This window comes from Sorex fumeus, unplaced genomic scaffold (assembly GCF_029834395.1).
Source record: "Sorex fumeus unplaced genomic scaffold, SorFum_2.1 ptg000069l, whole genome shotgun sequence".
Classification (NCBI taxonomy): Eukaryota; Metazoa; Chordata; class Mammalia; order Eulipotyphla; family Soricidae; genus Sorex; species Sorex fumeus.
The window spans coordinates 2157311-2225694 of record NW_026606126.1 but is presented as its reverse complement, the minus strand read 5'-3'; positions in this window follow the sequence as shown (position 1 = coordinate 2225694).

The window sequence follows — 68384 nt, the reverse complement described above, 5'->3', positions numbered from 1 at the left end:
GAGGGCCGGGCCGCTCGCCCGGGTCGCCCCGCGCCGGCCAAGCCCTGGCCCCACTCCGAGCCGCTGCCGACCCCGGGGCTTAGATCCTCGAGCCCGCCCCGAGCCCGCCCCGGCCCTGGGCCCCGATCCGGGCCGCTGCTCACCTCGGGGCTTAGCTCCGCGGCACCAGCCGGCGGAGGGCCGGGCCGCGTGCCTGGGCCGCCCCGCACCCTGCCCGGCACTCAGCCCCGCTCAGGGCCGCTGCCGACCCCGGGGCTTAGCTCCGCGGCACCCTTCGGTGGAGTGTCGGACCGCGGACTTGGGACGACCGCGTCCGGCCTGGCCCTTGGCCCCGCTCTGGGCTGCTCCCAACCCCGGGACTTAGCTCCACGGCTCCCGCGGGTCGAGGGCCGGGCCTCGCACCGCGGCCACCCCGAGCCCGCTCCGGCCCTTGGCCTCGCTCCTGGCCGCTGCCGACCCCGGGGCTTAGCTCCACTGCACCCGCCGGCGGAGAGCCGGGCCGCGCGCCCGTGCCACCCCGAGACCATTCCGGTCCTCAGCCCCGTTCCGGGATGCTGCGGACCCCAGGGCTTAACTCCGCGGCACCCCCCGGCTGAGGGCTGGGCCGTGCGCCCTTGTAGCCCCGTGCCCGGCCCGGCCCTCGGCCCCGTTCTGGCCCGCTGCCGACCCCGGGGCTTAGCTCCACGGCATGCGCAGGCAGAGTGCCGGTCTGCGCGCCCAGCCACCCAACGCCCGCCCTGGCCCTCGCCCCGCTCCGGGCCGCTGCAGAACCCGGGGCTTAGGTCCGCGGCACACGCCGGCGGAGAGCTGGGCCACGCGCCCGTGCCACCCTGAGACCGTCCCGGTCCTCAGCCCCGTTCCGGGATGCTGCGGACCCCGGGGCATAACTCCGCGGCACTCCCCGGCTGAGGGCTGGGACGCGCACCCTTGTAGCCCCGCGCCCGGCCCGGCCCTCGGCCCCGTTCTGGGCCGCTGCCGACCCTGGGGCTTAGCTCCACGGCATGCGCAGGCGGAGTGCCAGTCTGCGCGCCCAGCCACCCAACGCCCGCCCCGGCCCTCGCCCCGCTCTGGGCCGCTGCAGAACCCGGGGCTTAGCTCCGCGGAACCCGCCGGCGGAGGTCTGGGCCGCGCGCCCGGGCCGCCCCGCGCCCTGCCCGGCCCTCAGCCCCGCTCCGGGCCGCTGCCGACCCCAGGGATTAGCTTTGCGGCACCCGCCGGCGTAGGGCTGGGCCGCCTGCCCGGGATGCCACACGCCCGGCCTGGCCCTCGGCCCCGCTCCGGGCCGCTGCCGACCCCGGGGCTTAGCTCCGCAGCACCCAAGGGCGGAGGGCCCGGCCGAGCGCCCGGGCCAACCTGTGCCTGGCTCAGCTCTCGGCCCCGCAACGGGCCGCTGCCGACCCCGGGGCTTAGCACCGCGGCACCCGCCGGAGGAGGGCTGGGCCACGCGCCAGGGCTGTCCTGGGCCCGGCACGGCCCTCGGCCGGCCCAGGGCCGCTGCTGACCCCAGGGCTTAACTATGCGCACCCGTGGGCCGAGGGCCGGGCTGCGCGCCCGGGCCGCACCACGCCCGGCCCGGCCCTCCGCCCCGTCCCGGGCCGCTGCCGACCCCGGGGCTTAGCTTCGCGGCACCCGCCGGCGGAGGACCGTGCCACGCGCCCGAGCCGCCCCGCTCCAGTCCCGACCTTCGGCCGCGTTCTGAGCCGCTGCTGACCCCGGGGCTTAGCTCCACGGCACCCGCCGGCGGAGGGAGGGTCCGCGTGCGCAGGCCCGCCACGTCCTTCTCGGCCCTCGGCCCCGCTCCGGGCCGCTGCCGACCCCGGTTCTTAGCTCCGTGGCACCCGCCGTTAGAGGGCCGGGCCGCTCGCCCGGGCCGCCCCGCGCCGGCCAAGCCCTGGCCCCGCTCTGAGCCGCTGCCGACCCAGGGGCCTAGCTCCGCGGCACCCGCGGGCCGAGGGTGGATTCGCGTGCCCGGGCAGTCCAGCGCGCATCCCGACCCTCGACCGCGCTGCAGGCCGCTGCCGACCCCGGTGCTTCGCTCCGCGGCACCTGCCTGCGGAGGGCCGGGCCGCGCGCCGTCTCGGCCTCGGCCCCGCTCTGGACCGCTGCTGACCCCGGGGCTTAGCTCCGCGGCACCTGCAGGCAGAGGGCAGGGCCGCGCGCCCTGGACAGCCCGCGCCCATACCGACACTCGTCCGCGCTCCACACCGCTGCCGACCCCAGGGCTTAGCTCCGCGGCACCCGCGGGCCGAGATATGGGGCCGCAGGCCCGGGCCGTCCGGCGCCTTGCACGGCCTTCGGCCCCGCTCCCGGCTGCTGCCGACCCTGGGGCTTAGCTCCGTGGCAACCGCGGGCGGAGGGCCAGGCCACGCGCCCGGGCCGCACCACGCCCGTCCCTGCCTTCGGCCCCGCTTCAGGCCGCTGCCGATCCCGGGGCTTAGCTCCGCGGCACCCGCCAGCAGAAGGCCTGTCTACGCGCCCGAGCTGCCCAGCACCCGGTCCGGCCCTCGGTCCTGCTCCTGGCAGCTGCCGAACCCGGGCCTTAGTTCCGCAGCACCAGCAGGCCGCGGACCGGGCCGCGCTCCCGGGTCGCCTCGCACCCGGCACGTCCCTCGGCCCCGCTCCGGTCCGCTGCCGATCCCGGGGCTTAGCTCCTCAGCAACCCCCGGCAGAGGTCCGGGCCACGCGCCTGGGCTGCACCGCGCCCGGACCGGCCATCGGCCCCGCTCCGGGCAGCTGCCGACCCCGCGGCTTAACTTCGCGGCACCAACAGGCCGAGGGCCGGGCCGCGTGCCCGGAACTGCCCGCGCCCATACCGACACTCGGGCACGCTCCAGACCGCTGCCGACCCCGGGGCTTAGCTCCGCAGCACCCACAGGCCAAGGGCCAGGCCTCGAGCCGGGGGGGCCCCGCTCCCGTCCTGTCCTTGGCCCCGCTCCAGACCGCTGACCACCCAGGGGCTTAGCTCCACGGCACCCGCGGGTCTAGAGATGGGGCCGCGCGCCCGGGCCGTCCCGCGCCTTGCCCGGCCCTCGGCCCCGCTCCCGGTTGCTGCCAACCCTGGGGCTTAGCTCCGGTGCACCCGCCGGCGGAGGACAGGGCCACGCGTCCTAGTCACCCCACGCCTGGCCCGGCCCTCGACCCTGCTCTGGGCCGCTGCCGACCCCGGGGATTAGCTCCGCAGTACCCGCCGGCCGAGGGACGGGCCGTGCGCCCGGGCCGCGCCACTCCCGGCACGTACCTCGGCCCCGCTCCTGGCCACTGTGATGCTGGGGCTTAGCTCCGCGGCACCACCCAGCAGAGGGCAGGGCTGCGTGCCCGAGCCGGCCCGCTCCTTTCCCGACACTCGGGCGCGTTCCGGGCCGCTGCCGACCCCAGGACTTAGCTCTGCGGCACCTGCCGGTGGAGGGGCGGGCCGCGCGCCCTGGCTGCCCCGCGCCTGGTCCGGCACTCGGCCCAGCTCCGGGCCGCTGCCGACACTGGGGCTTAGCTCCACAACACCCGCCAGAGGAGGGCCTGGCCGCGCGCCCGGGCCCTCCAACGCCCAGTTTTGCCTTCGGCCCCAGTCCGGGCTGCTGCCAACACCGGGGCTTAGCTCCGCGGCACAGGTGGGCGGAGGGCCGGGCTGCGCCGGGGCCGCCCCGCGCCTGGCCCAGCCCAGGCTCCACTCCGGGTCACTGTCAACCCCGGGCCTTCGCTCCGCGGCACCAGCAGGCCGAGGGCGGGGGCGCACGCTTGGGACTCCCCGCGCCCGGCCCGGCCCTCGGTGACGCTCCGGGCCACTGCTGACCCCTGGGCTTAGCTTTGCGGCACCCGGGGGCCGAGGGCCGGGACTTGCGCCCGGGCCGCAACGCGCCCAACCCAACCCTCAGCCCCGTCCCGGGCTGCTGCCGACCCCTGGGATTAGCTCCGCAGCACCCGCCGGCGGAAGGCCTGGCCGCGCGCCCGGGCCGCCGCGCGCCCAGCCTGGCCCTCTGCCCCGCCCCGGGCTGCTGCTGACCCCGGGGCTTAGCTCCGCAGCACCCACGGTCCGAGGGCCGGGCCGCCCGCCCGGGCCGCACAGTGCCCGGCTCGGTCCTCGGCCCCGCTCCGGGCCACTGCTGACCCCTGGGCTTAGCTCCGCGACACCAGCGGGCCGAGGGCGGGGCCACGTGCCTGGGCCTCCCCGCGCCCCACCCGGCCCTCGGCCACGCTCTGGCCCGCTGCCGACCCAGGGACTTTGCCATGCAGCATCCGCCGTCGGATGGCCTGGCCACGAGCCCGGGCTTCCCCGCGCCCGGCCCAGCCCTCGGCCCCGCCCCGGGCCGCTGCTGACCCCGGGGCTTAGCTCAGCGGCACCTGCGGGCCAAGGGCCCGGTCGCGCGCCCGGGTCCCACAGCGCCCGGCCGGGCTCTCAGCCCTACCGGGGGCCACTGCCGACCCCTGGGCTTAGCTCCACGCCACCCTCCAGCGGCGGTCCTGGCCATGCGCCCGGGCCGTCCAGCACCCGGTTCAGCCTTCGGCCCCGCTCCGGGCCGCTGCGGACCGTGGGGCTTAGCTCCACGGCAACTGCCGGCGGAGGTCCAGGCCGTGCGCCCGAGCAGCCCCGCTCCCTTCCTGACCCTCGGCCGCGTTCTGGGCTGCTGTCAACCCCGGGGCTTAGCTCCGCGGCACCCGCAGGCCGAGGGCCTGGCCGCGTGTCCGGGCCGCCCCGTGCCGGTACGGACACTCGGCCGCACTCTAGACCACTGCCGACCCCGGCACTTAGCTCCGCGGCAACCGCTGGCCGAGGGCCGGGCCGCTCGCCGGGGCCACCCCACGCCCGGCCCAGCCCTCGGCCCCAATCCGGGCCGCTGCCGATCCCGGGCCTTAGCCGCGCGGCATCCGCCGGCGGAGGGCCAGACCGCGCACCCGAGCTGCCCCACTCCCTTCCTGACCCTCGGCCACGTTCCGGGCCGCTGCTGACCCTGGGGCATAGCTCTGCGGCACCTGACAGCGGAGGGACAGGCCGCGCGCCCTGGCAGTCCCGCACCCGGCCCGGCCCTCAGCCCCGCTCCGGGCCGCTGCCGACCCCGGTGCTTAGCTCCGCGGCACCCGCGGGCCAAGGGTCGGGCCACGTGCCTGGGCCTCCCCGCGCCCGGCCCGGCCCTCGGCCACGCTCCGGGCCGCTACCGACCCAGGGGTTTTGCCCGCGGCACCCACCGGCGGATGTCCAGGCCGCGCGCCCGGGCCGCCCCGCACCCATCCCGGCCCTCGGCCCCGCCCCGGGCCGCTGCTGACCCTGGGGCTTAGCTCCGCCGCACCCACGTGCCGAGGGCCGGGCTGCGCGCCCGGGCAGCACCGCGCCCGTCCCGGCCTTCGGCCCCACTCGGGCCGCAGCCTAACCCGGGGCTAAGCTCCGCGGCACCAGCGGGCCGAGGGCCGGGCCGCCCCGCACCCGGACCAGCCCTCGGCCCAACTCCGGTGCGCTGCCGACCCCGGTACTTAGCTCCGCGGCACCCGCCGGCGGAGGACCGGGCCGCGCGCCTGGGCTGCCCCGCGACCGTCCCGGCCATCGGCCCCGCTCCGGGCCGATGCCAATGCCGTGGCTTACCTCGTGGCACCTGCCGGCGGAGGACCGGGCCACGTGCCTGGGCTGACCCAATACCGTCGGGACACTAGGCCGTGCTCCAGGCCGCTGGTGACCCCGGCGCTTAGCCCCACGGTACCCGCCGGCGCAGGACCGGGCCGCCTCGGACCTCGGCCCTGCCCCGGGCCGCTTCTGACCCCAGGGATTAGCTCCGCGGCACCCGCGGTCCGAGGGTCGGGACGCACGCCCAAGCCGCGCCGCTCCCCTCCCGAACCTCGGCCGCATTCTGTGCCGCTGCCGACCCTGGGGCTTAGCTCTGCGGCACCTGCCGGTGGAGGGCTGGGCCAGGGGCCCGTGCCGTCTCGCACCCGGCTCGGCCCTTGGCCCTGCTCCGGGCCGCTGCCGACCCCGGGGCTTAGCTCCGTGGCACCAGCGGGCTGAGAGCCGGGCCGCGCGCTTGGGCAGCCCGGCACCCGGCCCGGCCCTCGGCCACGCTCCGGGTCGCTGCTGACCCCGGGGCTTAGCTCCGCGGCCCACAAGGGCGGAGGGCTGGGCCCCGCGCCCGGGACGACCCGCGCCCGGCCCAGCCCTCTGCCCCGCTCCGGGCCGCTGCCGACCCCGGGGCTTAGATCCTCGGCACACACAAGCCGAGGGCCTGGCCGCATGCCTGTGCAGCCCCGCACCCAGCCTGGCCCCCGGCACCACTCTCAGCCGTTGCCGAACCCGAGGCTTAGTTCCTCGGCACACGCGGGTCGAGGGCCGGGCGGCGAGCCGGGGGGCGCCACTCCCGTTCCGGCCATGGCCCAGCTCCAGACCGCTGCCGACCCCGGGTCTTAGCTCTGCGGCACCCTCCGGCAGAGGGCCTGGCTGCTCGCCCGGGCCACCACACGCCCGGCCCAGCCCTCGGTCCCGCTCCGGGCCGCTGCCGACCGCGGTGCTTAACTCCGCGACACCAGCGGGCCAAGGGCTGGGCCGCGCACCTGGGCCTCCCCGTGCCCGGCCCGGCCCTCGGTCACGCTCCGGGCCGCTGCCGACCCAGTGGTTTTTGCCCGCTTCACCCGCCGGCGGATGTCCTGGCCATGCGCCCGGGCCGCCCCGCTCCAGTCCCGACCCTCGGCCCCGCTTCAGGCCGCTGCCGACCACGGGGCTTAGCTCCGCGGCACTCGCCGGCGTAGGGCCGGGCCGTGCGCCCGAGCTGCCCCGCACCTGGCCCGGCCATCGGACCTGCTCCGGGCCGCTGCCGACACTGGGGCTTAGCTCCGCGGCACCCGCCAGCGGAGGGCCTGGCCACACTCCCGGGCCTCCCAGCTCCTGGCCCGGCCCTCGGCCCCGCTCCGGGCCGCTGCCAACCCAGGGGTATAGCTCTGTAGAACACGCGGGACAAGGGCCCGGCCGCGTGCACGGGCCGCCCTGCTCCCGTCCCGAAATTCGGCCGCGCTCCGGGCCGCTACCGACCCCAGGGCTAAGCTCCACGGCACCAACGGGCCGAGGGCAGAGCCGCACGATCAGGCCGCCCCGCGCCCAGACCGGCCCTCGGCCCCGCTCCGGGCCGCTGCCGACCCCAGGACTTAGCTCCACGGCACCTGCCAGCGGAGGACCGGGCGGCGCACCATTGCTGTCCCGCGCCCGGCCCGGCCCTCGGCCCCGCTCCAGGCCGCTGCCGACCCCGGGGCTTAGCTCCGCGGCACACGCGGGCCGAGGGTTGGGCTGCGAGCCGGGGGGACCCCAATCCCGTCCCAGCCATGGTTCCGTTCCAGACCGCCTAATAAACCCGGGGCTTAGCTCCACGGCACCCGCGGGCCGAGAGATGGGGCCGTGCGCCCCGGCCGTCCCGCGCCTTGCCCAGCCCTCGGCCCCGCTTCCGGTTGCTGCTGACCCTGGGGCTTAGCTCCGCGGCACCCGCCAGCGGAGGACCGGGCCACGTGCCCGGGCTACCACGATCCCGTCGGGACGCTCGGCCACGTTCTGAGCCTCTGCGATCCCCAGGGCTTAGCCCTGCGGCACCCGCGGGCCGAGGGTCGGGCCACGCGCCTGGGCCACCCCGCGCCAGCACGGCCCTAGGCCCCGCTCCAGGCCGCTGTCGACCCCAGGGCTTAGCTCCGCGGCACCCGCGGGCCGATTGCCAGGTGGCGAGCCGGGGGGGCCCTACTCCCGTTCCGGCCATGGCCCAGCTCTGGGCCGCTGCCGAACGCGGGACTTAGCTCCGCGGCACCAGCGGAGTGAGGGCCGGGGCGCACGCCTGGGCCACCCTGCACCCTGCCCGGCCCTCGGCCACGCTCCTGGCCACTGCCGACCCCGGGGCTTAGCTCCACTGCACACAATGGTGGAGGGCCGGGCCGCGCGCCCGGGCAGACACGCACCCGGCCCAGCACTCGGCCCCGCTCCGGGCCGCTGCCGACCCCGGGGCTTAGATCCGCAGCATATGCTGGCCGAGGGCCGGGCTGAGCGCCTGTGCCGCCCTGCACCCGCCCGGGCCCGCGGCACCGCTCCAGGCCGTTGCCGAACCCGGGACTTAGCTCCGCGGCACCCATGGGCCGAGGGCCGGGCAACAAGCCGGGGGGGCCCGCTCCTGTTCTGGCCATGGCCCAGTTCCAGGCCGCTGCCCAACCCGGGGCTTAGCTCAGCAGTACCCGCTGAAGGAGGGTCAGTCTGCATGCCAGGGCTGGCCTCGACCGGCCCGGCCTTCGGCCCTGCCCTGGGGCGCTGCCGACTCCGCGGCTTAGCTCCACGGCACCCACGGGCCAAGAGACGGGACCGCACACCCGGGCCACCCCACGCCTTGCCCGGCCCTCGGCCCCGCTCCCGGCCGCTGCTTACCCCGGGGCTTAGCGCCGCGGCACCCGCCGGCGGAGGACCGGGCCGCGCGCCCTAGCGTCCCCGCTCCCATCCCGACCCTTGGACGCAATCTTGGCTGCTGCCGACCCCAGGGCTTAGCTCTGCGGCACCCGCTGGCAGAGGGCCAGGCCACGCGTCCGGGCTGCCCCGCGCCCGGCCAGCCCCCGGCCCCGCTCCGGGCCGCTGCCGACGCCGGGGCATAGCTCTGCGGCACACGCGGGTCGAGGGCCGTGCCGCACCAGGGCCGCCCTGCGCCCGGCCCGGCCCTGGTCCCGCTCCGGGCCACTGCCGACCCCGGGGCTTAGCTCTGTGGCATCCGCTGGCGAAGGCCTGGTCTGCGAGCCCGGGCCGACCGCGCCCTTCACGGTCTTCAGTCCCGCTCCTGGCAGCTTCCTACCCCGGGGATTAGCTCCGCAGCACCCGTGGGCCGAGGGCTGGGCCGCGTGCCAGGGCCGTCCCACGCCCGTCACATCCCCCGGCCCCGCTCCGGGCCACTGCTGACCCCGGGGCTTAGCTCCGCGGCACCCTCCGGCGGAGGGCCGGGCCGTGAGCCCATTCCGCACCGCATCCGTCACTGCCTTCGGCCCCCTTTCGGGCCGCTGCCGACCCCGGGGCTTAGCTCCGCGGCAGCTGCTGTCGGAGGGCCTGTCCACGTGCCGTGGCCGCTCAGCGCACGGCCCGGCCCTTGGTCCAGCTCTGGGCCACTGCCGACCCCGGGGCTTAGCTCCGCGGCACCCGCGGGCCGAGTGTCGGGCTGCGAGCTGGGGGGGCCCCACTCCCGTCCCGGCCATGGCTCCGTTCCAGACCGCTGAATAAACTCGGGGCTTAGCTCCACGGCACCCCGGGCCGAGAGATGGGGCCGTGCGCCCCGGCCGTCCCGCGCCTTGCCCGGCCCTCGGCCCCGCTCCCGGCTGCTGCCGACCCTGGGGCTTAGCTCCGCGGCACCTGTGGCTTAGCTCCGCGGCACCTGCCGGCGGAGGACCGGGCCGCGCACCCGAGCAGCCCCGCTCGCGTCCCGACCCTCGGCCGCTTTCTGGGCCACTGCAGACCCTGGGGCTTAGCTCTGCGGCACTCGCCGGCAGAGGGACGGGCCGCCAGCCCAGGCCACCGTGCGCCCAGCCTGGCCCTCGGTCCCGCTCCTGGACGCTGCCGACCCCGGGGCTTAGCTCCACGGCACCAACAGGCCGAGGGCCGGGCCGCGCGCCTGGGCCTCCCCGCTCACAGCCCGGCGCTCGGCCACGCTCCGAGCCTCTGCTGACCCTGGAGCTTAGCTCCGCGGCACCCGCGGGCCGAGGGCCGGGCCGCACGCCCGGGCTGACCCGCGCCCGGCACGTCCCTCGGCCCCGCTCCGGGCTGCTGCCGACCCCGGGGCTTAACTCCGTGGCAACCGCCATCGGAGGACCGGGATGCGCGCCGGGGCTGCACCGCGATCGGCCCAGCTCTCGGCCCCGCTTCGGGCCGCTGCCTACCCCGGGGCTTAGCTCCACGAAAACCGCCGGGGGAAGGCCTGTCCACACGCCCAGGCTGTCTAGTGCACAACATGGCCTCGGCTCCGCTCCGGGCCGCTGCCAACCCCGGGGCTTAGCTCCGTGGCATCAGCGGGCCACTGGCCGGGCCGTACGCCCGGGCCGCCCAGCGCCCTTCACGTCCCTCGGCCCTGCTCCGGCCCGCTGCCGATCCCGGGGCTTAGCTCCGCGGCAACCCCCGGCGGAGGGACAGTCCACGTGCCCGGGTCATACCATGCCCGGCCCTGCCCTGGGCCCCTCTTCGGGCCGTTGCCGAAGCCAGGGCATAGCTTCACGGCACCAACAGGCCGAGGGCCGGGCCGCGCGCCCGGGCCGCCCCGCGCCCGTACCGACGCTTGGCCACGTTCCGGGCCGCTGCCAACCCCGGGGCTTAGCTCTGCGGCACCCGCCGGCAGAGGCCGGGGCCGCGCGCCCGGTCTGCCCCGCGCCCAGCATGGCCCTCGGCCCCTCTCCGGGCCGCTGCCGAACCCGGGTCTTAGCTAAGCGACACCAGCGGGCCGAGGTTGGGTCCGTGCGCTTGGGCCTCCCCGTGCCCAGCCCGGTCCTCGGCCACGCTCCGGGCCCCTGCTGACCCCGGGCTTAGCTCCGCGGCACCTGCGGGCCGAGGGCCGGGCTGCGCACCCAGGCCTCCCCACGCCCAGCCAACGCTCGGCCCTGCCCCGGGCCGCTGCTGACCCTGGGGCTTAGCTCCGTGGCACCCGCGGGCTCAGGGCCGGATAGCGCCCGGGCCCCACAGCGCCCGGCCAGGCCCTTGGCCCTGCCGCGGGCCGCTTCCGACCCCGAGGCTTAGCTTGGCGGCACCCGCCCGTGGATGGCCTGGCCGCACGCCCGGGACGCCCCATGCCCAGCCGGGCCCTTGGCCCCACCCTGGGCCGCTGCAGACCCCGGGGCTTAGCTCCACGGCACCCGCTGGAAGAGGACCGGTACGCGCACCCGAGCCGCCCCGCTCCCGTCCCGACCATAGGCAGCGTTGTGGGCCACTGCCGACCCCAGGACTTAGCTCTGCGGCAACCGCCGGCGGAGGGGCGGGCAGCGCGCCCGGGCTGCCCCCGCCGGGCCTGGCTCTGGCCCCGCTCCGGGCCACTGCCGACTCCGGGGCTTAGCTCCGCACCACCCGCCAGCGGAGGGCCTGGACACGCGCCCGGGCCTTCCAGCGCCCGGCCAGGCCCTCGGCCCCGCTCCGGGCCGCTGCCGACCCCGGGGCTTAGCTCCGTGGCACCCGCGGGACAAGGGCCCGGCCGCAGGCATGGGCAGCCCCGCTCCCGTCCCAACACTAGGCAACGCGCCCCCGGGCCGTCCCGCGACCGGCACATCCCTCGGCCCCGCTCCGGGCCGCTGCCAACCCCGGGGCTTAGCTCCGCGGCACCCCCCGGCGGAGGGCCTGTCCACGCGCCCGGGCCGCCCAGCGGCCGGCCAGGCCCTCGGTCCCGCTCCGGGCCGCTGCTGATCCCGGGACTTAGCTTCGTGGCACCCACATGCGGAAGCCCGGTCCTCGCGCCCGGGCCGGCCTCACCCGTCAGAGCCCTCAGCCCGGATCGGGCCACAGCCGACCCCGGAGCTTAGCTCCGCGGCACCCCCCGGCAGAGGACCAGGCCGCGTGTGCGGACCGCACCGCGCCCGGCACAGCACTCGGCTCTGCTTCGGGCCACTACCGACCCCAGGGCTTAGCTCCGTGGCACCAGCGGGCCGAGGGCAGGGCCACGCTCCGGGCCGCTGCCGACCCCGGGAGTTAGCTCCGCGGCACACTACGGTGGAGTGCCGGGCCGCGCGCCCGGGCAGACCCGCTCCCGACGCAGCCCTCGGCCCCGATCTGGGCCGCTGCCGACCCCGGGGCTTAGATACGCGGCACACGCCGACCGAGGGCCGTCCCGCGCCCGGCACATCCCTCGGCCCCGCTCCGGGGCGCTGCTGACTCCCTGAGGCTAAGCTCCGCGGCACCCCCCGGCGGAGGCCCGGGCCGCGCGCCCGGGCCGCACCGCGCCCGTCCCTTTCTCTGGCCCCGCTTCGGGCCGCTGCCGATCCCGTGGCTTAGTTCCACGGCACCCGCCGGCGGAGGGCCGGTCCACGCGGCCATGCCGCCCAGCGCCCGGCCCAGCCCTCGGTCCCTCTCCGGGCAGCTGCCGACCCCGGAGCTTAGTTCTGCGGCGCCAGCAGGCCGCGGGCCGTGCTGCGTGCCCGGTCCGCCCCGTGCCCGTACCGACACTCGGCCGCGCTCCAGACTGCAGCCAACCCCGGGGCTTAGCTCCGCGGCAACCGCCGGCGGAGGACCGGGCCACGTGCCCGAGCAACCCTGATCCCGTTGGGACCCTCGGCCACGTTCCGGGCCGCTGCAGACCCCAGGGCTTAGCCCCGCGGCACCCGCGGTTCGAGGGTCGGGCCATGCGCCCGAGCCGCCTCGCTCCCGTCCCGACCCTCGGCCCCGCTTCGGGCCGCTGCCGATCCCGGGGTTTAGCTCCGCGGCACACGAGGACCGAGGGCCGGGCCGCGCCGGGGCCACCCCGCGCCTGGCCCGGCCCTGGCCCCGCTCCGGGCCGCTGCCGACCCCGGGGCTTAGCTCTGCAGAACACAACTGTGGAGGGCCGAGCCGCGCGCCCGGGGCAGACCCGCGCCTGGCCAAGCCCTCGGCCCCACTCCGTGCCACTGCTGACCCCGGGACTTAGCTTCGCGGCACGAACAGGCCAAGGGCCGGGCCGCGCGCCCGAACCGGCCCGCTCCCTTCCCGACCCTCGGCCGCGTTTTGGGCCGCTGCCGACTCCGGGACTTAGCTCTGTGGCACCCACCGGCGGAGGCCCGGGCCGCGCACCGGGTCTGCCCTGAGCCCGGCCCGGCTCTCGGCCCTGCTCCGGGCAGCTGCTGACCCCGGGGCTTAGCTCCGCGGCACGCGCCGGCAGAGGGACGGGCCGCACGCCCGAGCCGCCCCGCGCCCGGACCGGCCCTCGGCCCCGCTCCGGGCCGCTGCCGACCGCGGTACTTAGCTCTGCTGCACCAGCGGGACAGGGGCCACTGCCACGAGCATGGGCCGCCCCGCTCCCGTCCCGACAATCGGCCGCGCTCCGGGCCGCTGCCGACCCCGGGGCTAAGCTCCGTGGCACCAGCGGGCCGAGGGCCGGGCCACGCGCCCTGGCCGCCCCGCGCCCATACCGGCCCTCTTCCCCGCTCCGGGCCGCAGCCGACCCTGGGACTTAGCTCCGCGGCACCCGTGGGCGGAGGACCGCGTCGCGCGCCCGGGCTGCCCCGCGCTCAGCCCGGCCATTGGCCCAGCTCCGGGACGATGCCGACGCTGGGGCTTAGCTCCGCGGCATACGCCGGCGGAGGACCGGACCACGTGCCCGGGCTGCCACGATTCCGTCGGGACCCTAGGCCGCACTCCTGGCCGCTGATGACCCCGAGGCTTAGACCCGCGGTACCGCCGGCAGAGAGCTGGGCCGCGTGCCTGGGCAGCCCCACGTCCGTCCCGACCCTCGGCCCCGCCCCAGGCCCCTGCTGACCCCGGGGCTTAGCTCTGCGGCACCTGCGGTCAGAGGTTCGGGCCGCGTGCCCGAGCCGCCCCGCTCCCGTCCCAACCCTCGGCCGCGTTCTGGGCCGCTGCCGACCCCGGGGCTTAGCTCTGCGGCACCCGCCGGCAAAGGGCTGGGCTGCGCGCCCGGGCTGCCCCACGCCCTGCTCGGCCCTCGGCCCCACTCCCTGCCGCTGCTGACCCCGGGGGTTAGTTCCGCAGCACGCGCGGGCCGAGAGTCGGGCCGCGCGCCTGGGCCGCCCCGCGACCGGCCCGGCTCTCGGCCCCCTCCAGGCCGCTGCCGACCCCGGGGCTTAGCTCCGTGGCACCAGCGGTCCGGGGGCCGGGCCGCGCACCTGGGCCGCCCCGCACCCTGCCCGGCCCTCGGCCACGCTCCGGGCCACTGCCGACCCCGGGGCTTAGCTCAGCGGCACCCGCGGGTGGAGTACTGGGCCACGTGCCTGGGCTGCCCCGATCCTGTCTGGCCCCTTGGCCACATTCTGGGTCGCTGCGGACCACAGGGCTTAGCCCCACGGCACCCACGGTCCGAGGGTCAGTCCGCGCCCCCGAGCCACCCCACTCCCGTCCCGACCCTCGGCCCCGCTTTGGGCCACTGCCGACCCCGTGGCTTAGCTCCACTGCACCCCATGGCGGAGGCCTGGGCCGCGTGCCCGGGCCACCTGCCCCTGGCATGGCCCTCGGCCCCGGTCCGGGCCGCTGCCGAGCCCGGGGCTTAGCTCCGCGGCACCTGCTGGCCGAGGGGCGGGCCGCTCGCCCGGGCCACCCCACGCCCGGCCCAGCCCTCGGCTCCACTCCGAGCCGCAGCCGACCCCGGGGCTTAGCCCCACGGCATCCGCCGGCAGAGGGCCGAGACGCACGCCCAGGCCACCCCGCTCCCTTCCTGACCCTCAGCCATGTTCCGGGACACTGCCGACCCCGGGGTTTAGCTCAGCGGCACCTGACGGCGGAGGGATGGGCCGCGCCCTCCTGTCCCGCGCCCGGCCCGGCCCTCAGCCCCGCTCCGGGCCGATTCCGACATCGGGGCTTAGCTCCGTGGCACCCGCTGGCGTAGGGCTGGGCCGTGCACCCGGTCTGCCCAGCGTCCGGCCTGGCCCTCGGCCCCGCTCCGGGCCGCTGCCGACCCCGGGGCTAAGGTCCGCGGCACCAGCGGGTCGAGGGCCGGGCCGCGCGCCTGGGACGCTCCGCACCCGGACCGGCCCTCGGCCCCGCTCCGGGCCGCTGCCGACCCCGGGACTTAGCTCCGCGGCACCCGCTGGCGGAGGACCGGGCCACGCGCCCTGGCTGCCCCGCGACTGGCCCTGCCATCGGCCCTGCTCCGTCCAATGCCAACCCCGTGGCTTAGGTCCGCAGCACCCACCAGCGGAGGACCGGGACACGTGCCCGGGCTACCCCGATCTCGTTGGAACCTGAGGCCGTGTTCCGGGCCGCTGCCGACCTCGGGGCTTAGCTCCGCGGCAACACCCGGCGGAGGGCCGGGCTGCACGTCCGGGCCGCACCGTGCCCGGCCCGGCCTTCGGGCCCGCTCCAGGCCGTTGCCGACCCCGGGGCTTAGTTTCACGGCACCAACAGGCCGAGTGCCGGGTCGCGCGCCCGGGACAGCCCGCGCCCGTACCAACACTCGGCCAAGCTCCAGACCGCTGCCGACACCGGGGCTTAGCTCCGCGGCACCCGCGGGCTGAGAGATGGGGCTGCGCACCCAGGCTTTCCCGCGCCTTGCCCAGCCCTCGGCCTCGCTCCCGGCTGCTGCCGACCCTGGGGCTTAGCTCCGCAGCACTCGCCGGCGGAGGACCTGGCCGCGCACCCGAGCAGCCCCACTCCTGTCCAGACCCTCGGCCGCGTTCTGGGCCAATGCAGACCCCGGGGCTTAGCTTTGCGGCACCAGCCGGCGGAGGGCCGGGCCACGCGCCCGGTCCAACCCGCGCCCTGCCCAGCCCTCGTCCCCGCTCCGGGCCACTGCCGACCCCGGGGATAAGCTCCGCAGTACCCGCGGGCCGAGGGCGGGGCCGCGTGCCCCGGCCGCCCCGTGCCTGGTCCGGCCATCGGCCCAGCTACGGGCTGCAGCCGACTCCGGGACTTAGATCCGCGGCACCCGCCAGCAGAGGACCGGGCCACGTGCCCGGGCTACCCCGATCCCGTCGGGACCCTCGGCCGCGTTCTGGGCCACTGCAGACCCCAGGGCTTAGCCCCGCGGCACCCGCGGTCCGAGGGTCGCGCCGCACGCCCGAGCCGCCTCGCTCCCGTCCCGACCCTCGGCCCCGCTTCGGGACGCTGCAGACCCCGGGGCTTAGCTCCGCGACACCCCCCTGCGGAGGGCTGGGCCACGAGCCCGGGCCGCCCCACGCCTGGCCCGGCCCTCGGCCCCACTCCGGGCCGCTGCCGACCCCGGGGCTTAGCTCCGCGGCACCCGAGGGCCGGGCCGCTCGCTCGGGCCAACCCACACCCGGCCCAGCCCTTGGCTCCACTCCGAGCTGCAGCCGACCCCAGGGCTTAGTCCTGCGGTATCTGCCGATGGAGGGCCGGGCCGAGCCGCGCGCCCGAGCCGCCCCACTCCCTTCCTGACCCTCGCCCACGTTCCGGGCCGCTGCCGTCCCCGGGGCTTAGGTCTGTGGCACCTGACGGCGGAGTGACGGGCCGCTCACTGGCTGTCCCGAGCCCGGCCTGACCCTCGGCCCCGTTCTCGGCCGCTGCCGACCCCGGGGCTAAGGTCCACGGCACCATCGGGCCGAGGGGCGGGCCGCGCGCCCGGGACGCCCTGCGCCCGGACCGGCCCTCGGCCCCGCTGCGGGCCGCTGCCGACCTCGGGACTTAGCTCCGCAGCACCCGCCGGTGGAGGACCGGGCCACGCGCCCTGGCTGCCCCGGGCCTGGCCTTGCCATCGGCCCTGATCCAGGCCGATGCACCCCCGGGACTTAGGTCCGCAGCACCCGCCAGCGGAGGACCGGGGCACGTGTCCGGGCTGCCCCGATCTCATCGGGACCTGAGGCCGCGTTCCGGGCCGCTGCCGACCCCGGGACTTAGCCCCGCGGTACCGCCGGCAGAGAGCCGTTCGGCGCGCCCGGACAGCCCCGCGTCCGCCTCGGCCCTCGGCCCCGCCCAGGTCCGCTGCCGACCCCGGGGCTAAGCTCCACGGCACCAGCGTGCCGAGGGCCGGGACGCACGCCTGGGCCGTGCCGCACCTGGCCCGGACCTCGGCCACGCTCCGAGCCACTGCCGACCCCGGGGGTTAGCTCCGTGGCACACTACGGCAGAGTGCTGGGCCGCGTTCCAGGGCAGACCCACGCCCGACCCAGCCCTCGGCCCCGCTCCGGGCCTCTGCCGAATCCGGGGCTTAGCTCCACGGCACCCACCGGTGGAGGACCGGGACGTGCACCCGAGCAGCCCCCCTCCCGTCCCGACCATAGGCCGCGTTCTGGGTCGCTGCCTACCCCGGGGGCTTAGCTCCGCAGCACCCGCCAGTGGAGGGCCTGGCCACGTGCCCGGGCCTCCCAGTGCCCAGCCCGGCCCTCGGCCCAACTCCGGGCCGCTGCCGACCCCGGGGCTAAGCTCCGTGGCACCCGCAGGACAAGGGCCGGGCCGCGCGCCCGGGCCGCCCCGCCCCCGGACTGGCCTTGGCCCAGCTCCGGGCCGCTGCCTACCCCGGGGATAAGCTCTGAGGCACCAGCGGGCCGAGGGCCTGGCCGCGTGCCGGGGCCGTCCCACCCACGGAACGGCCCTCGGTCCTGCTCCAGGCCGCTGCATACCCCAGAACTTAGCTCCACGGCACCCGCCGGCGGAGGACTGGGCCGCACGCCCAGGCTGCCCCGCACCCAGCCCGGCCATCGGCCCCGCTCCGGGCCGCTCCGGGCGGTGGGTCGGGTCACGTGCCCGAGCCTTTCCGCTCCCGTTGCGACCATCGGCCGCGTTCTGGACTGCTGTCGACCCCGGGGCTTAGATCCGCGGCACTCACCAGTGGAGGACCGGGAAGTGCACCCGAGCTGCCTCGCTCCCATCCCGACACTCAGCCTCGCTCCGGGCCGCGGCCTATCCCGGGGCTAAGCTCCACGGCACCAGCGGGCTGAGGGCCGGGCCGCGCGCCCGGGCCGCCCCGCCCCCGGACCGTCCCTCTGCCCCGCTCCGGGCCGCTGCATACCCCGGAAGTTAGCTCTGTGGCACCCGCCGGCGGAGGACCGGGCCGCACGCCCAGGCTGCCCCGCGCCCGGCCCAGCCATCGGCCCTGCTCCGGGAAGCTGCCGGCAGAGGGTCGGGTCGCGCGCCCGAGCCGCCCTGCTCCCCTCCCGACACTCGGCCGCCTTCTGGGTCTCTGCCGACCCTGGGGCTTAGCTTCGCGGCACCAACAGGCCAAGGGCTGGGCCGCGCGCCCGGGCCACACCGTGCCCGTACCGACACTCGGCTGTGCTCCAGACCGCTGCCAACCCAGGGGCTTAGCTCCGCGGCACCCACCGGCGAAGGGCCTGGCCGCGCACCCGGGCCGCCCCACACCCAGATGGCCCTTGGCCCTGCCCTGGGCCGCTGCCGACCCCGGGGCTTAGCTCCGCAGCACCCGCGGTCCGAGCGCCGGGCCGCGTGCCCGGGCCGCTCCGCGCCCGTTCCGGCCCTCGGCCCCGCCCCGGGCTGCTGCCGACCCCGGGGCTTAGCTCCATGCCACCTGCCGGCGGAGGACCGGGACGCGCACCTGACCCGCCCCGCTCCCGTCCCGACCATCGGCCGCGCTCCGGGCCGCTGCCGACACTGGGGTTTAGCTCCGCGCCACACGCCAGCAGAGGGCCTGGCTATGCGCCCGGGCCGTCCAGCGCCTGGTGCGGGCTTTGGCCCCGCTTCTGGCCGGTGCCAACACTGGGGCTTAGCTCCGCGGCCCAGGCGGGCCGAGGGCCGAGCCGCACGCTGGGGTCGCCCCGTGCCCGGCCCGGCCCAGGCCCCGCTCAGGTCCACTGCCGACTCCGGGGCTTAGCTCCGCGGCACCCGTCGGCGAGTGCCGGGCCGCGTGCCCGGGCTGGCCACACCCGCCACAGCCCTCGGCCGTGCTCCGGGCCGCTGCTGACCACGGGGCTTAGCTCCGCGGCACCCGCCGGCGGAGGACCGGGCCGTGCACTCGAGCAGCTCCGCTCCCGTTCCGACCCTCTGCCGCGTTCTTGGCCTCTACAAACCCCGGGGCTTAGCTCTGTGGCACCGCCAGCGGAGGGCCGGGCCGCGCGCCCGGGCCACACCGTGCCCGGTCCCGCCCTCGGGCCCGCTCCAGGAAGCTGCCGACCCCGGGGCTTAGCTCCGCGGTGCCCTCCGGCCGAGGGCCAGGCCGCGCGCCCAGGCCACACCGCGCCCGGCACGTCCCTCGGCCCCGCCCAGGGCCACTGCCGACGCCGGGACTTAGCTCCGTAGCACAGGCCGGCGGAGGGCCTGTCCACGCTCCCGGGCTGCCCCGATCCCGACGGGACCCTAGGCCGCGCTCCGAGACGCTGCCGACCCCGGGGCTTAGCCCCACGGTACCCGCCGGCGGACGGCTGGGCCGCGCGCTCGGGCCGCCCCGTGTCTGCCCCGGCACTCGTCCCCGTCCCTGGCCGCTGCTGAACCCGGGGCTTAGCTCCGTGGCACCCGCCGGTGGAGGGCCTGTCCACACGGCTGGGCTACCCAGCGCCCAACCCGGTCCTCGGCCCCGCTCTGGGCCGCTGCCGAGTCCGGGGCTTAGCTCCGCAGCACCAGCGGGCCGCGGGCCGGGCCGCGAGCCCGGGCCGCCCCGCGCCCGTCACATCCCTCGGCCCCGCTCCGGGCCAATGCCGACCCCGGGGCTTAGCTCAGCGGCAACCCCCAGTGGAGGGCCTGTCCGCACACCCGGGCCGAACCACACCAGGCCTGGCCTTCGGCCCCGCTCCGGCCTGCTGCCGACCCTGGGGCATAGCCTAGCGGCACCAACAGGCCGAGGGCCGGGCCGCGCGCCAGGGCCGCCCGGCACCCGTACCGACACTTGGCCCCGCTCCAGACCGCTGCGAACCCCAGGGCTCCGCTCCGCGGAACCCGCCAGCGGAGGGCCGGGCCGCGCGCCCCAGCCGACCCGCTCCCTTCCCGACCCTGCGCCGCGTTCCGGGCCGCTGCCGACACCGGGGCTTAGCTCCGCGGCACCCGCAGGCCGAGGGCCGGGCGGTGCGCTCACACCGCACCGCGCCCGGTCCGGCCCTCGGCCTCACTCCAGGCCGTTGTCGTCCCCGGGCTTAGCTCCGCGGCACCAATATGCCGAGGGCTGGGCCGACCGCCCGGGCCGCCCCGCGCCCGTACCGACACTCGGCCGCGCTCCAGACCGCTGCCAACCCCGGGACTTAGATCCGTGGCACTCGCTGGCCGAGGGCCGGGCCGCTCGCCCAGGCCACCCCATGCATGGCACAGCCCTTGGCCCCACTCCGGGGCGCTGCCGACCCCGGGGCTTAGGCCAGCGGCATCCACCAGCGGAGGACCGGGCCGCGAGCCCGAGCCGCCCCACTCCCCTCCTGACCCTCAGCCGCGTTCCGGGCCGCTGCCGAGCCCAGGGCTTAGCTCCGCAGTACCCGCGGGCCGAGGGCCGGACCGCGTGCCCGGGCCGCCCTGCGCTGGTACGAACACTCGCCCGCGCTCCAGACCGCTGCTGACCCCGGGTCTTAGCTCCGCGGCACCCGCCGGCCGAGGGCCAGGCCGCTCGCCCGGGCCACCTCACGCCCGGCCCAGTCCTCGGCCCCACTCCGGGCCGCTGCCGACCCCGGGACTTAGCCCCGCGGCATCTGCCGGCGGAGGGCCAGTCCACGTGCCCGAGCCGCCCCGCTCCCTTCCTGACTCTCGGCCAGTTTCCGGGCCGCTGCCGACCCCGGGGCTTAGCTCTGTGGCACCTAATCGCGGAAGGAACGGCCGCGCGCCCTGGCTGTCCCGCACCCTGCCCGGCCCTCAGCCCCGCTCCGGGCCGCTTCCGACCCCGAGGCTTAGCTCCGCGGCATCCGCGTGCCAGGGGTCGGGCCGCGCACCCGGGCCACCCCGTGCCCGGCCCTGTTCTTGGTCCCGCTCCGGGCCGCTGCCGATCCTGGTGCTTAGCTCCGTGACACCAGCGGGCCGAGGGCCGGGCTGCGTGCCGGGCAGCACCACGCCCGTCCCGGCCCTCGGCCCCGCCCCGGGCCGCTTCCGTCCCCGGGGCTTAGCTCCGCAGCACCGCCGGCGGAGGGCTGGGCGGCGCGCCCGAGTAGCCCCGCACCCTTTCCGACCCTGGGCCTCGTTCTTGGCCGCTGCCAACCCCGGTGCTTAGCTCCTCGACACCAGCGGGCCGAGGGCCGGGCTGCGCACCCGGGCAACACCACGCCCGGCCCGGCCCGCGACCCCGCTCTAGGCCGCTGCCGACCCGGTGGCTTAGCTCTGCGGTACCCTCCGGCCAAGGGCCGGGCCGCGCGCGCGGGCCGCACCGTGCCCAGCAAGTCCCTCAGCCCCGCTCAGGGCTGCTGCCGATGCCGGGGCTTAGCTCCTTAGGACCCGCCGGCGGAGGGCCTGTCCACGCGCCTGGGCTGCCCCGATCCCGAAGGGACCCTAGGCCACTCTCCGGGCCGCTACCGACCCTGGGGCTCAGCTCCGCGGTACCCGCCGGTGGAGGGCTGGGCCGCGCCCCCGGGCCGCCCCGCGTCCGCCCCGGCCCTCGGCCCCGCCCCGGGCCGCTGCTGACCCCGGGGCTTAGCTCCGCGGCACCCGCCGGCGTAGGGCCTGTCCATGCGCCCGGGCTGCCCAGCACCCAACCCGGCCCTCGGCCCCGCTCTGGGCCGCTATCGAGCCCGGGGCTTAGCTCTGTGGCACCCGCGGGCCAAGCGTCAGGCCGCGCGCCCGGGCCACCCGGTGCCCGGCCCTGTCCTCGGCCCCGCTCCGGGCCGCTGCCGACCCCGGTGCTGAGCTCCACGACACCAGCGGGCCGAGGGCCGGGCTGCGCGCCTGGGCAGCACCTTGCCCGTTCTGGCCCTAGGCCCCACCCCGGGCCGCTTCCGACCCAGGGGTTTAGCTCCGCGGCACCGCCTGCAGAGGGCCTGGCTGCGCGCTCGGGCTGCCCCGCGACAGCCCGGCCCTCAGCCCTGCTCCGGACCACTGCCGACTCCGGGGTTTAGCTCCGCGACACCCACCGGCGGAGAACCGGGACGTGCACCCGAGCCGACCCGCTCCTGTCCCGACCATCGGCCGCGTTCTGGGCCGCTGCCGACCCCGGGGCTTAGCTCTGCGTCTCCCGCCGGCGGAGGGCTGGGACGCGCACCCGGGCTGCCCCGCGCACGGCCCGGCCCTCGGCCCCGCTCTGGGCCGCTGACGACACCGGGGCTTAGCTACGCGGCACCCGCGAGCTGAGGGCCGGAACACGTGCCCAGGCCGCACCACGCCCTGACGACACTCGGCCCCGCTCCGGGCCGCTGACGACCCGGGGCTTAGCTCCGTGGCACCCACCGGCGGAAGGCCTGGTCCTCGCGCCCTGGTTGGCCGCGCCCACCACGGCCCTCAGCCCTGCTCTGGGCCGCTGCCGACCCCGGGGCTTAGCTCCACGGCACAAGCGGGCTGAGGGCCCGTCCACGCGCCCGAGCTGCCCCGATCGATCCCATCCTGACCCTCGGCCCCGCTTTGGGTCGCTGACGACCCCGGGGCTTAGCTCCGCGGCACCAGCAGGCTAAGGGCCCGCCACGCGCCCGAGCTGCCCCGCTCCCATCCCGACCCTCGGCCCCGCTTCGGGCCGCTGCCGACCCCAGGGCTTAGCTCCGCGCACCCCCCGGCAGAGGACTGGGCAGCGTGACCGGGCTGCCCCGCGCCCAGCCCGGCCCTCGGCCCCGCTCCTGGCCGCTGCCCACCCCGTAGCTTAGCTCCGTGGCACCCGCGGGAAAGGGCCGGGCCGCACGCATGGGCCGCCCTGCTCCCGTCACGACACTCGGCCGCGCTCCGGGCCGCTGCCGACACCGGGGCTTAGCTCCGTGGCACCTGCGGGAAAAGGGCCCAGGTGCGCGCATGGGCCGCCCCGCTCCCGTCCCGACACTCGGCCGCGCTCCGGGCCGCTGCCTACCCCGGGGCTATGTTCCGCGGCACCAGCGGGCCGAGGGCTGTGCCGCGCGCCCAGGCCGCACCGCCCCCGGACCAGCCCTCAACCCCGCTTTGGGCCGCTTCATACCCCGGAACTTAGCTCCGCGGCACCCACCGGCGGAGGACCGGACCGCGCGCCCAGGCTGCCGTGCGCCTGGCCCGGCCTTCGGCCCCGCTCCGGGCCGCTAAATGCGGAGGGTCGGGCCGCGCGCCTGAGCCGCCCCGCTCCCCTCCCGACACTCGGCCGCCTTCTGGGCCGCTGCCCAACCCCGGGGCTTAGCTCCGCGGCACCCACCGGCGGAGGACCGGGATGTGCACACGAGCCACCTCGCTCCCGTCCCGACACTCAGCCGCGCTCCGGGCCGCTGCCGACCCCGGGGCTTAGCTCTGCGGCAGCCGCCGTCGGAGGGCCTGTCCACGTGCCCTGGCCACCCAGCACCCGGCCCGGCCCTCGGTCCCCCTCCGGGGAGCTCTCAACCTCGGGGATTAGTTCCGCGGCACCAGCAGGCCACGGGCTGGGCCGCACGCCCGGGACAGCCCGCGCCCGTACCGACACTCGGCCGCGCTCCAGACCGCTTCCGACCCCAGGGCTTAGCTCCGCAGCATCCGCCGGCGATGGCCAGGACCGCGTGCCTGGTCCGGCCGTGACCGGCACGGCCCTCAGTCCCGCTCCGGGCAGCTGCCAAACACGGGGTTTAGCTCCGCGGCACCCGCGGGCCGAGGGCCGGGCCGCGCGCCCGGGCCGTCCCGCGCCCGGCACATCCCTCGGCCCTGTTCCTGGCCGATGCCGATCCCGGGGCTTAGCTCCGCGGCAACCCTGGGCGGAGGGCGGGGCCGCGCGCCCGGACCGCACCACGCCCGTCCCTGCCTTCGGCCCTGCTTCGGGCCGGTGCCGATCCGGGGACATAGCTCCGCGGCACCCGCTGGCGGAGGGCCTGTCCACGCGCCCGGGCCGCTCAGCGCCCGGCCCAGCCTTCGGTCCCGCTCCGGGCAGCTGCCGACCCCGGGGCTTAATTCCGCGGCACCAGCAGGCCGCGGGCCGGGCCGCGCACCCGGGTCGCCCCGCACCAGGCACGTACCTTGGCCCCGCTCCGGGCCGCTGCCGACCCCAGGGCTTAGCTCCGCGGCAACCCCTGGCGGAGGGCCGGGCAGCACGCCCTGGCCGCACCGCACCCGGCCCTGCCCTTGGTCCCGCTCCGGGCCGCTGCCAACCCCGGGGCTTAGCTTCGCGGCACCAACAGGCCGAGGGCCGGGCCGCGCGCCCGGGACAGCCCGCGCCCGTACCGATACTCGGCTGCGCTCCAGACCGCTGCCGACCCCGGGGCTTAGCTCCGCGGCACCAGGGGTCCGAGGGCCAGGCCGCGTGCCTGGGCCGCCCCGCGCCCAGCCCGGCCCTAGGCCATGCTCCGGGTCGCTGCCGACCCCAGGGCTTAGCTCCGCGGCACACAACAGCGGAGGACCGGGCCGCGCGCCCGGGCGGACCCGCGCCCGGCCCAGCCCGCGGCTGCGCACCGGACCGCTGCTGACCCCGGGGCTTAGCTCCGCGGCACCTGCCGGCCGAGGGCCGTGCCGCGCGCCTGTGCTGCACTGCACCCGGCCGGGCCCGCGGCACCTCCCCGGGCGGCTGCCAACTCTGGGGCGTAGCTCCGCTGCACCCACTGGCCAAGGGCCGGGCCGCGAGCTGGGGGGCCCCGCTCCCTTTCTGGCCATGGCCCCGCTCCAGGCCGCTGCTGACCCTGGGGTTTAGCTCCGCGGCACCCGCCAGCGGAGGGCCTGGCCACGTGCCCGGGCCGCCCAACACCCGGCCCGGCCCTCGGCCCCGCCCCAGACCGCTGCTGACCGCGGGGCTTAGCTCCGGGGCACCCGCGGGCCAAGGGCCGGGCCGCGTGCCAAGGCCGCACCGCGCCCTGACGACACTCAGCCCTGCTCCGTGCCGCTGACGACCTGGGGCTTAGCTCCGTGGCACCCACCAGCGGAAGGCGGTCCTTGAACCCTGGCCAGCCGCGCACGTCACGGACCTCAGCCTCGATCCGGGCTGCTGCCGACCCCGGGGCTTAGCTCTGCCGCACCCCCCGGCGGAGGACCGGGCCGCACGCGCGGGCCGCACCACGCCTGGCCCGGCCTTCGGACCCGATTTGGGCCGCTTCCGACCCTGGGGCTTAACTCCGCGGCGCCCGCCGTCGGAGGGCCTTTCCACGCCCCCGGGCTGCCCAGAGCCCAATCCGGCCCTCGGCCCCGGTCCGGGCCGCAGCCGAACCCAAGTCTTAGCTCCGTGGCAAGCGCTGGCTGAGGGCCGGCCGCGCCCGGAACGACCCTCGGTCCCGCTCCAGACCCCTGCCGACCCCCGGAGCTTAGTTCTGCAGCTCCAGCTGGCCGCGGGCCGGGCCGCGCTCCCGGGACGCCCTGGGCCCGTCACGTCCCTCGGCCCCGGTCCGGGCCGCTGCCGACCCTGGGGCTTAGCTCCGCGACAACCCCCGGCGGAGGGCCGGGACAGCGCACTGACACCGGGGCTTAGCTTCGCGGCACCAACAGGCCAGGCCGTACCGCCCCGCGCCAGTACTGACACTCGGCCGCGCCCCATACCGCTGCCGACCCCGGGTCTTAGCTCCCCGGTACCCGCGGGCCGAGGGCCGGGCCAAGCACCCGGGCCGCACCGCGCCCGGCCCGGCCCTCGGCCCCGCTCCGGGCCGCTGACGACCCCGGGGCTTAGCTCCGCGGCACCCGCCGTCGGAAGGCCTGGCCACGTGCTCGGGCTTCCCAGCGCCCGGCCCGTCCCTAGGCCCCGCTCCAGGCTAATCCCAACCCCGGCGCTTACCTCTGCGACACACGCGGTCCGAGGGATGTGCCGCGCGCCGGGGCCGCCCCGTGCCTAGCCCGTCCCTGGCCCCGCTCTGGGCCGCTGCCGACCCTGGGGCTTAGCTCCGCGGCACACGCCAGCGGAGGGCCTGGCCATACGCTCGGGCCGCCCAGCGCCCGGCCCGGCCTTCTGCCTCGCTCCGGGACACTGCATACCCTGGGGCTTAGCTCCGCGGCACTCGCCCGCGGCGGACCGGGACATGCACCCGAGCCGCCCCGCTCCCGTCCCGACCATCGGCCGCATTCTGGGCCGCTGCTGACCTCGGGTCTTAACTCCACTGCACCCGCCAGCGGAGGGCCTCGCCATACACTCGGGCCGCCCAACGACCGGCCTGGCCCTCGGCCCCGCTCTGGGCCGCTGCCGACCCCGGGGCTTAGCTCCGTGGCACACGCCAGCAGAGGGCCTGGCCACGCGCCCGGGCCGCAAGTGCCGGCCCGGCCTTCGGCCTCACTCCGGGCCACTGCCTACCCCGGGGCTTAGGTCCAAGCCGCGCGCCCGGGCAGCCCCACGCCCGGACCAGCCCTTGGCCCCGTTCCTGGCCGCAGCCGACCCCATGACTTAGCTCCGCGGCACCCACCAGCGGAGGACCGGGCCACATGCCCGGGCCACCCAGCTCCCGCCCTGGACCTCGGCCCCGCCCCAGACCACTGCTGACCCCGGGGCTTAGCCCCGCGGCACCCGCGGTCCGAGGGTCGGACCGCGCCCCCGAGCCGCCCTGCTCCCATTCCGACCCTCGGTCCCGCCCCGGGCTGCTGCCGACCCCAGGGTTTAACTAAGCGGCGCCCGCCGGCGGAGGGCCTGGCCGCGCGCCAGGCCCGCGCCGCGACCAACCCGGCCCTCGGCCTCGCCCCGGGCCGCTGCCGACTACGGGGCTTAACTCCACAGCACCCGCGGTCCGAGGGCCGAGCCGCGCGCCCGGGCAATACCACGCCCTGCCCGGCCCTCGTCCCCGCCCCGGGCCGATGCCAACCCCGGGGCTTAGCTCCGCGGCACCCGCCGGCGGAGGACCAGTACATGTAACCGAGCCGCCCCGCTCCCGTCCCGACCATCGGCCGCGTTCTGGGCCGCTGCCGACCCCGGGGCTTAACTCTGCGTCTCCCGCCGGCGGAGGGCTGGGACGCGCACCCGGGCTGCCCCGCGCACGGCCCGGCCCTCGGCTCCGCTCTGGGCCGCTGCCGACACCGGGGCTTAGCTACGCGGCACCCGCGAGCTGAGGGCTGGGACACGTGCCCAGGCCGCACCGTGCCCTAACGACACTCGGCCCCGCTCCGGGCCGCTGACGACCCGGGGCTTAGCTCCGTGGCACCCACCGGCGGAAGGCCGGTCCTCGCGCCCTGGTTGGCCGCGCCCACCACGGCCCTCAGCCCTGCTCTGGGCCGCTGCCGACCCCGGGGCTTAGCTCCACGGCACAAGCGGGCTGAGGGCCCGTCCACGCGCCCGAGCTGCCCCGATCGATCCCATCCTGACCCTCGGCCCCGCTTTGGGTCGCTGACGACCCCGGGGCTTAGCTCCGCGGCACCAGCAGGCTGAGGGCCCGCCACGCGCCCGAGCTGCCCCGCTCCCATCCCGACCCTCGGCCCCGCTTCGGGCCGCTGCCGACCCCAGGGCTTAGCTCCGCGGCACCCCCCGGCAGAGGACTGGGCAGCGTGACCGGGCTGCCCCGCGCCCAGCCCGGCCCTTGGCCCCGCTCCTGGCCGCTGCCCACCCCGTAGCTTAGCTCCGTGGCACCCGCGGGAAAGGGCCGGGCCGCACGCACGGGCCGCCCTGCTCCCGTCACGACACTCGGCCGCGCTCCGGGCCGCTGCTGACCCAAGGGCTTAGCTACGCGGCACCCGCGGTCCGAGGGCCAGGCTGATCGCCCAGGCCACACCATGCCCGGCCCAGCCCTCGGCCACGCTCCGGGCCGCTGCCGACACCGGGGCTTAGCTCCGCGGCAACCGCCATCAGAGGGCCTGGCCACGTGCCCGGGCCGCCCAGCGCCCGGCCCGGCCCTCGGCCTTTCTCCGGGCCGCTGCCAGCCCCGGGGCTTAGCTAGGCGGCACCCGCGGGCCAAGGGCCGGGCCGCGAGCCCGGGCCGCACCACGCCCTGTCTGGCCATCAGCCCCAATCCGGGCCACTGCCGACCCCGGGGCTTAGCTCCGCGGCACACATGGGCCGAGAGCTGTGCCACGTGCCGGGGCGGCCCCGCTCCCTGCCCGACCCTCTGCCCCGCTTCGGGCTGCTGCCAACCCCGGGGCTTAGCTCTGCGGCACCACCCTGGGGAGGGCTGGGCAAGCACCTGGGCCGCCCAACGCCCGGCCCCGCCCTCGGCCCCGCTCTGGGCCGATGCACACCCCGGGTCTTTGCTCCGTGGAACCCACGGGAAAAGGGCTGGGCCACGGCCACGGGCTGCCACGCTCCGGTCCCGACAATCAGCCCCGCTCCGGGCCGCTGCCGAGCCCGGGGCTTAGCTCTGCGGCACCAGGGGGCTGAGGGCCGGGCCACGCATCTGGGCCGCCCCGGGCCAGGCCCGGTCCTCAGCCGCGCTTCGGGCCGCTGCCGACCCCGGGGCATAGCTCCGCGGCACACAACGTGGGAGGGCCGGGCCGCGCGCCCAGGCTGACCCGCAAACGGTCTGGCACTCACCCCGCTCCGGGCCGCTGCCGAGCCCGGGGCTGAGTTCCGCGGCACCCGCGGTCCGAGGGTCGGACCGCACCCCCGAGCCGCCCCGCTCCCGTCCAGACACTCGGCCGCATTCTGGGCCAATGCCGTCCCCGGGGCTTAGCTCCGCAGCACACGCGGGCCGAGGGCCGGGCCACGCGTCTGGGCAGCCACGTGTCCGGGCCAGCCCTTGCCCCGCACCGGCCCACTACCGACCCCGGGGCTTAGCTACGCGGCACCCGCCGGCAGAGGTCCTGTCCACGCGCCCGGGGCTGCCCAGCGCCCAACCCGACCCTCGGACCCGCTCCGGGCCGCTGCCGAACCCTGGCTTAGCTCTGCGGCACACGCGGGTCAAGGGACGGGCCGCGCACTGGGGCCGCCCCGTGCCCGGCCCGGCCCTAGCCACGCTCCGGGCCATTGCCGAACCCGGAGCTGAGATCCGCGCCACCCGCCGGCGGATGAACGGGCCAGGTGCCCGGGCTGCCTGATACCATCGGGACCCTCGGCCGTGCTCCGGGCCGCTGCTGAACCCGGGTTTTAGGTACGCGGCACCCATCGGCGGAGGGCCATGACGCGCCCTGGCCGCTCCGCACATGGTCTGGCACTTGGCCCCACTCCGGGCCACTGCCGACCCCGGGGCTGAGCTCCGCGCCACCCGCCGGCGGAGGGTCGGGCCAGGTGCCCGGGCTGCCCTGATACCGTCGGGACCCTCGGCCGTGCTCAGGGCCGCTGCCGATCCCGGGTTTTAGATCCGCGGCAATCGTCAGCGGAGGGCCATGCCGCGCGCCCTGGCCGCCCCGCACACGGTCTGGCACTTGGCCCCGCTCCGGGCCGCTCCCGACCCCGGGGCTCAGCTCCGTGGCAAACGCCGGCAGAGAACCGGGCCGTGCTCCCGGGCAGCCCCAAGCCCAGCTCCGCAATCGGCCCCCCTCAGGGCCGCTGCCGACCCTGGGGCTTAGCTCCGCAGCTCCCGCCGGCGGAGGACCAGGATGTGCACCCGAGCCGCCCCGCTCCCGTCCCAACCATCATCCGCGTTCCGGGCCGCTGCCGACCCCAGGACTTAGCTCTGTGGCACCCGCCGGCGGAGTGCCGGGCCGCGGGCCCTGGCGGCCCCGCGCCCGGCCCAGCCCTCGGCCCTGCTCTGGGCCGCTGCCGACCCCGGGGCTTAGCTCCGCGGCACACGCGGGTCAAGGGACGGGCCGCGCACTGAGGCCGCCCTGCGCCCGACCCGGCCCTGGCCACTCTCCGGGCCACTGCCGACCCCGGGGCTTAGCTCCGCGCCACCGGCCGGCGGAGGGACGGGCCAGGCGCCTGGGCTGCCCTGATACCGTCGGGACCCTTGGCCGTGCTCCGGGCTGCTGCCGATCCCGGGTTTTAGGTCCGCAGCACCCGTCGGCGGAGGGCCATGCCGCGCGCCCTGGCCGCCCCGCACACGGTCTGGCACTTGGCCCCGCTCCGGGCCGCTCCCGACCCCGGGGCTGAGCTCCGTGGCAAACGCCGGCAGAGGACCGGGCCGTGCGCCTGGGCGACCCCAAGCCCGGCCCGGCCATCGGCCCCCCTCAGGGCCGCTGCCGACCATGGGGCTTAGCTCCGCAGCTCCCGCCGGCGGAGGACCGGGATGCGCACCCGAGCCGCCCCGCTCCTGTCCCAACCATCATCCGCATTCCGGGCCGCTACCGACCCCAGGACTTAGCTCTGCGGCAACCGCCGGCGGAGTGCCGGGCCGTACGCCCTGGCTGCCCCACGCCCGGCCCAGCCCTCAGCCCCGCTCCAGGCCGCTGCTGACCCCGGGGCTTAGGTCCGCGGAACCCGCTGGCGGAGGACTGTGACACGTGCCCGGGTTGCCCCACACACGGTCTGGCACTTGGCCCCGCTCCGGGCTGCTGCCTACCCCGGGACTTAGCTCTGCGGCACCCGCCGGCGGAGGGCCATGCCGCGCGCCCTGGCCGCCCCGCACACGGCCTGGCACTTGGCCCCGCTCCGGGCCTCTCCTGATCCCGGGGCTTAGCTCCCCGGCACACAACGGCGGAGGGCCGGGCCGCGTGCCCGGGCCGACCAGCGCCCGTCCCAGCACTTGGCCGCGCTCCGGGCCGCTGCCGAACCCGGGTCTTAGCTCCGCAGCACCCGCGGGCCGAGGGCCAGGCCACGCGCCCTGACCGCCCTGTGCCCGGCACATCCTTTGGCCCCTCTCCGGGCCGCTGCTGACCCCGGGACTTAGCTCCGCGGCACCCGCCGGCGGAGGACCAAGACGAGCACCCTAGCCACCCCGCTTCCGTCCCGACCATCAGCCGCGTTCTGGGCCACTGCTGTCCCCGGGGCTTAGCTCTGTGGCACCCGCAAGGCGGAGGGCCGAGCCGCGCGCCCGAGATGCCCCACGCCCGGCTGGGCCCTTGGCCCCGCTCCGGGCCGCTGCCGACACCGCGGTTTAGCTCAGTGGCAACCCCTGGCGTAGGGCCGGGCCACGCGCCCAAGCCGAACCACGCCAGGCCCAGCCCCCGGCCCTGCCCTGGGCCGCTGCCGACCCTGGGGCTTAGCTCGGCAGCTCCCACCGGGAGGACCGGGATGCGCACCCGAGCCGCCCCGCTCCAGTCCCAACCATCAGCCACGTTCCGGGCCGCTGCAGACCCCAGGACTTAGCTCTGCGGCACCCGCCGGCGGAGTGCCGGGCCGCGCGCCCTGGCTGCCCCGCACCCGGCCCAGCCCTCGGCCCCGCTCCGGGCCACTGCCGACACCGGGGCTTAGCTCCGCTCCACCCGCCGGCGGAGGGCCGTGCCTGGTGCCCGGGCTGCCCTGATACCGTCGGGACCCTCGGCCGCGCTCCGGGCCGCTGGCTACCCCGGGGCTTAGCTCCGCGGCACCCGTTGGCGGAGGGCCATGCAGCGCGCCCTGGCCGCCCTGCAAATGGTCTAGCACTCACCCCGCTCCGGGCCGCAGCCGACCCCGGGGCTGAGCTCCACGGCACCCGCGGTCCGAGGGTCGGACCGCGCCCCTGAGCCGCGCCGCTCCCGTCCAGACACTCGGCCGCATTCTGGGCCGCTGCCGTCCCCGGGGCTTAGCGCCGCGGCACCCGCCGGCGGAGGGCTGGGCCGCGTGCCCAGGCCGCCCCGCGCCCGGCCCGGCCCTCGGCACCGCTCCAGGCTGCTGCCGACCCCGGGACTTAGCTCGGCGGCACCCGCCGGCGGAGGGCCTGTCTACGCGCCCGGGCCGTTCAGCGCCTGGCCCGAACTTCGGCCCCGCTCCGGGCCGATGCCCACCCCGGGGCTTAGCTCCGCGGCACACGCCAGCGGAAGGCCTGGCCACGCGCCCGGGCCTCCCAGCGCCCGACCCGGCACTTGGCCCAGCTCCGGGCCGCTGCCAACCCCGGGGCTTAGCTCCGTGGCTCACGCGGGTCGAGGGCAGTGCCACGCACCGGGGCCACCCCGTGCCTGGCCTGACCCCGGCCCCGATCCGGGCCGCTGCCGAACCCGAGGCTTAGCTCCGCGGCACCCATCGGCGGAGGCCCGGGAGGCACACCAGGGCCGGCCGCGCCTGCCACGGCCCTCGACCCTGCTCCGGCCCACAGCCGACTCCGGGGCTTAGCTCCACAGCTCCAGCGCGCTGAGGGCCAGGCTGCGCACCCAGAAAGCCCCGTGCCCGGACCGGCCCTCGGCCCCTCTTGGGGCCGCTGTCGACCCCTGAATTTAGCTCCGCGGGACTGGCCGGTGGAGGACCGGTCCACGTGCCCGGGCAGCCCCTCGCCCGGCCCTGCCATCGGCCCCGCTAAGGGCCGCTGCTGACCCCGAGGCTTAGCTCTGCGGCACCCACCGGCGGAGGACTGGGCCATGTGCCCGGGCTGCCCGATCCTATCGGGACCCTCGGCAGAGTTCTGGGCCGCTGTGGACCCCAGGGCTTAGCCCCGCGGCACCTGCGGTCCGAGGGTCGGGCCGGGCGCCCGAGCCGCCCTGCTCCCGTCCCGATCCTCGGCCCCTCTTCGGGCCGCTGCCAACCCCGGGCCTTAGCTACACGGCACCCCCTGGCGGAGGGCTGGGCCGCGCGCCTGGGCTACCCCACGCCCAGCCCGGCTCTGCGGCACCCGCCGGCGAAGGTCCTGTCCATGCGCCCGGGCTGCCCAGTGAACAACCCGGCCCTCGGCCCCGCTCCGGGCCGCTGCATGCCCCGGGGCTTAGCTCCGCGGTACCAGCCGGCGGAGGACCGGGCCGCGCGCCCGGGCTGCCCCGCGCCAGGCCCGGCCATCGGCCCCGCTCCGGGCAGCTGCCAACTCTGGGGCTTAGCTCCGTGGCACCTGCGGCCGAGGGCCGGGCCGTGCACCCGCACCGCACTGCGCCCTGCACGGCCCTCGTCCCCGCTCCAGGCCGTTGCCGACCCCAGTGCTTAGCTCCGCGGCACTTGCCGGCGGAGTGCCTGGCCAAGCGCCCGGATCGCCCAGCGCCCGGACCTGCTCTCGGCCCCGCTCCGGGCCGCTGCCGACCCCGGGGCTTAGCTCCGCGGCACACGCGGGCCGAGGGCCGGACCGCGCCTCTGGGCAGCCCCGTGCCCAGGCCGGCCCTTGCCCCGCACCGGCCCACTATTGATCCCGGGGCTTAGCTCCGTGTCACCGCCAGCAGAGGTCCTGTCCACGCGCCCGGGCTGCCTAGCGCCCAACCCGACCCTCGGACCCTCTCCGGGCCGCTGCCGACCCCGGGGCTTAGCTCCGCGGCACACGCCGGTCAAGGGACGAGCCACGCGCCGGGGCCGCCCCGCGCCCGGCCCAGCCCTGGCCACGCTCCTGGCCACTGCCGAACCCGGGGCTTAGCTCCGCGCCACCGGCCGGCGGAGGGACGGGCCAGGTGCCCGGGATGCCCTGATACCGTCGGGACCCTCGGCCGTGCTCCGGACCGCTGCCGTTCCCGGGTTTAATGTCCGCGGCACCCATCGGCGGAGGGCCATGCCGTGCGCCCTGGCCGCCCCGCACACGGTCTGGCACTTGGCCCCGCTCTGGGCCACTGCCGACCCCGGGGCTGAGCTACGCGCCACCCGCCGGCGGAGGGACGGGCCAGGTGCCCGGACTGCCCTGATACCGTCGGGACCCTCGGCCGTGCTCAGGGCCACTGCCGATCCCGGGTTTTAGGTCCGCGGCACCCGTCGGTGGAGGGCCATGCCGCGTGCCCTGGCCGCCCCGCACACGGTCTGGCACTTGGCCCCGCTCCGGGCCGCTGCCGACCCCGGGACTTAGCTCTGCGGCACCTGCCTGCAGAGGGGCATGCCGCACGCCCTGGCCGCCCCGCACAGGGTCTGGCACTTGGCCCTGCTCTGGGCCACTCCCGACCCCGGGGCTTAGCTCTGCGGCACCCGCCGGCGGAGTGCCGGGCCGCGCGCCCTGGCTTCCCCGCGCCCGGCCCAGCCCTCGGCCCCGCTCCGGGCCACTGCCGACCCCGGGGCTTAGCTCCGCGCCACCCACCAGCGGAGTGCCGTGCCAGGTGCCCGGGCTGCCCCAATAATGTCGGGATATTCGGCCGTGCTACGGGCCACTGCCGACCCGGGGCTTAGCTCCGCGGCACCCCTTGGCGGAGGGCCATGCCGTGTGCCCTGGACGCCATGCAAATGGTCTGGCACTCACCCCGCTTCGGGCTGCTGCCGACCCCGGGGCTGAGCTCTGAGGCACCCGAGGTCCGAGGGTCGGACCGCGCCCCCCAGCCGCCCCGCTCCCGTCCAGACACTCGGCCGCATTCTGGGCCGCTGCAGTCCCCGGGGCTTAGCTCTGAGGCACCCGCTGGCGGGGGGCTGGGTCTCGTGCCCGGGCTGCGCCACGCCCGGCTCGGCCATCGGCCCCACACCGGGCCGCTGCCAACCCCGGGGCTTAGCTCCGCGGCACCTGCGGGCCGAGGGTCGAGCCGCTCGCCCGGGCCGCCCTGCTCCTGGCCCGGCCCTCGGCCCCACTCCGGGCCACTGCCGACCCCGGGACTTAGCTCCGCGGCACACGCGGGCCGAGGGATGTGCCGCGTGCCGAGATCGCCGTGCGCCCCGCCCGGCCCTGGCCCCGCCCCGGGCTGCTGCCGACCCCAGGGCTTAGCTCCGTGGCACCCACCGGCGGAGTGCCTGGCCTCGCTCCCAGGCCGCTGCGGACCCCGGGGCTTAGCTCCGTGGCACCCGCGGGACAAGGGCCCGTCCGCGAGAATGGGCCACCCAGCTCCCATCCCGACACTCGGCCGCGCTCCGGGCCACTGCCGATCCCGGGGCTAAGCTCCACGTCATCCGCCAGCGGAGGGCCGGTCCACGCGCCCGGGCCGCCCATCGCCCGGTCCGGCCCTCGGTCCCGCTCCGGACCGCTGCTGACCCCGGGGCTTAGTACCGTGGCAACCCCCGGCGGAGGTCCGGGCCACGCGCCCGGGCCACACTGCACCCGGCCCGGCCCTCAGCCCTGCTCCGGGCCGCTGCTGACCCCAGTGCTTAGCTCCGCGGCACCCCTCGGCAGAGGGCCGGGCCATGCTACCATGCCGCACCGCGCCCGTCCCTACCCTCGGCCCCGCTTCGGGCCGCTGCGGATCCCGGGGCATAGCTCCGCAGCACCCACCGGCGGAGGGCCGGTCCACGCGTCCGGGCCGCCCAGCGCCCGGTCCGGCCCTCGGTCCCGCTCCGGGCAGCTGCTGAACCCGGGGCTTAGTTCCGCGTCAACTCCCGGTGGAGGGCCGGGCCGCACCACGCCCGGCCTGACCCTCGGCCCTGCTCCAGGCCGCTGCTGACCCCGGGGCTTAGCTTCGCGGCACCAACAGGCCGAGGGCCGGGCCGTGCGCCCTGGACACCCCGCGCCCGTACCAACACTTGGCCGTGCACCTGACCACTGTGGACCCCGGGGCTTAGCTCCATGGCACCAGCGGGCCGAGAGATGGGGCTGCGCGCCCAGGCCGTACCGCGCAGTGCCCGGACCTCGGCCCCGTTCCTGGCCGCTGCCGACCCTGGGGTTTAGCTCCGCGGCACCCGCCGGCGAAGCACGGGGCCATGCACAGGAGCAGCCCAGCTCCCGTTGCGACCCTCGGCCGCGTTCTGGGCCGCTGCGGACCCCGGGGCTTAGCTCTGCGGTACCCGCCAGCGGAGGGCCGGGCCACGCGCCCGGGCCACCCCGCGCCCGGCCCAGCCCTCGGCCACGCTCCGGGCCGATGCCGACCACGGGGCTTAGCTCCGCGGTAGCCGCGGGCCGAGGGCCGGGACGTGCGCCCGGGCCGCGCAACGCCGGTCACGTCCATCAGCCCTGCTCAGGGCCGCTGCCGATGCCGGGGCTTAGCTCTACGGCACCCCTGGCGGAGGGCCGTGCCGTGTGCCCGGGCCGCACCGCGCCCGGCACGGCCCTCGGCCCTGCTCCGGGCCGCTGCCGACCCCGGGGCTAAGCTCTGCGGCACCCGCCGGTGGAGTGCCTGGCCACGCACCCGGGTCTCCCAGCGCCCGGCACGGATCTCGGCCTTGCTCCGGGCCGCGGCCGACGCCGGGGCTTAGCTCCGCGGCACACACGGGACGAGGGACGGGCCGTGCTTCCGGGCCGCCCCGCACCCAGCCCGGCCCTTGCCCCACTCCGGGCCACTGCCGACCCAGGAGCTTAGCTACACGGCACCCGCTGGCGGAGGGCCGGTCTGCGCGCCCAGACCGGCCGCGCCGGCACGGTCCTCAGTCCGGCTCCGGGCTGCTGCCGACCCCGGGGCATAGCTCCGCGCACCGCCTGTGAAAGGCCGGGCCGCGCGCCTGTGCCGCCCCGCACCCGGCCCTGCCCTCGGCCACGGTCCAGGCCGCTGCCGACCCCGGGGCTTAGCTCCACGGCACACAATGGCGGAAGGAAGGGCTGCGCGCCCGGGCCGACCAGCGCCTGGCCTGGTCCTCGGCCCTGCTCTGGGCCGCTGCCGACCCCACGGCTTAGATTCGTGGCACACGCCAGCCGAGGGCCGGGCCGCGCGCCCGGGCCGTCCCGGGCCTGGCACATCCCTCGGCCCCGCTCCGGGCCGCTGCCTTCCCCAGGGCTTAGCTCCGCGGCACCCCTTGGCGGAGGGCCGGGCCGAATGTCCGTGCCGCACCGCATCCGTCCCTGCCCTCGGCCCCGCTTATGGCCGCTGCCGATCCCGGGGCATAGCTCCGCGGCACCCGCCGGCGGTGGGCCTGTCCACGCGCCCGGGCCGCCCAGCGCCCGGCCTGGCCCTTGGTCCCGCTCCGGGCCGCTGCCCACCCCTGGGCTTAGTTCTGCGGCAACCCCCGGCGGAGGGCCGGACCGCGCGCCCGGACCGCACCGCGCCCGGCCCGGCCCTCGGCCCTTCTCCAAGCAGCTGCCAACCCCGGGGCTTAGCTTCACGGCATCAAGAGGCCGAGGGCCGGGCCGTGCGCCAGGGACACCCCGCGCCCGTACCGACACTCGGCCGCGCTCCAGACCGCTGCCGACCCCGGGGCTTAGCTCCACGGCACCCGCCGGCGGAGGGCCTGGCCACGCGCCCAGGCCTCCCAGCGACCGGCCCGGTGTCGGCCCCGCTCCGGGCCGCTGCCAATCCCAGGGCTTTGCTTCGCGGCACACGCGGGCTGAGGGCTGTGCCGCGTGCCGGAACCGCCCTGTGCCAGGCCCGTCCTTGGCCCCGCTCCGGGCCGCTGCCGAACCCGGGGCTTATCTCCGTGCCAACCGCCGGCCGAGGGCCAGGCCGCGTGCCAGTGCAGCCCCACACTCGGCCGGGCCCGCGGCACCGCTCCAGGCCGCTGCCGACCCCGGGGCTTAGCTCTGCGGTACCCGCGGGACGAGGGCCGGGCCGCTAGCCGGTGGGGCCCCGCTCCCATCCCGGCCATGGCCCCACTCCGGCCTCTGCCGTACCGGGGCTTAGCTCTGCGGTACCCGCTGACGGAGGGTCAGTCCGCGTGCCAGGGTCATACGCGACCGGCCCGCCCTCGACCCCGCTCCGGGGCGCTGCCGACCCCGCGGCTTAGCTCCGCTGCACACAAGGGAGGAGAGACGGGCCACGTGCCCGAGCCGACCCTCGCCCGGCCCAGCCCTCGGACCTGCTCCGGGCCGCTGCCGACCCCGGGGCTTAGATCCGCAGCACACGCCAGCCGAGGGCCGGGCCGCGCGCCTGTCCCGCCCCGCACCATGCCGGGCCCGCAGCACCGCTCCACGCCGTTGCCGAACCCGGGGCTTAGCTCCGCGGCACCCGCAGGCCGAGGGCCAGGCGGCCAGCCGGGGGGGCCCCGCTCCCGTTCCGGCCATGGCCCAGCTCCGGGCCGCTGCAGAACCCCGGGCTTAGCTCTGCGGTACCCACCGATGGAGGGTCAGTCCGCGTACCAGGGCCGGCCGCGACCGGCCCGGCCCTCGGCCCCGCTCCGGGGCGCTGCCGACCCCGCGGCTTAGCTCCACGGCACCTGCGGGCCGAGAGACGGGGCCTGGCTCCCGGGCCACCCCGCGCCTTGCCCGGCCCACAGCCCCGCTCCCGGCCGCTGCTGACCCCGGGACTTAACTCCGCGATACCCGCGGGCCGAGGGCCGGGCCGCTCGCCCGGTACGCCCCGCACCCGGCAAGTCCCTCGGCCCCGCTCAGGGCCGCTGCCAACGCCGGGGCTTAGCTCCGCGGCACCCCCAGCGGAGGGGCGTGCCATGGGCCCGGGCCGCACCGCGCCCGGCCCGGCCCTCAGCCCCGCTTTAGGCCGCTGCCAATCCCGGGGCTTAGCTCCGCGGCACCCGCCCGCGGAGGTAATGTCCACGCGCCTGGGCTGCCCAGCGAACAACCCCTGGCACTCGGCCCCACTCTGGGCCGCTGCAGACCCCGGGGCTTAGCTCCGCGGTACCAGCTGGCGGAAGAGCGGGCCGCGCGCCCAGCCTGCCTCGCGCTAGGCCCGGCCATCGGCCCCGCTCTGGGCCGCTGCCGACCCCGGGGCTTAGCTCCGCGGCACCCGCAGGCCGAGGGCCGGGTCGCGCGTCTGCGCCGCACCGCGCCCTGCACAGCCCTCGGTCCCGCTCCAGGCTGTTGCCAACCCCGGTGCTTAGCTCTGCGGCACCCGCCGGCGGAGTGCCTGGCCAAGCGCCCGGATCGCTCAGTGCACAGCCCGGCTCTCGGCCCCGCTCTGGGCCGCTGCTGACCCCGGGGCTTAGCTCCGCGGCACACGCGGGCCGAGGGTCGGGCCGCGCGTCTGGGCAGCCCCGTGCCCGGGCTTGCCCTTGCCCCGCACCGGCCCACTACCAACCCCGGGGCTTAGCTCCACGGCACCCGATGGCAGAGGTCCTGTCCATGCGCCCGGGCTGCCCAGCGCCCAACACGACCCTCGGACCCACTCCGGGCCGCTGCCGAACCCGGGGCTTAGCTCCGCGGTACACACGGGTCAAGGGACGGGCCGCGCGCCGGGGCCACCCCGCGCCCTGCCTGGCCCTGGCCACGCTCGGGGCCACTGCCGACCCCGGAGCTTAGCTCCGCGCCACCCGCCAGCGGAGGGAGGGGCCAGGTGCCCGGGCTGCCCTGATACCGTCGGGACCCTCGGCCGTGCTCCAGGCCGCTGCCGATCCCGGGTCTTAGCTCCGCCGCACCCGTCGGCGGAGGGCAATGCCGTGCGCCCTGTCCGCCCCGCAGACGGTCTGGCACTTGGCCCCGCTCCGGGCCGCTCCCGACCCCGGGGCTGAGCTCCGCGACAAACGCTGGCAGAGGACCAGGCGGTGCCCCGGGTGGCCCCAAGCCCGGCCCGGCCATCGGCCCCTCTCTGGGCCGCTGCCGACCCTGGGGCTTAGCTCCGCAGCTCCCGCCGGCGGAGGACCGGGATGCGCACCCGAGCCGCCCCGCTCCCGTCACAACCATCATCCACGTTCCAGGCCTCTGCCGACCACAGGACATAGCTCTGAGGCACCCGCCGGCGGAGTGCCGGGCCGCGCGCCCTGGCTGCCCCGCCCCCGGCCCAGCCCTCGGCCCCGCTCCAGGCCGCTGCCGACCCCGGGGCTTAGCTCCCCGGCACACAACGGCGGAGGTCTGGGCCGCGCGCCCGGGCTGCCCTGCGCCCGGCCCGGACATCGGCCCCGCTCCGGGCCGCTGCCGACCCCGGGGCTTAGCTCTGCGGAATCCGCCGGTGGAGGAACGGGCCATGTGCCCGGGCTGACACGATACTGTCGGGACCCTCGGCCCCACTCCGGGACGCTGATGACCCTGGGATTTAGCTCCATGGCACCCGCGGTCCGAGGGCTGGGCCGCGCGCCTGGGCCGAATCGCGCCCGGCCCAGCCCGCGGCCCTGCCCCGGGCCGCTGCCGACCCTGGGGCTTAGCTCCGCAGCTCCCGCCGGTGGAGGAGCAGGATGCGCACACGAGCCGCCCAGCTCCAGTCCCAACCATCAGCCACGTTCCGGGCCGCTGCCGACCCCAGGACTAAGCTCTGCGGCACCTGCCGGCGGTGTGCCAGGCCGCGCACCCTGGCTGCCCTGCGCCCGGCCCAGCCCTCGGCCCCGCTCTGGGCCACTGCCGACCCCGGAGCTTAGCTCCGCACCACCCACCGCTGGAGGGCCGTGCCAGGTGCCCGGGCTGCCCCGATACCGTCGGGACCCTCGGCTGCGCTCCGGGCCGCTGCCGAACCCGGGGCTTAGCTCCGTGGCACCCGTTGGCGGAGGGCCATGCTGCGCGCACTGGCCGCCCCGCAAACGGTCTGGCACTCAACCCGCTCCGGGCAGCTGCCGACCCCGGAGCTGAGCTCCGCAGCATCCGCGGTCCGAGTGTCGGACCTCGCCCCCGAGCCGCCCCGCTCCCGTCCAGACACTCGGCCGCATTTTGGGCCGCTGCCGTCCCTGGGGCTTAGCTCTGCGGCACCCGCTGGCGGAGGGCTGGGCCGCGCGCCCGGGCCTTCCTGCGCCTGGCCCGGCCCTCGGCCCCACTCCGGGCCTCTGCCGACCCCGGAACTTAGCTCCACGGCATACGTGTGCCAAGGGCTGTGCCGCGTGCCGGGACCGCCGTGCGCCCCGCCCGGCCCTGGCCCCGCTCTGGGCGGCTGCCGACCCAGGGCTTAGCTCCGCGGCACCCACTGGCGGAAAGCTGGTCCTCGCACACGGGCCGGCTGCGCCCATCAATGCCCTCAGCCCTGATCCAGGACGCAGCCGACCCCGGGTCTTAGCTCCGCGGCACCTGCGGTCCGAGGGTCGGCCCACGCGCCTGCGTCGCCCCGGGCCTGTCCCGGCCCTCGGCCACGCTCCAAGCCGCTGCACCCCCAGGGCTTAGCTCCGCGGCACCCGCCGGCAGATGGCTGGGCAGCGCGCCCAGGCCGCCCCGAGACCCGCCCGGCCCTCGGCCCTGTTCCGGACCACTGCCGACCCCAGGGCTTAGCTCGGCGGCACCCGCCGGCGGATGGCTGAGCCGTGCGCCCGGGCTGCCCCGCGCCCGCCCCGACCCTTGGCCCCACTCCGGGCTGCTGCCGACCCCGGGACTTAGCTCCACAGCACCCACTGGCGGAGGACCGGGCCGCGTGCCCAGGCTGCCCCGCGCCCTGCCCAGCCATTGGCGATGCTCTGCGCCGCTGCCAACCCCGGGGCTTAGCTCCGCGGCACCCGCCGGCGGAGAACAGGGCCACGTGCCCGGGCTGCCCCGATCCCTTCGGGACCCTCGGCAGTGTTCTGGGCCGCTGCAAACCCCGGGGCTTAGCTCCGCGGCACCCTCTGGCAGAGGGCTGGGCCGCGTGCCAGGTCCACCCCGCGCCCTGCCCAGCCCTCGGCCCCGCCCCGGGCAGCTGCTGACCCCGGGTCTTAGCTCCGTGGCACCTGCGGGCTGAGGGCCGGGTCGCGCGCCCGGGACCCACAGCGCCCGCCCGGGCCCTCGGCCCTGCCGTGGGCCGCTGCCGAACCCGGGGCTTAGCTCCGCATCACCCGCGGTCCGAGGGCAGGGACGCGCTTCTGGGCCACACCACACCCGGCCCGGCCCTAGGCCCCGCCCCGTGCCGCTGCCGACCCCGGGACTTAGCTCCGCTGCACCTGCCAGCGGAGGACCGAGACGTGCACCCGAGCCGCCCCGCTCCCATCCCGACCATTGGCCGCGTTCTGGGCCGCTGCCGACCCTGGGGCTTAGCTCTTCGGCACCCGCCGGCGGAGGGCCTGGCCACGCGCCCGGGCCGCACAGCGCCCGGCCTGGCCCTCGGCCTCGCTCGGGCCGCTGCCAACACCGGGGCTTAGCTCCGCGGCAACCGCCAGCGGAGGGCCTGCCCACGCGCCCGGGCCGCCCAGCGCCCGGCCCGGCCCTCGGCCTCGCTCCGGGCCGCTGCCGACCCCGGGGCTTAGCTACGTGGCACCCGTGGGCCGAGGGCCGGGCCGCGTGCACGGACTGCAATGCGCCCTGTCCGCCCCTGGGCCCCGCTTCAGGCCACTTCCGACCGCGGGGCTTGGGTCCGCGGCACCAGCGGCCAGGGCCGGGCTGCGCGCCCGGGCTGCCCCACGCCTGGCTCGGCCCTCAGCCCCACTGCGGGCCGCTTCCGACCCTGGGACATAGCTCCGCGGCACCCGCCGGCAGAGTACCGGGCAGCGCGCCCGGGCTGCCCTGCAACCGGCCTGGTCTTCGGCCCCGCTCCGGGCCGCTGCCGACCCCGGGGCTTAGCTCCGCGGCACCTGCCGTTGGAGGACCATGTCACGTGCCCGGGCTGCCCCGATCCCGTCAGGACCCTCGGCCATGTTCTGGGCCGCTGCTGACCTCAGGGCTTAGCCCCGCGGCACACAACGACGGAGGTACAGGCCACGTGCCTGGGCAGCCCAGATCCCTTCGGGACCCTCGGCCGCGTTCTGGGCCGCTCCCGACCCTGGGGCTTAGCTTCGTGGCACCAACAGGCCGAGGGCCGGGCCACGCGCCCGGGCAGGCCCGCGCCCGTACCGACATTCGGCCGCGCTCCAGACCGCTGCCGACCTCGGGTCTTAGCTCCACGGAACCCGCCAGCGGAGGACCGGGCCCCGCGCCCGGGCAGCCCCATTCCCGTCCCGATCATCGGCCGCATTCTGGGCCGCTGCCGACCCCGTGGCTCAGCTCCACGGCACCCGCGGTTCGAGGGCCGGGCCGCGTTCTGGGCCGCTGCCGACCCTGGGGCTTAGCTCCGCGGCACACAACTGCGGAGGGCCGGGCCTCACGCCTGGGCCTACCCGTGGCCGGCGCAGCCGTCGTCCCTGCTCCGGGCCGCTGCCGACAACTGGGATTAGTTCCGCAGTACCCGCCGGCCGAAGGCCGGTCTGCGCGCCTGTGCCGCACCGCACCCGGCCGGGCCCGCAGCACCGCTCCGGGCTGCTGCCGACCCCAGTTCTTAGCTCCGCGGCACCCGCCGGCGGAGGGCAAGGCCACGCGCCCGGGCCTCCCAGCGAGGACCGGGCAACGAGTGGGGGGCCCCGCTTCCGTCCCAGTCCTGGCCCCGCTCCGGGCGGCTGCCGAACCCCGTGGCTTAGCTCCACGGCACCCGCGGGCCGAGAGATGGGGCTTCGCGCCCGTACCGTCCCGCGCCTTGCCCGCCCCTCGGCCCCGTTCCCGGCGGCTGCGGACCCTGGGATTTAGCTCCGCGGCACCCGCCAGCGAAGGACGGGACCGCGCACGCGAGCAGCGCCGCTCCCGCCCCGACCCTCGGCTGCGTTCTGGGCCGCTGCAGACCCCGGGGCTTAGCTCTGCGGTATCCGCCGGCGGAGGGCCGGTCCACACGCCCGAGCCACCCCGCGCCCGACCCGGCCCTCGGCCTCGCTCCGGGCCGCTGCTGACCCCGGGGCTTAGCTCCGCGGTACCCACGGGACGAGGGCCGAGCTGCGCGCCTGGGCAACACCACGCCCGGCCCGGTCCTCGGCCCCGCCCCGGGCCGCTGCCGACCCAGGGGCTTAGCTCTGCGGCAACCGCCGGCGGAAGGCCTGTCCGCGCATCCGTGCCGCCCAACGGCTGGCCCAGCCCTCAGCCCCGCTCTGGGCCACTACCGACCCCGGGGCTTAGCTCTGCGGCCCACGAAGGCCGAGGGCCGAGCCGCATGCACGGGCTGCCCCACGCCCGGCCCGTCCCTCAGCCCCGCTCCGGGCCGCTGCCAACCCCGGGGCTTAGCTCCGCGGCACCCGCCAGCGGAGGGCAAGGCCACGCGCCCGGGCCTCTCAGCGACCGGCCCGGCGTCGGCCCCACTCCGGGCCGCTGCCAACCCCAGGGCTTTGCTCCGCGGCACACGCGGGCCGAGGACTGTGCCGCGCGCCGGAGCCGCCCCGTGCCCGGCCCATCCCTGGCCCCGCTCCGGGCCGCTGCTGAACCCGGGGCTTAGCTCCGCGGTAACCGCCGACCGAGGGCCAGGCCGCGCGCCAGTGCAGCCCCACACTCGGCCGGGCCAGCGACACCGCTCCGGGACGCTGCCGACCCCGGGGCTTAGCTCCGCAGTACCCGCGGGACGAGGGCCGGGCCACGATCCGGTGGGGCCCCGCTCCCGTCCCGGCCATGGCCCCACTCCGTCCTCTGCCGTACCGGGGCTTAGCTCTGCGGTACCCGCTGACGGAGGGTCAGTCCGCATGCCAGGGTTGGCCGCGACCGGCCCGGCCCTCAGCCCCGCTCCGGGGCGCTGCCGACCCCGTGGCTTAGATCCGCGGCACACAAAGGCGGAGGGACTGGCCGTGTGCCCGGGCCGACCCACGCCCGGCCCAGGCCTAGGCCCTGCTCCGGGCCGCTGCCGACCCCGGGGCTTAGCTCCACGGCACCCGCCGGCGGAGGGCCTGGCCACGCGCCCGGGCCTCCCAGCGACCGGCCCGGCGTCGGCCCCGCTCCGGGCCGCTGCCAACCCAAGGGCTTTGCTCCGTGGCACACATGGGCCGAGGGCTGTGCCGCATGCCCGAGCCGCCCTGTGCCCGGCCCGTCCTTTGCCCCGCTCCGGGCCGCTGCCGAACCCGTGGCTTATCTCTGCGGCAACCGCCGGCCAAGGGCCAGGCCGCGCGCCAGTGCCGCCCCACACTCGGCCGGGCCCTCAGTCCCGCTCCGGGCCGCTGCCTACCCCGGGGCTAAGCTCCACGGCACACAACGGAGGAGGGACGGTCCGCGCGCCCGGGCCGACCCGCGCCCATCCCATCCCTCGGCCCTGCTCAGGGCCGCTGCCGACCCCGGGGCTTAGATCCGCGGCACACGCCAGCCGAGGGCCGGGCCGCGCGCCTGTCACGCACCGCACCACGCCGGGCCTGCGGCACCGCTCTGGGCTGTTGCCGAACCCGGGGCTTAGCTCCGCGGCACCCGCAGGCCGAGGGCCAGGCGGCGAGCCGGGGGGCCCCGCTCCCGTTCCGGCCATGGCCCAGCTCCGGGCTGCTGCTGAACCCCGGGCTTAGCTCTGCGGTAACCACCGATGGAGGGTCAGTCCGCGTGCCAGGGATGGCCGCGACCGGCCCGGCCCTCGGCCCCGCCCCGGGGCGCTGCCGACCCCGCGGCTTAGCTCCACGGCACCTGCGGGCCGAGAGATGGGGCCTGGCTCCCGGGCCGCCCCGCGCCTTGCCCGGCCCTCGGCCCCGCTCCCGGCCGCTGCCGACCCCGGGACTTAACTCCACGATACCCGCGGGCCAAGGGCCGGGCCGCACGCCCGGTACGCCCCGCGCCCGGCAAGTCCCTCGGCCCCGCTCAGGGCCGCTGGCAACGCCGGGGCTTAGCTCCGCGGCACCTCCAGCGGAGGGGCGTGCCATGGGCCCAGGCCACACCGCTCCCGGCCCGGCCCTCGGCCCCGCTTCGGGCCGCTGCCAATCCCGGGGCTTAGCTCCGCGGCACCCGCCCGCGGAGGTACTGTCCATGCGCCTGGGCTGCCCAGCGAACAACCCCTGGCCCTCGGCCCCACTCCGGGCCGCTGCCGACCCCGGGGCTTATCTCTGCGGCACCAGCTGGCGGAGGAGCGGGCCGCGCGCCCGGGCTGCCCCGCGCCAGGCCCAGCCATCGGCCCCACTCCAGGCCGCTGCCGACCCAGGGGCTTAGCTCCGCGGCACCCGCGGGTCGATGGCCGGTGCGCGCGCCCGCGCTGCACAGCACCTTGTCCAGCCCTCGGCCCCGCTCCAGGCCGTTGCCGACCCCGGTGCTTAGCTCCGCAGCATCCGCCGGCAGAGTGCCTGGCCAAGCGCCCGGATCGCCCAGCTCACGGCCCGGCTCTCGGCCCCTCTCTGGGCCGCTGCCGACCCCGGGGCTTAGCTCCGCGGCACACGCGGGCCAAGGGTCGGGCTGCGCGTCTGGGCAGCCCCGTGCCCGGGCCGGCCCTTGCCCCTCACCGGCCCACTACCGACCCCGGGGCTTAGCTCCGTGGCACCTGCCGGCAGAGGTCCTGTCCACGCGCCCGTCTGCCCAGCGCCCAACACGACTCTCGGACCCGCTCCGGGCCGCTGCCGTCCCCGGGGCTTAGCTCCGCGGCACACGCGGGTCAAGGGACGGGCCGCGCGCCGGGGCCACCCTGCGCCCGGCCTGGCCCTGGCCACGCTCCGGCCACTGCCGACCCCGGGGCTTAGCTCCGCGCCACCCGCCAGCGGAGGAAGGGGCCAGGTGCCCGGGCTGCCCTGATACCGTCGTGACCCTCGGCCGTGCTCCGGGCCGCTGCCGATCCCGGGTCTTAGCTCCGCGTCACCCATCGGCGGAGGGCCATGCCGCATGCCCTGGCCGCCCCGCACACGGTCTGGCACTTGGCACCGCTCCGGACCGCTCCCAAACCCGGGGCTGAACTCCGCGGCAAACACCGGCACAAGACCGGGTCGTGCGCCCGGGCGGCCCCAAGCCCGGCCCGGCCATCGGCCCCTCTCTGGGCCGCTGCCGACCCTGGGGCTTAGCTCCGCAGCTCCCGCTGGCGGAGGACCGGGATGCGCACCTGAGCCGCCCTGCTCCCATCACAACCATCATCCGCGTTCCGGGCTGCTGCCGACCCCAGGACTTAGCTCTGCAGCACCCGCCGGCGGAGTGCCGGACAGCGTGCCCTGGCTGCCCCGCGTCCGGCCCAGCCCTCGGCCCCACTCCGGGCCGCTGCCGACCCCGGGGCTTAGCTCCCCGGCACACAACGGCGGAGGGCCGGGCCACGCGCCCAGGCCCACCCGCGCCCGTCCCAGCACTCAGCCGTGCTCCGGGCCGCTGCCGAACCCAGGTCTTAGCTCCACAGCACCCGCGGGCAGAGGGCCAGGCCGCGCGCCCTGGCCGCCCCGCGCCCGACACGTCCTTCAGCCCCTCTCCGGGCCGCTGCTGACCCCGGGGCTTAGTTCCGCGGCACCCACCGGCGGAGGACCGGGATGTGTAGTCTAGCCGCCCTGCTTCCGTCCCGACCATCGGCCGTGTTCTGGTCCACTGCCGTCCCCGGGTCTTAGCTCTGCGGCACCCGCCAGGCGGAGGGCCGAGCTGCGCGCCCGTGATGCCCCGCGCCCGGCTGGGCCCTTGGCCCCACTCCGGGTCACTACCGACACCGCGGCTTAGCTCAGCAGCAATCCCCGGCGGAGGGCCGGGCCGCGTGCCCGGGCTGCCCTGCGCCCGGCCCGGACATCGGCCCCACTCCAGGACGCTGCCGACCCCGGGGCTTAGCTCCGCGGAACCCGCCGATGGAGGAACGGGCCACGTGCCCGAGCTGACCCGATACTGTCGGGACCCTCGGCCCCGCTCCAGAACCCTGCTCACCCTGGGGCTTAGCTCCACGGCACCCGCGGTCCGAGGGCCGGACCGCGAGCCCGGGCCGAATCGCGCCCGACCCAGCCCGCGGCCCTGCCCCGGGCCGCTGCCGACCCAGGGGCTTAGCTCCGCAGCTCCCGCCGGCGGAGGAGCGGGATGCGCACCCGAGCCGCCCCGCTCCAGTCCCAACCATCAGCCACGTTCCAGGCCGCTGCTGATCCCAGGACTTAGCTCTGCGGCACCCGCCGGCTGAGTGCCAGGCCGTGCGCCCTGGCTGCCCCGCGCCCGGCCCAGCCCTCGGCCCCGCTCTGGGCCACTGCCGACCCCGGGGCTTAGGTCTGTGCCACCCACCGCTGGAGGGCCGTGCCAGGTGCCCGGGCTGCCCCGATACCGTCGGGATCCTCGGCCGCGTTCCAGGCCGCTGCCGATCCCGGGGCTCAGCTCCATGGCACCCATCGACGGAGGGCCATGCCAGGCGCCGTGACCACCCCGCAAACGGTCTGGCACTCACCCCGCTCCAGGCCGCTGCCGACCCCGGGGCTGAGCTCCGCGGCATCTGCGGTCCAAGTGTCGGACCGTGCCCCCGAGTGGCCCCTCTCCCGTCCAGATACCCGGCCGCATTCTGGGCCGCTGCCATCCCTGGGGCTTATCTCTGCGTCACCCGCTGGCGGAGGGCTGGGCCGCGCGCCTGGGCTGCCCCACGCCCGGCTCGGCCCTCGGCCTCACTCCGGGCCGCTGCCGACCCCGGGGCTTAACTCCACGGCACCCGCAGGCCGAGGGTCGGGCTGCGCGCCTGGGCCTCCCTGTGCCTGGACCGGCCCTCGGCCCGACTCCGGGCCGCTGTCGACCCCGGAACTTAGCTCCGCAGCATACGCGTGCCGAGGGCTGTGCCGCATGCCGGGACCGCCGTGCGCAGCGCCCAGCCCTGGCCCCGCTCCGGGCCGCTGCCGACCCAGGGATTATCTCCGCGGCACCCACTGGTGGAAGGCCGGTCCTCGCGCACGGGCTGGCCGTGCCCATCAATGCCCTCAGCCCCAATCCGGGACGCTGCAGACCCCGGGTCTTAGCTCAGCGGCACCCGCGGTCCGAGGGTCGGCTCACACGCCTGCGTCGCACAGGGCCCGACCCGGCCCTCAGCTCCGCTCCAAGCCGCTGCAGAACCCAGGGCTTAGCTCCGCGGCACCCGCCAGCGGATGGATGGGCAGCGCGCCCAGTCCACCCCGAGCCCGTCCCGGCCCTCGGCCCCGCCCTGGGTTGCTGCCGATCCTGGGACTTAGCTCCACGGCACCCGCCGGCGGAGTGCCTGACCTCGCTCCCGGGCCGCTGCTGACCCCGGGGCTTAGCACCACGTCACCAGCGGGCCGAGTGCGGGGCCGCGTGCCTGGGCCTCCCAGCGCCCGGCCCGGCCCTTGCCATGCTCTGGGCTGCTACCGATCCAGGGACTTTGACCCACGGCACCCGCCGTCGGATGGCCTGGGCGCGCGCCTGGGCCGCCTCGCGCCCTGCCCGGCCCTCGGCCCTGCCCCGGGCAGTTGCTGATCCCGTGGCTTAGCTCCGCGGCACCCGCGGGCTGAGGGCCGGGTCGCGAGCCCGGGCCCCACAGCGCCCTGCTGCGCCCTCGGCCTGCCGCGGGCCGCTGCCGACACCGGGGCTTAGCTCCGCGTCACCCGCGGTCCGAGGGCAGGGCTGCGCTTCCGGGCCACACCACGCCCGGCCCGGCCCTCGGCCCTGCCCCGTGATGCTGCCGACCCCGGGAGTTAGCTCCGCTGCACCCGCCGGCGGAGGACAGGGACGTGCACCCAAGCCGCCCCGCTCCCTTCCCGACCAGCGGCTGCGTTCTGGGCCGCTGCCGACCCCGGGGCTTAGCTCGAGGCACCCGCCGGCGGAGGACCGGGCCACGTGCCCGGGCTGCCCCGATCTCGTCGGGACCCTCGGCCGCGTTCTGGGCCGCTGCTTACCCCAGGGCTTAGCCCCGCGGCACACAACTATGGAGGAACGGGCCACGTGCCCAGGCAGCCCAGATCCATTCGGGACCCTCGGCCGCGTTCTGGGCCGCTGCCGACCCCGGGGCTTAGCTCCGCGGCACCCGCCGGCGAAGGACCGGGCCACGTGCCCAGGCAGCCCAGATCCATTCGGGACCCTCGGCAGCGTTCTGGGCTGCTGCGCACCCCAGGGTTTAGCCCCGCGGCACCCGCGGTCCGAGGGTCGGGCCGGGCGCCCCAGACGCCCCGCTGCCGTCCCGACCCTCTGCCCCTCTTCGGGCTGCTGCCGACCCCGGGGCTTAGCTCCGCGGCACCCGCAGGCCGAGGGTCAGGCCGCGCGCCCGGGCCGCCCTGCGCCTGGCCCGTCCCTCGGCCCCACTCCGGTCCGCTGCCGACCCCGGAACTGAGCTCCGCGGCATAACCGTGCCGAGGGCTGTGCCGCATGCCGGGACCGCCGTGTGCCCCTCCAGGCCGTGGCCCCGCTCCGGGCCGCTGCCTACCCAGGGCTTAGCTCCGCGGTACCCACTGGCGGAAGGCCGGTCCTCGCACACGGGCCGGCCGCGCCCATCAATGCCTTCAGTCCCGATCCGGGACGCGGCCGACCCTGGGTCTTAGCTCATCGGCACCCGCGGTCCGAGGGTCGGCCCACGCGCCAGCGTCACCCCGGGCCGGACACGGCCCTCGGCCCCACTCCAAGCCGCTGCAGACCCCAGGGCTTAGCTCCGCGGCACCCGCCGGCGGATGGCTGGGCAGTGCGCCCAGGCCGCCGCGAGCCCGGACCGGCCCTCGGCCCCGCTCCAGGCTGCTGCCGACCCCGGGACTTAGCTCGGCGGCACCCGCTGGCGGAGGGCCTGTCCACGCGCCCGGGCCGTTCAGCACCCGGCCCGGACTTCGGCCCCGCTACGGGCCGCTGCCGACCCCGGGGCTTAGCTCCGCGGAACCCGCCAGCGGAAGGCCTGTTCACGCGCCCGGGCCTCCCAGCGCCCGACCTGGCACTCGGCCCAGCTCCGGGCCGCTGCAAACCCCGGGGCTTAGTTCCGCGGCTCACGCGGGTCGAGGGCTGTGCCGCGTGTCTGGGCCTCCCAGCGCCCGGCCCGGTCCTCGCCATGCTCTGGGCCGCTACTGACCCAGGGGCTTTGACCCATGGCACCCGCCATCGGATGGCCTGGACGCGCGCCTGGGCCCCCTCGCGCCCTGCCCTGCCCACGGCCCCGCCCCGGGCAGTTGCTGACCCCGTGGCTTAGCTCCGCGGCACCCGCGGGCTGAGGGCCGGGTTGCAAGCCCGGGCCCCACAGCGCCCGGCTGGGCCCTCGGCCTGCCGAGGGCCGCTGCCGACACCGGGGCTTAGCTCCGCGTCACCCGCGGTCCGAGGGCAGGGCTGCGCTTCCGGGCCACACCACACCCGGCCCGGCCCTCGGCCCCGCCCCGTGAAGCTGCCGACCCCGGGAGTTAGCTCCGCTGCACCCGCCGGCGGAGGACAGGGACGTGCACCCGAGCCGCCCCACTCCTGTCCCGACCATCGGCTGCGTTCTGGGCCGCTGCCGACCCCGGGGCTTAGCTCGAGGCACCCGCCGACAGAGGACTGGGCCACGTGCCCGGGCTGCCCTGATCCCGTCGGGACCCTCGGCCGCGTTCTGGGCCGCTGCTGACCCCAGGGCTTAGCCCCGCGGCACACAACTACGGAGGGACGGGCCACGTGCCCAGGCAGCCCAGATCCCTTAGGGACCCTCGGCCGCGTTCTGGGCCACTGCTGACCCCGGGGCTTAGCTCCGCGGCACCCGCCGGCGGAGGACCGGGCCACGTGCCCGGGCTGCCCGATCCCGTCGGGACCCTCGGCAGCTTTCTGGGCCGCTGCCGACCGCGGGGCTTAGCCCCGCGGCACCCGCGGTCCGAGGGTCGGGCCGGGCGCCCCAGCTGCCCCGCTCCTGTCCCGACCCTCTGCCCCTCTTCGGGCCACTGCCAACCCCGGGGCTTAGCTCCGCGGCACCCAGCTGCGGAGGGCCGGTCCGCGCCCGGGCCGCCCCGGGCACGGCACGTCCCTCGGCCCCACTCCAGGCCGCTGCTGACCCCGGGGCTTAGCTCTGCAGCACCCGCCGGCAGAGGGCTGAGCCGCGTGCACGGGACACCCCGCACTACGACCCGCCCTCAGCCCCGCTCCGGAATGCTGCCGACCCCGGGACTTAGCTCCGCGGCACCCGCCGGTGGAGAACTGGGCCGCGGGCCCGGGCTGCCCCGCGCCCTGCACGGCCATTGGCCCCGCTCCGGGCCACTGCCGACAACGGGGCTTAGCTCCGCGGCACCTGCCGGCGAAGAACAGGGCCACGTGCCCGGGCTGGCCCGATCCCGTCGGGACCCTCGGCCGCGTTCTGGGCCTCTCCAGACCAGAGTGCTTTGCTCCGCGGCACACAATGGCGGAGGGCTGGGCCGCGCACCCGGGCCGACCCGCGCTTGGTCCAGCACTCGGTCCCACTCCAGGCGGCTGCCGTCCCCGGGGATTAGCTCCGCGGCACCCGCCTGCCGAGGGCTGGGCCGCGCGCCTGTGCCGCACCGCACCCTACCGGGACCACGGCACCCCTCCGGGCCACTGCCAACACCGGGGCTTAGCTCTGCGGCACCCACCGGCGGAGGAACGGTACATGTGCCCGAGCTGCCCCAATCCTGTCGGTAACCTCGGCCGCGTTCTGGGCTGCTGCGGACCCAAGGGCTTAGCCCCTCGGCACCCGCGGTCTGAGGTTCGGACCGGGCACCCGAGTCGCCCCGCTCCCATCCCGACCTTCGGCCCCGCTACGGGCCGCTGCCGACCCCGAGGCTTAGCTCTGCGGCACCCGTTGGCGGACGACCGGGGCGCGCGCCCGGGTGGCCCCTTGCGCGGCCCATCCATCGTCCCCGCTCCGGGAGGCTGCTGACCCCGGGGATTAGCTCCGCTGCACCCGCCGGCCGAGGGCCGGGCCGCACGCCTTTGCCGCACCGCACCCGGCCGGTACCACGGCACCGCTCCGGGCTGCTGCTGACACCGGGGCTTAGCTCTGCGGCACCCACCGGCGGAGGACCGGGACGTGCACACGAGCCGCCCCGCTTATGTCCCGACCATCGGCCGCGTTCCGGGCCGCTGCCGAACCCGGGGCTTAGCTCCGCGGCACCCGCCGGCGGAGGAATGGTACATGTGCCCGAGCTGCACCAATCCTGTCGGTACCCTCGGCCGCGTTCTGGGCTGCTGCGGACCCCAGGGCTAAGCTCCGCGACACCAGCGGGCTGAGGGCCGGACTGCGCGCCCGGACGGCCCCGCGCCCGGACCGGCCCTCGGTCCCGCTCCGGGCCGCTGCCGACCCAGGGACTTAGCTCCGCGGTACCCACCAGTGGAGGACCGGGCCGCGCGCCCCGGCTGCCCCTCGCCTGGCCCGGCCATCGGCCCCACTCCGGGCCATGGCCGACCCCGGGGCTTAGCTCCGCGGCACCCGCCGGCGGAGGACCAGGCCACGTGCCTGGGCTGCCCCAATCCTGTCGGTACCCTCGGCCACGTTCTGGGCCGCTGGGGACCCCAGGGCTTAGCCCCGTGGCACCCGCGGTCCGAGGGTCGGGCCGGGCGCCCGAGCCGACCCGCTCCCGTCCCAACCCTCGGCCCCACTCTGGGCCGCTGCCGACCCTGGGGCTTAGCTCCACAGCACCCACCGGCGGATGTCCTGGCCGCGCGCCTGGGCCGCCCCGTGCCCGGCCCAGCCATCGGCCCCACCCCGGGCCGCTGCTGACCCTGTGGCTTAGCCCAGCGGCACCCGCGGTCCGAGGGTCTGGCCGGGCGCCCGACCCGCCCCGCTCCCGTCCCGACCCTCGGGCCCGCTTTGGGCCGCTGCCGACCCCGGGGCTTAGCTCCGCGGCACCCCCCGGCTGAGGGCTGACCCGAGTGCCCGGGCCGCCCCGCGCCCTGCCCTGCCCTCGGCCCCGCTCCGGGCCGCTGCCGACCCCGAGGCTTAGCTCCACGGCACCCGCCGGCGTAGGGTCTGGCCATGCGCCTGGGCCGCCAAACTCCCTGCCGGCCCTCGGCCCCGCTCCGGGCCGTGGCCAACCCCGGGACTTAGCCCCGCGGCACCCCCCGGCGGAGGGCTGGGACACGTGCCCGGGCCGCCCCGCTCCCGTCCCCACCCTCGGCCACGTTCTGGGCCACTGCCGACCCCGGGGCTTAGCTTCGCGGCACCAACAGGCCAAGGGCCTGTCCGCACGCCCGGGCCGGCCAGCGCCCGTACCGACACTCGGCCCTGCTACTGGCCACTGCCGAGACCCGGGGCTTAGCTCCGCAGCATCCGCCAGCGGAGGACTGGGCCGCACGCCCGAGCAGCCCCGCTCCCGTCCCCATCCTCGGCCACGTTCTGGGCCACTGCCAACCCCGGGGCTTAGCTTCGCGGCACCAACAGGCCAAGGGCCTGTCCGCGCGCCCAGGCCGGCCAGCGCCCGTACCGACACTCGGCCCGCGCTCCAGACCGCTGCCGACCTCGGGCTTAGCTCCGCGGCACTCGCTGGCCGAGGGCCAGGCCACGAGCCGCGGGGGGGTCCCGCTCCCGTCCCAGCCATGGCCCCGCTCCGGGCCGTTGCCGAACCCAGGGCTTAGCTCTGCGGTACCGACCAACAGAGGGTCAGTCCGCGTGGCAGGGCCGGCCGCGACCGGCCCGGCCCTCGGCCCCCCTCCTGGGCGCTGCCAACCCCGCGGCTTAGCTCCACGGCACCCGCGGGCCGAGAGAAGGGGCCGTGCACCCGGGACGCCCCACACCTTGCCTGGCCCTCGGCCCCGCTCCTGGCCGCTGCCGACCCCGGGGCTTTGCTCCGCTGCACACAACGGCGGAGGGCCGGGCCGCGCGCCCGGCCCGACCCACGCCTGGTCCAGCACTCGGCCCCGCTCCAGGCCGCTTCCGACACCAGGGCTTAGCTCTGTGGCACCCACCAGCGGAGGACCGGGACGTGCACCCGAACCGCTCCGCTTACGTCCCGACCATCGGCCGCGTTCCGGGCTGCTGCCGAACCCGGGGCTTAGCTCCGAGGCACCCGCCAGCGGAGGAACGATACATGTGCCCGAGCTGACCGAATCCTGTCGGTAACCTCGGCCGCGTTCTGGGCTGCTGCGGACCCCAGGGCTTAGCCCCTCGGCACCCGAGCCGCCCCGCTCCCGTCCCGACCCTCGTCCCCACTATGGGCCGCTGCCGACCCAGGGACTTAGCTCCACGGCACCCGCCGGTGGAGGACCAGGCCGCGCGTCCGGGCTGCCCTTCGCCCGGCCCGGCCATCGGCCCTGCTCCGGGCAGCTGCTGACAGCGGGGATTAACTCCGCTGCACCAGCCGGCCGAGGGCCGGGCCGTGCGCCTGTGCTGCACCGCACCCGGCCGGGACAGTGGCACCGCTCCGGGCCGCTGCCGACACCGGGGCTTAGCTCTGCGGCACCCACCGGCGGAGGACCGGGACGTGCACCCGAGCCGCCCCGCTTACGTCCCGACCATCGGCTGCGTTCCGGGCCGCTGCCGAACCCGGGGCATAGCTCCGCGGCACCCGCCGGCAGAGGAACGGTACATTTGCCTGAGCTGCCCCAATTCTGTCGGTACCCTCGGCTGCGTTCTGGACTCCTGCGGACCCCAGGGCTTAGCTCCGCAGCACCAGCGGGCTGAGGGCCGGGCTGCGCGCCCGGACCGCCCCGCGCCCGGACCGGCCCGGCCGGGCTGCACGCCCGGACCGCCCCGCGCACGGACCGGCCCTCGGCCCCGCTCCGGGCCGCTGCCGACCCAGGGACTTAGCTCCGCGGCACCCACCGGTGGAGGACCGGGCCGCACGCCCGGGCTGCCCCTCGCCTGGCCCGGCCATCGGCCCCACTCCGGGCCGCTGCCGACCCCGGGGCTAAGCTCCGCGGCACCCGCCAGCGGAGGGGTGTTCCGCGCGCCCGGGCTGCCCCGCGCCCAGTTCGGCCCTCTGCCCGGCTCTGGGCCGCTGCCGAACCCGGGGATTAGCTCGTGGCACACAACGGCGGAGGACGGGCCGGGTGCCCGGGCTGACCCGCGCACGCCACGGCCCTTGGCGCCGCTCCTGGCCGCTGCCGACCCCGGGGCTTAGCTCCGTGGCACCCGACGGCCAAGGTCCGGGCCGCGCGCCAGTGCCGCCACGCACCCGTCTGGGCCCGTGGCACCGCTCTGGGCCGCTGCCGACCCCGGGGCTTAGCTCCGCGGCACTCGCGGGCCGAGGGCCGGGCTGTAAGCCGGGCGGGCCCCGCTCCCGTCCCGGCCATGTTCCCACTCCGGCCGCTGCGGAACCCGTGGCTTAGCTTGGCGTTACCCGCCGACGGAGGGTCAGTCTGCGTGCCAGGGCCGGCCTCGACCGGCCCGGCCCTCGGCCCCCGCTCCGGGGCGCTGCCGACCCCGCGGCTTAGCTCCACGGCTCCGGCGGGCCGAAAGAAGGGGCCGCGTGCCGGGGCCGCTCCGCGCCTTGCCCGGCCCTCGGTCCCACTCCGGGCAGCTGCCGACCCCGGGGTTTAGCGCCACAGCAAACCCCGGCAGAGGGCCTGGCCGCGTGCCCTGGCCTCACCGTGCCCGGCCCGGCCCTCGGCCCTGCTCCGGGCCACTTCCGACCCCGGGGCGTAGCTTAGCGGCACCAACAGGCCGAGGGCCGGGCAGCATGCCCGGGCCGCCCCGTGACCATACCGACACTCGGCCGTGCTCCAGACCGCTGCCGCCCCCGGGTTTAGCTCCGCGGCCCCCACGGGCCGAGGGTCGGGCCGCGCGCACTGGCCGCACCGTGCCCAGCCCGGCCCTCGGCCACGCTCCAGACCGCTGCCGATCCCGGGGCTTAGATCCGTGGCACCCGAAGGCCTAGGGCTGGACCACTCACCAGGGCCACCCCGCGCCCGGCCCGGCCCTCGTCCCCACTCCGTGCCGCTGCCGACCCCGGGGATTAGCCCCGCAGCATCCGCCGGCGGAGGTCCGGGCTGCGCGCCCGAGCCGGCCCGCTGCCTTCCCGCCCCGGGCCGCTGCTGACGCCGGAGCCTAGCTCCGCGGTACCCATGGTCCGAGTGCCGGGCCGCACGCCCGGCCGCACCGCGCCCGTACCGAGAGAAGGGGCCGCGTGCCCGGGCTGCCCCGCGCCCGTACCGACACTCGGCCGTGCTGCAGACCACTGCCGACCCCGGGGCTTAGCTCCGCAGCACCCAAAGACCGTGGGCCGTGCGGCACCGCGCCCGGCCCGGCCTTCGGCCACGCTCCTGGCCGCTGCTGACCCCGGGACTTAGCTCCGCGGCACCCGCCGGTGGAGGGCCTGGCCATGCGCCCGGACCTTCCAGCGCTCGGCCCTGCCCTTGGTCCCATTCCGGGCCACTGCCAACCCCGGGGCATAGCTCCGCGGCACCAGCAGGCCGAGGGCCGGGCCACGTGCAGGGGCCGCCCCGTGCCCGGCCCGGCCCTGGCCCTGCTCCGGGCCGCTGCCGAACCCGGCGCTAAGCTCTGCGGCACTCGTGGGCGGAGGGCCCTGACGTGCACCCGGGCCTGCCACGCCCGCCACGACCCTCTGCCCCGCTGCGGGCCGCTGCCGACCCCGGGGCTTAGCTCTGCGGCACCCGCCGGCGGAGGGCCAGGCCAGGCGCCCGTGCTGCCCGCGCCCATCTCGGCCCTCGTCCCCGCTCTGGGCCGCTGCCAACCCCGAGGGTTAGCTCTGCGGCACACGCCGGTGGAGAGCCGGGCCGAGCGCCCGGGCTGCGCCACGCCCGGCCCAGCCCTCGGCCCCCGCTCTGGGCCACTGCCGACCCCGGGTCTTAGCTCCACGGCACACGACAGCAGAGTGTCAGTCCGCGTGCCAGGGCCAGCCGCTACCAGCCCGGCCCTCAGCCTCGCTCCGGGCCGCTGCCGACCCCAGGGCTTAGCTTCGCAGCACATGCCGGCCGAGGGCTGTGCCGCGCGCCCTGGCTGCCCCGTGCCTTGCTCGGCCCTCGGTCCCGCTTTGGGCCGCTGCCAACCCCGCGGCTTAGCTCTGTGGCCCCCAGGGGACAAGGGCCGGGCCGTGCGCACGGGACGTCCCGCTCCCATCCCGACACTCGGCCGCACTCCGGGGCTTAGCTCCGTGGCACCCGCCAGCGGAGGACCGTGCCGCGCGCCTGGACTGCCCCGCACCCTGCCCGGCCCTCGTCCCCCCTCCGGGCGGCCTCCGACCCAAAGGCTTAGCTCCGTGGCACCCGCCAGCGGAGGTCCTGGACACGCGCCTGGGCCGCCCAGCACCCGGCCCGGCCCGCGGCCCCGCCCCGGGCCGTGGCTGACCCCGGGGCTTAGCTCCGTGGCACCCGCCGGCCGAGGGCCGGGCCGTGAGCCCCGGGTCCCGTTCCCGTTCTGGCCATGGCCCCACTACGGCCGCTGCTGAACCCGGGGCTTAGCTCTGCAGTACCCGCCGACGGAGGGTCAGTCCACGTGCCAGGGCTGGCCGCGACCGGCCCGGCAATCGGCCCCGCTCCGGGGCGCTGCCGACCCCGCGGCTTAGCTCCACGGCACCTGCGGGCCAAGAGATGGGGCTGCGCTCTCGGGCCGCCCCGCGCCTTGCCCGGCCCTCGGTCCCGCTCCGGACAGCTGCCGACCCCGGAGTTTAGCTCCGCACCAACCCCAGGCGGAGGGCCTGGCCGCGTGCCCGGGCCTCACCGCGCCCGGCCCGGTTCTTGGCCCTGCTCCAGGCCGCTGCCGACCCCAGGGCTTAGCTTTGCAGCACCAACAAGCCAAGGGCGGGGCTGCGCGCCAGGGCCGCCCCGTGCCCATACCGACACTCGGCTGCGCTCCAGACCGCTGCCGACCCCGGGGCTTAGCTCCACGGCAACCGTGGGCCGAGGGCCGGGCCGCGCGCCCGGACCGCCCCACGCCCGTACGGACACTCGGTCGCGCTCCAGACCGCTGCTGACCCCGGGGGATAGCTCCGCGGCACACGACAGCGGAGGGTCAGTCCGCGTGCCAGGGCCAGCCGCTACCAGCCCGGCCCTCAGCCTCGCTCCGGGCCCCTGCCGACCCCAGGGCTTAGCTTCGCAGCACACGCCGGCCGAGGGCTGTGCTGCGCGCCCGGGCCACCCCGTGCCTTGCCCGGCCCTCGGTCCCGCTTTGGGCCGCTGCCGACCCCGGGGCTTAGCTCCACGGCAGCCACCGGCGGATGGCCTGGCCGCGCGCCCAGGCCGCCTCGCGCCCAGCCTGGCCCTCGGCCCCACCCCGGGAAGCTGCCGAACCTGGGGCTTAGCTCCGCGGCACCCGCCAGTGGAGGGCCTGGCCACGCGCCCGGGCCTCCCCGCTACCGTCGGGGCCCTCGGCCACGTTCTGGGCTGCTGCCGACACCGGTACTTACCTCTGTGGCACACGCCAGCGGAGGGCCGGGCCGCGCACCCGGGCTGCCCCGCGCCCGGCACGGCCCTCGGCCCCCTCCGGGCCGCTGCCGACCCCGGTGCTTAGCTGTGTGGCCCACGAGGGCCGAGGGCCGGGCCGCGCGCCGGGGCCGCCCCGCGCCTGGCCCGGCCCTGGCCCCGCTCCGGGCCACTAACGACCCCGGTGCTTAGCTCCGCGGCCCACACGGTCCGAGGGCCGGGCCACGAGCAGGGGCCACCCCGCGACCGGACCAGCCTTGGCCCCGCTCCAGTCCGCTAATGACCCCCGGGGCTTAGCTCCGCGGCACCCGCACGCCGGGTCCTCCCCGTGCCCGTCCCGGCCCTGGCCCCACTCCGGCCGCTGCCGAACCCGGGTCTTAGCTCTGCAGTACCCGCCGACGGAGGGTCAGTCGGCGTGCCAGGGCCGGCCGCGACTGGCCCGGCAATCGGCCCTGCTCCGGGGCGCTGCCGACCCCGCGGCTTAGCTCCACAGCACCTGTGGGCCGAGAGAAGGGGCTGCGCGCTCGGGCCGCCCCGCGCCTTGCCCGGCCCTCAGTCCCGCGCTCCAGACCGCTGCCGACCCTGGGGCTTAGCTCCGCGCCAACCACAGGCAGAGGGCCTGGCCGCATGCCCGGGCCTCACCACGCCCGGTCCGGTTCTTGGCCCTTCTCCGGGCCGCTGCCGACCCCGGGGCTTAGCTTTGCAGCACCAACAAGCCGAGGGCGGGGCTGCGCACCAGGGCCGCCCCATGCCCATACCGACACTCGGCCGCGCTCCAGACCACTGCCGACCCCGGGGCTTAGCTCCGCGGCACCCGTGGAATGAGGGCCGGGCCGTGCGCCCGGACCGCCCCACGCCCGTACAGACACTCGGTCGCGTTCCAGACCGCTGCTGACCCCGGGGTTAGCTCCGCGGCACCTGCCGACTGAGAGCCGGGCCGCTCGCCCGAGCCACCCTGCGACCGGACTGGCCCTCGGCCCCAATCCGGGCCGCTGCTGACCTCGGGGCTTAGCTCCGCGGCACCCGTGGTCTGAAAATCGGGCCTCACGCCCGAGCCGCCCCGCTACCGTCCCGACCCTCGGCCACGTTCTGGGCCGCTGCTGACCCCGTACGGACTCTCGGCCGTGCTCCGAACCGCTGCCGACCCCGGGGCTTAGCTCCGCGGCAACCGCCGGTGGAAGGCCTGGCCGCGTGCCCGGGCCGCCCAGCGCCCTGTCGGCCCTCGGCCCCGCTCCGGGCCTCTGCCGTCCCCGGGGCTTAGCTCCGCGGCTCCCGCCGGCATAGGGCTTGGCCACGCGCCCAGGCCTCCCAGCGACCGGCCCGCAGCACCGCTCCGGGACGCTGCCGACCCCAGGGCTTAGCTCCGCGGCACCCGCGGGCAGAGGTCCGGGCCGCGAGCTGGTGGGGCCCCACTCCCATCCCGGCCATGGCCCCACTCCGGCCTTTGCCGAACCCGAGGCTTAGCTCTGCGGTACCCGCCGACGGAGGGTCAGTCCGCGTGCCAGAGCCGGCTGAAACCAGCCCGGCCCTCGGCCCCGCTCCGGGGCGCTGCTGACCCCGCAGCTTAGCTCCATGGCAAAAGCGGGACGAGAGAAGGGGCCGTGCGGCGGGGCCGCCCCGCGCCATGCCCGGTCCTCGGTACCGCTCCGGGCAGCTGCCGTCCCCGGGGCTTATCTCCCCGGCAACCCCAGGCAGAGGACCGGGCCGCGCGCCCTGGCCTCACCGTGTCCGGCCCGGCCCTCGGCCCTGCTCCGGGCCGCTGCCGACCCCGGGTCTTAGCTTTGCGTCACCCACAGGCCGAGGGCCGGGCCGCGCGCCCGGGCTGCCTCGCGCCCATACTGACACTCGGTCGTGCTCCAGACCGCTGCCGACCCCGGGGCTTAGCTCCGCGGCACCCGCTGATTGAGGGCCGGGCTACTCGCCTGAGCCACCCCGCGACCAGCCTGGTCCTTGGCCCCACTCCGGCCCGCTGCCGACCCCGGGGGTTAGCTCTTCGGCAACCACCAGCGGAGGCCCGTGCTGCGCGCCCTTGCTGTCCCACGACCGGCCCGGTCCTCGGCCCTGCTCCAGACCGCTGCCGACCACAGGGCTTAGGTCCGCGGCACCCGCGGGCCGAGGGCCGGGCCGCACGCCCGGGCCACCCTGCGCCTGGCCCAGTGTATGGACACTCGGCCGTGCTCCAGACCGCTGCCAATGCCAGGGCTTAGCTCCGCGGCACCCGCCAGCTGAGGGCCGGCCACTCGCCCGGGCCACCCTGCGCCTGGCCCGGCCTTCGTCCCCACTCCGGGCCGCTGCCAACCCCGGGGCTTAGCCCTGCGGCATCTGCTGGTGGAGGGTCGGGCCACGCTCCCGAGCCGGCCCGCTCCCTTCCCGACCCTCGGCCCTGCCGCGGGCCGCTGCCGACCCCGGGGCTTAGCTCCGCGGCACCCAGGGTCCAAGTGCTGGGCCGCACGCCCGGGCCGCACTGCGCCCGGCCCAGCCCTCGGCCCAGTCCGGGCCGCTGCCGAACCGGGGCATAGCTCCGCGGCACCCAGCGGCGGAGGGCCGGTCCTCGTGCCCGGTCCGGCCATCCCCGTCACGGCCCTCGGCCCCGCTCTGGGCCGCTGCAGACCCCGGGGCTTAGCTCCGTGGCACCCGCAGGACAAGGCCTGGGCCGCGCGCACGGGACGCTCCGCGCCCGGCCCGGCCCTTGTCCCCCCTCCGGCCGCCTCCGACCCCAGGGCTTAGCTCCATGGCACCCGCTGGTGGAGGACTGGGCCACGTGCCCTGGCTGCCCCGATCCCGTCGAGACCCTCGGCCGCGCTCTGGGCTGCTGCCGACCCCGAGGCTTAGCTCCGCGGCACCCGCTGGCCGAGGGCCGTGCCGCATGCCGGGGGGGCCCCGTTCCCGTCCCGGCCATGGCCCCGCTCCGGGCCTCTGCTAACCCCAGGACTTAGCTCCGTGGCACCCGTGGTCCGAGAGACGGGCCTCGCGCCCGAGCCGCCCCGCTATCGTCCCGACACTCGGCCGCGTTCTGGGCTGCTGCTTACCCCGGCGCTTAGCTCTGTGGCACACGCCAGCGGAGGGGTGTGCTGAGTGCCCGGGCTGCCCCACGCCCGGCTCAGCCCTCGGCCCCGCTCCGGGCCGCTGCCGACCCCGGAGCTAAGCTTCGCGGCACCCGCGGGCCGAGGGCCGTGCCGCGTGCCTGGGGGGCCCCGCTCCCGTCCCGGCCATGGCCCCGCTCCGGGCCTCTGCCGCCCCCGGGGCTTAGCTCCGCGGCACCCGCCGGCGGAGGGCCCTGCCGCGCGCCCGTGCCGCCCTGCGCCCGGCCCGGCCCTCGGCGTTTTTGGGCCGCTGCCGACACCGGGGCTTAGCTCTGTGGCCCACGCGGGCCGAGGGCCGGGACGCATGAGCGGGCTGCCCTGCGCCAGGCCCTGCCCTCGGCCCCGCTCCGGGCGGCTGCCGACCCCAGGGCTTAGCTCCGCGGCACACGCGGGTGGAGGGCTGTGCTGCGCGCCGGGTCCGCCCCGTGCCTGGCCCGTCCCTCGCGACGCTCCGGGCCGCTGCCGACCCCGGGACTTAGCTCCGCATCACCCGCCGGCCGAGGGCTGGGCCACGCGCCAGTGCCACCCCGCCCTCGGCTGGGCCCGTGGCACCACTCCGGGCCGCTGCCGACCCCGTGGCTTAGCTCCGTGGCACCCACCGGCCGAGGGCCGGGCCGCTCGCCCGGGCCACCCCGCTCCCGGCCCTGCCTTCGGCCCCACTCCGGGCCCCTGCCGACCCCGGGGCTTAGTCCCACGGCATCTGCCGGCAGAGGGCCGGGCCGCGGGCCCAAGCTGGCCCGCTCCCTTCCCGACCCTCGGCCCTGCCGCAGACACCTGCCGACCCCGGGGCTTAGCTCCGCGGAACCCGCGGTCCGAGTGCCGGGCCGCACGCCCGGGACGCACTGCGCCCGGCCTGGCCCTCGGCCCCGCTCCAGGCCGCTGCCGAACCGGGGCATAGCTCAGCGGCAGCCAGCGGTGGAGGGCCGGTCCTCGTGCCCGGGACGGCTGTGCCCGTCACGGCCCTCGGCCACGTTCTGGGCTGCTGCTCACCCCGGGGCTTAGCTCTGCGGCACCCGCCAGCAGAGGGGTGTGCCGCGCGCCCAAGCTGCCCCGCGCCCGGCTCAGCCCTCGGCCCCGCTCCGGGCCGCTGCCGACCCTGGGTCTTGGCCCCGCGGCACACAAAGTCTGAGGACCGGGCCATGTGCCAGTGCCACCCCGCACCCGACCGGGCCCGCGGATCTGCTCTGGGCCACTGCCGACCCCGGGGCTTAACTCCGCGGCAACCGCCGGCGGAGGGCCTGGCCGCGCGCCCGTGCCACCCAGCGCCCGGCCCGGCCCTCCGGCCCGCTCCGGGAAGCTGCCGACCACGGGGCTAAGCTCCGCGGCACCAGCGGGCCGAGGGCCCGGCCGCGAGCCGGGAGGGCCCCGCTCCTTTCCCGGGAATGGCCCCACTCCGGCCGATGCCGAACCCGGGGCTTAGCTCTGCAGTACCCGCCGACGGAGGGTCAGTCCGCGTACCAGGGCCGTCCGCGACCGGCCCGGCCCTTGGCCCCGCTCCGGAGCGCTGCCGACCCCGCGGCTTCGCTCCACGGCACCCGCGGGCCGAGAGAAGGGGCCGCGCGCCCGGGCCGCCCCACACCTTGCCCGGCCCTCGGTCCCGCTCCGGGCCACTGCCGACCCCGGGGCTTAGCTCCGCGGGCCACGTGGGCCGAGGGCCAGGCCACACGAGCGGGCTGCCCCGCGCCCGGCCCTACCCTCGGCCCCCTCCGGGCCTCTGCGACCCCGGGGCTTAACTCCGCGGCACCTGCCGGCGGAGGGCCCTGCCGCGCGCCCGTGCCACCCTGCGCCGGGCCCGGCCCTTGGCCTTACTTTGGGCCGCTGACGACACCGGGGATTAGCTCCGTGGCCCACGCGGGCCGAGGGCTGGGACGCATGATCGGGCTGCCCCACGCCAGGCCCAGCCCTCGGCCCCGCTCCGGGCCGCTGCCAACCCCAGGGCTTAGCTCCGCGGCACATGTGGGCGGAGGGCTGTGCCGCGCGCCGGGTCCGCCCCGTGCCCGGCCCGTCCCTCGCGCCGCTCCGGGCAGCTGCCGACCCCGGAACTTAGCCCCGCAGCACCCGCCGGCCGAGGGCTGGGCCACGCGCCAGTGCCGCCCCGCCCTCGGCCGGGCCTGCGGCACCGCTCCGGGCCGCTGCCGACCCCGGGACTTAGCTCCGTGGCACCCGCCAGCCGAGGGCCAGGCCGCTCGCCCGGGCCACCCCGCTCCCGGCCCTGCCTTCGGCCCCACTTTGGGCCCCTGCCGACCCTGGGGCTTAGCCCCGCGGCATCCGCCGGCGGAGGGCCGGGCCGCGCGCCCGAGCTGGCCCGCTTCCTTCCCGACCCTCGGCCCTGCCGCGGAAACCTGCCGACCCTGGGGCTTAGCTCCGCGGAATCCGCGGTCCGAGTGCCGGGCCGCACGCCCGGGATGCACTGCGCCGGGCCCGGCACTCGGCCCCGCTCCGGGCCGCTGCCGAACCGGGGCATAGCTCAGCGGCACCCAGCGGTGGAGGGCCGGTACTCGTGCCTGGGCCGGCCGTGCCCGTCACGGCCCTCGGCCATGTTCTGGGCCGCTGCTGACCCCAGGGCTTAGCTCCGCAGCACCCGCCAGCGGAGGGGTGTGCCGCGCGCCCGGGCTGCCCCACGCCCGGGTCAGCCCTCGGCCCCGCTTCGGGCCGCTGCCGACCCTGGGGCTTGGCCCCACGGCACACAACGTCTGAGGGCCGGGCCATGCGCCAGTGCCACCTCGCACCTGGCCGGGCCCGCGGCACCGCTCTGGGCCACTGCCGACCCCAAGGCTTAGCTCCGCGGCAACCGCAGGCGGAGGGCCTGGCCGCACGCCCCTGCCAACCAGCGCCAGGCCCGGCCCTCGGCCCCGCTCCGGGAAGCTGCCGACCATGGGGCTAAGCTCCGCGGCACCACCGGGCCGAAGGCCTGGCCGAGAGCCGGGGGGGCCCCGCTCCCTTCCCAGTAATGGCCCCACTCCGGCCGATGCCGAACCCGGGGCTTAGCTCTGCGGTACCCACCGACGGAGGGTCAGTCCACGTGCCAGGGCCGTCCGTGACCGGCCCGGCCCTCGGCCCCGCCCCGGGGCGCTGTCGACCCTGCGGCTTAGCTCCTCGGCACCCGCGGGCCGAGAGAAGGGGCCGCGCGCCCGGGCCTCCCCACGCCTTACCCGGCCCTCGGTCCCGCTCCGGGTAGCTGCCGACCCAGGGGCTTAGCGCCGTGGCAAACCCTGGCGGAGGGCCGGACCACGCGCCCGGGCCTCACCGTGGCCGGCCCGGCCCTCGGCCCTGCTCCAGACTGCTGCCGACCCCTGGGCTTAGCTCCGCGGCACCCACGGGCCGAGGGCAGGGCCGCGCGCCCAGGCCGCCCCGCAACCGTACAGACACTCGGCCGCGCTCCAGACCGCTGCCGACACGGTGGCTTAGCTCTGCGGCAACCGCCGGCGAAGGGCCTGGCCGCGCGCCTGTGCCGCCCATCGCCCGGCCCGGCCCTCGGCCTTGCTCCGGGCCGCTACCGACCCCGGAGCTTAGCTCCGCGGCCCACGTGGGCCGAGGGCCGGGCCACACGAGCGGGCTGCCCCGCACCCGGCCCTGCCCTTGGCCCCGCTCCAGGCCTCTGCCGACCCCGGGGCTTAGCTCCGCGGCATCCGCCGGCGGTGGGCCTGGCCGCGCGTCCGTGCTGCCCTGCGCCCGGCCCGGCCCTCGGCCTTACTTTGGGCCTCTGCCGACCCCGGGGCTTAGCTCTGCGGCACCCGCCAGCTGAGGGCTGGGACGCGCGCCAGTGCCGCCCCACCGTCGGCCGGGCCCGCGGCACCGCTCCGGGCCGCTGGCGACCCCGGGGCATAGCTCCGCGGCACCCGCGGGCTGAGGTCCGAGCCGCGAGTCGGGCGGACCCCGCTCCCGTCCCGGCCATGGCACCACTCCGGCCGCTGCCAAACCCGGAACTTAGCTCTGCGGTACCCGCTGACGGAGGGTCAGTCCGCGTGCCAGGGCCGGCCGTGACCAGCCCGGCCCTCGGCCCCGCTCCGGGGCGCTGCCGAACCCGCGGCTTAGCTCCACGGCACCAGCGGGCCGAGAGAAGGGGCCGTGCACCCGGGTCGCCCCGCGCCATGCCCAGCCCTCGGTCCTGCTCCGGGAAGCTTCCGTCCCCGGGGCTTAGCTCTGCAGCAACCCCAGGCGGAGGGCAAGGCCACGCGCCCGGGCCTCACCGTGCCCGGCCCGGCCCTCGGCCCTGCTCCGGTCCGCTGCTGACCCCGGGTCCTAGGTTTGTGGCACCCACAGGCCGAGTGCCGGGCCGCATGCCCGGGCCGCCCCACGCCCATACCGACACTCGGCCACGCTCCAGACCGCTGCCAACCCCGGGGCTTAGGTCCGCGGCACCCGCAGGCCGAGTGCCGGGCCGCACGCCCGGGCCGCCCCGCGCCCGTACAGACACTCGGCCGTGCTCCAGATCGCTGCTGACCCCGGGGCTTAGATCCGTGGCACCCGCTGACTGAGGGCCGGGCCGCTCGCCCGAGCCACCCCGCGACCGGCCTGGCCCTCGGCCCCACTCCGGGCCGCTGCCGACCCCGGGGCTTAACCCCGCGGCATCCACCGGAGGAGTGCCGGGCCACGCGCCCAAGCCGGCCCGCTCCCTTCCCGACCCTTGGCCCCATTCCGGGCCGCTGCCGAACCCGGGGCTTAGCTCTGCGGCACCCGCCGGCGGAGGTCCGTGCCACGCGCCCTTGCTGTCCCGCGAACGGCCCCGTCCTCAGCCCTGCTCCAGACTGCTGCCGATCCCGGGGCTTAGATTCGCGACACCTGCGGGCCGAGGGCCGGGCCGCGTGCCTGGGCCACCCCGCGCCCGTACAGAAACTCGGCCGAGCTCCAGACCACTGCCAACGCCAGGGCTTAGCTCCGCGGCACCCGCCGGCCGAGGGCCAGACCACTCACCTAGGCCACCCCGCGCCGGCCCGGCCTTCGGTCCCACTCTGGGCCGCTGCAGACCCCGCGGCATAGCTCGGCGGCACCCAGCGGCAGAGGGCCGGTCCTCGTGCCCGGGCCGGCCATGCCCGTCACGGCCCTCGGCCCCGCTCCGGGCCGCTGCAGACCCTGGGGCTTAGCTCCGTGGCACCAGCGGGACAAGGGCTGGGCCACGCGCACGGGATGCCCCGCGCCCGGCCCGGCCCTCGTCCCCCCTCCGGGCCGCCTCTGACCACGGGGCTTAGCTCCGCGGCACCCGCCGGTGGAGAACCGGGCCATGTGCCCAGGCTGCCCTGATCCGGTCGAGACCCTTGGCCGGCTCCGGGCAGCTGCCGACCCCGAGGCTTAGCTCCGCAGCACCAGCCGGCGGAGGAACGGGCCACACGCCCGGGCAGCCGCGCGCCTTGCCCGGCCCTCAGCCCCGCCCAGGGCCGCTGCTGACCCCAGGGGGGCTTAGCTCCGTGGCACCCGTGGTCCAAGAGACAGGCCTCGCACCCGAGCTGCTCCGCTACCGTCCTGACCCTCGGCCGCGTTCTGGGCCACTGCTGACCCCGGGGCTTAGCTCGTTGGCACCCACCAGCGGAGGGGTGTGCCGCGCGCCCGGTCTGCCCTGCTCCCGGCTCAGCCCTCGGCCCCGTTCCGGGCTGCTGCCGACCCCGGAGCTAAGCTCCGTGGCACCCGCGGGCCGAGGGCCGTGCCGCGAGCCGGGGGGCCCCGCTCCCCTCCTGGCCATGGCCCACTCCGGCCGCTGCCGTACACGGGGCTTAGCTCTGCGGTACCCGCCGACGGAGAGTCAGTCCACGTGCCAGGGCCGGGTGCAACCGGCCCGGCCCTCGGCCCCGCTCCGGGGCGCTGCCGACGCCGCAGTTTAGCTCCACGGCACCAGCGGGCCGAGAGAAGGGGCCGTGCGCCTGGGCCGCCCCGCGCCATTCCGACACTCGGCCGCTCTCCAGACCGCTGCCGACCCCGAGGCTTAGCTCCGCGGCACCCGCTGGCCGAGGGCTGGGCCGCGGGCCCAGGCCGCCCCGCGCCCGTACGGACATTCGGCTGCGCTCCAGACCACTGCGGACCCCGAGGCTTAGCTCCCCGGCACCCGCCAACTGAGGGCCGGGCCACTCGCCCGAGCCACCCCGTGACCAGCCTGGCCCTCGGCCCCAATCCGGGCCGCTGCTAACCCCGGGGCTTAGCCCCGCGGCATTCGCCAGCAGGGGGCCGGGCCATGCGCCCGAGCCACCCCGCTCCCTTCCCGAACCTTGGCCGCGTTCCGGGCCACTGCTGACCCCGGGGATTAGCTCTGCGGCACCCGTGGGACAAGGGCCGGGCCGCGCGTCCTTGCTGCCCCGTGACGTTCCCGGCCCTCAGTCCCGCTCTGGGCTGCTGCCGACCCCGGGGCTTAGCTCCGCAGCACCCGCAGGCCGAGAGCTGGGCCGCGCGCCCGGGCCACCCCGTACCCGGCCCGGTCCTCGGCCCTGCTCCAGACTGCTGCCGACCCCAGGGCTCAGCTCTGCGTTCCCCGCCGACAGAGGGTCACTCGGCGTGCCAGGGCCAGCCGCGACGGTACCGGCCCTCGGCCCCGCTCCGGGGCGCTGCTGACCCCGGGGATTAGCTCCACGGCACCCGAGGGCCAAGAGAAGAGGCTGCGCACCTGGGCCACCCCACGCCTTGCCCGGCCCTCGGTCCCGCTCCGAGCTTCTGCTAACCCCGGGGCTTAGCCCCGCGGCATTCGCCGGCGGAGGGCCGGGCCGTGTGCCCGAGCCGCCCCGCTCCCTTCCCGAACCTCGGCCGAGTTCCGGGCCACTGCCGACCCCGGGGATTAGCTCTGCGGCACCCGCCGGCGGAGGCCCGTGCCGCGCGCCCTTGCTACCCCGCGACCGTCCCGGACCTCGGCCCGCGGGTGCCGCGGCATCCACCGGTGGAGGGCCGGGCCGCACGCCTGATGCGGCCCGCTCCCTTCCCGATCCTCGGCCCTGCCGCGGGCCGCTGCCGACCCCGGGGCTTAGCTCCGCGGCACCCGCGGTCCGAGTGCCGTGCCACACGCCCGGGCCGCTCCTCGCCCGGCCCAGCCCTCAGCCCCGCTCTGGGCCGCTGCCGAACCGGGGCATAGCTCCGCGGAACCCAGCGGCGGAGGGCCGGTCCTCGTGTCCGGGCTGGCCGTGCACGTCACGGCCCTCGGCCCCACTTCGGGCCGCTGCAGATCCCGGGGCTTAGCTCCGTTGCACCCGCGGGACAAAGGCCGGGCCATGAGCACGGGACGCCCCGCTCCCATCCTGACACTCGGACGCACTCCGGGCCGCTGCCAACCAAGGGGCTTAGCTCCGTGACACCTTCTGGCGGAGGACCGTGCCACAGGCTCGGGCTGCCCCGCGCCCGGCCTGGCCCTCGTCCCCCCTTCGGGCCGCCTACGACCCCGGGGCTTAGCTCCGCAGTACCCGGCGGCGGAGGACCGGGCCACGTTCCCGGGCTGCCCCGATCCCATCGAGACCCTCGTCCGCGCTCTGGGCCGCTGCCGACCCCGGGGCTTAGTTCCGCAGCACCAGCCGG